This window comes from Phascolarctos cinereus, unplaced genomic scaffold (genome assembly GCF_003287225.1).
Source record: "Phascolarctos cinereus isolate Bilbo 61053 unplaced genomic scaffold, phaCin_HiC Scaffold_2;HRSCAF=192, whole genome shotgun sequence".
In the NCBI taxonomy this organism is placed as follows: domain Eukaryota; kingdom Metazoa; phylum Chordata; class Mammalia; order Diprotodontia; family Phascolarctidae; genus Phascolarctos; species Phascolarctos cinereus.
In genome coordinates, this window is record NW_027555625.1 from 344,347,650 (window position 1) to 344,419,738 (window position 72,089).

The following is a 72,089-nucleotide window of genomic DNA, read 5'->3' on the forward strand; positions in this document are numbered from 1 at the left end:
CCATCCCTTCCCATGTTACACCTTTCCTTACATGTTTCCCCTTGATATGCTCAAGTATGTTCCCCCTCCCTTGGTCATATGTCCCATGACTCGTTAATAAGGCTCTAATTTTATATAGTAATGAAGTTCATTAAGCAGGTACACTAACATTTTTCAGGTGTCCTCAGGTCAGACCTAACTGGTCTGAGCTGGCTCGACCTTTATCTTGATTTTGGGGTCTTTTTGGAACCATCAGCTTACTTGTCATTGGCTAAGCCTGAGCCCACCTACAGTGTACTACTTCCTGGAGCTGTTCTTTAAATCTCTGCATTATTCTCTTTCTCTGTGGAAATTTAGCCTTTACCTGACTCTCACAATTCCCTCCTCTTTTTCTCAATAAGGATTATGTTTCCACACTTTTTGTTCCTGTTGTCTTTCCTCAAAGTGTTTTAGCATTTGTTGGCATTCTTCATCAGAGGGGGAGGAATGATAATTAACTCTCTCAGTCATCATCCTACCTCCACCTGATCCTGTTATCTGAATTCCCATAGCCGGTCCTATTAGGATACTTTTAGTTAGCGCTGTTTCTATTAATTTTTGCACTAGTCCTCTGATGCAAGGGATGATGCAGCACCTTACTGCAGTTAAAACTCCCACAGCTATGATTAGAGAGGTGATGATGGTTGCTGCTGTGCCAAACTAGGATTCTAACCATCACTTTAACCAGTTTTCTATCCCAGAATTCTCTGCCAACTCCTCAGCTAAAGTGGTTAAACCTTGCAATGTCTTAGTGATGGTTCTACCTGGGACTGTGCTGCTGGGCAACATCTCATCAAGGGATTTTGGGGACTTAAAACAATATGGGAAAAGGAAGGGAAAAGTTGACTGAAGCACTGACAAATTATAAAGGGGGAAGTCCCCTTATTAAGTACAGATACAGAGACCCAAAAGTAATGATAAAATGTCCATTTAAAGCTTCAGAAGTCTCTTCTCATACCGATGTCTGACACTCTGGACAACCTCTGGTGAAGTCTTCTTGTCTAAGTGCTGTTCAAACAGTGTCCAGCAGACTCTCCTCCTGCAGAGGTCCTCCTTCTTGTATCCACTCCCCTACAAGATTGATCTCAACACAATTTTAAATTACCTTGCCAATAACCAGGGCAAATAATGAAAATTAACTCAACCCCTATGCTTCACCATTACAAAATCAAAATCAGAACTTTGTCCAATTGTCATGTTTCAAGACACTCAAATTAAAAAAAAATTAGAACCTAACCTTACACTCTGCGTTATTTCTAGTTTTATGCCTTGCATTGGTTCATTATTCATTCCTATTCATATTCCCCGTCAGGAGGATGAGATTCCACTAAGGAATTAATAACACACTCCAATACATAGTAGTTAATTTAAAACCAGTATGCATCAAATAATAAAACAATCTCAACTTCTAGTCATGTACAAATAAATAATGCTTAATTAAAATAGATGCTTCTTTCAAGGCATTTACAAGATAAGCCATAAGCTGTTGCTCTTTTAACATTAATTGTAACAAACTGAGATAACTTTAACATTAACTAAATATTAACTAAGTAACAGAATAATATCCTTGTTCCGCAATCTCCTGGCCTAATTGTCCCCTAGTGATGGGGTAAGGGTCCAAGTAGACCCCTGCCCCTTGCCCCAAGAAGAATGTGGCTCTCATTTGTCTAAGGGCCCCAGCTACCCACCTTCCTTTGAAAGCGCTGGCCCCACTTTTGATCTTATTCAGATGCCTTTCAAACTTCCTCCTTCCAGTTCCCTTCATTATCTATTCCCATTGTCTATTCAATCTCTCAGACATTCCAATCAGAATTCTCTCCTAGACCCTTGTCCCAGCCCTTCTTCTGGTCACTCAAAGTTACTTTAGTGTATGTAAGATCCAGAGACTTTCTCATGCCCGCTCTTCCTTATGTGCATCCTTGGCCTAAATGTTTATCTCCAACAAACTTCCCCCCCGGCTGAAAGACCTGGGCTGAACTTCTTCAGGAGGGACCCTTGTGCTGTGACCTTGGAGTCCCAGCACCCCAAACCTCCAGAGCTCATCATAACCATTATGAGAAATTGAAGGATCCTGACTTATACAGGAATATACTTAATTCAGAAATTCTAGGCCAAATAACTCAATCTTTTGCATCTTACTATAACCTCAGATGTTCCCACATCAATCTGTTGCTTAATAGATTTGATATTTATGCTTACAAACTTATGAATATAGGAATTTGCCATGAAAGAACATAACTAAAGTAAGGGAACAATGCTTCCCTATATTCATGTCAATGCCAGGCAGAAGTTATATAATAACCAACTGCATTGAGCCAGCTTTAAAGTCTGCCAGGTGTCATAGTGGGGAAATTGAGTCAGGAGAATCCTACCTCAGCCATGCAGAAAAGTCATTCTCCCAAACTTCCCATGAGAACACCTTCTTGCAGCTCATAGGTGCAACTCACAAATCTCTTTGCAGGTTGTTGACATCATGCGTAGTAGCTCAATCAGTTCGTTGTTAACCATACCTGGATTTAGACACAAAATAATAGTCCATTAATAGTTTCCAAGGTCTTAGATAGCAAATTCCCCTCATCAGAGTTTCAGGTGTGACTATAGTTTCACATTAATTAGGGAACATCTCCAAAGTGAGCAGCTTGCATAACTTCCTACACATGTTCTGGTTCCTTATAACATCCTAAGTAAAATAAAATTTCCATTAAGATCATAAGTTGCTACTCTAAATAGATTTGCCTTTCTGTTTCTCAAGCTTATCTAACCCTCTCTAACCATTCTTAATCTGAAAGAATGAGACACTTTCAGGACTCGAATCTTATACATATAAGTTCAAATAGTAATTTGAGCTCTTTCTAGGCCATGGAATCAATTCAGATCAAAATAGTAAGATCTTTCCTACTTACACCTTATTACAGAAATTTAGATGCTTTAGTATTAATCACTAGCCTCAGATCTCTGATGCTGCTTCCATTGAGACTGTTTCTCTAAAAGCACCCAGTTAAGTCCAATCCAAGGACACAACAAACCCAGGAATGAAACTCTAAGTTTGTAGGGGATTTGAACATAATTTTCATCAACAATAAATTATTACTGCAACAAATTAGCTTGCAAATAGAAATTTGGTGGGCCCTCTAAAAGAATATCAAAAACTTCATCAAAACATCTTCTTAATAAGAGTATCTCCTTTTCTTAAAAACAGCTTACAATTTCCTAATTACCATTGTCAACTTGAACATTGGTTAAAGAGACCACAAGCTAGTGATAAGTGACATTACACCATGACTCAGGACGTCTGGGTTACTCAGTTTCATGGTCTCCAAATGTTTAACCTGAGCATGAGAAAGGAAATTTAAATAAGATAGGCAAATGTAAGATCCAGGATATCTTCTGTTTCCTTTACCACCATCCAGGTAGCATCTGGGTTAAAGGTGCCTCAATGGTCATAAACATAATAATGCTCTTGATCAGCTTTAGCTAATTTCTTTACTCCAGAGGTATCTGCAATGGGCCACTTAATCAGTAAGAGTTCCATCTCACAAAACTCCTGCACAGGATTGATAAGAATTATGAGATTTTGCAAAATCTTTCTCTGCATAATTACATAGTTTCTTTATACACACACAAAAATACTTCTGCCAGTAATTCACTTAAATAGTAACTCCAAATAGCTTAGTTAACAATTTTAAACTTCATAATGAGAGCCAAATAATCCCAGCTAAAAATTTTTCCTTTAAACAGAGAAAACTTTTAAATTCTCATTTCTCAAATTATAGTACTTAAAAAGGAAATGTTACAGAACAGGGTCATATAGAATACCCCAACAGCCTTTACCCATTCCTTTTTTCTCTTTTCTCTGAAGGCACAATTCTTAATTTAACATTCTAGGTTAGAAAATGAATTGTTCTTCCAACAACATAACTAACACAATTGCTTACTAGATTACATCACATAAGAAAATTCAGAAATATGTAAGCAGTATATTAAAAACTTGGAACAGACCCAATTAATTATTATCAGAAATTTTACAAAAAAACCTTTCTTTCTGAACCCCTCCACCAGGTCCAACAGTCTCCTGGAGCCACTCCCACCCCACTAGACTGGCTTTTCTTTATTATCTATGAGGTCTGATAGCCTTGGGCCACATCCAGATTCAACCTCAATGACACTACTTGGCCTATGGCAGCCTAAACTTCTCCACACAAGCTAGTCTGCCTTAAGAGCCTGGCTCATATGGCCCATCCCCCAACAAACTCAATAGTTAGCCTAAAGAAGGCCTGGGTTGAAAAATGCATATGTACATATATATTTTTCTATTTTTCTAATTTCTAATTGAGGCCCTGATATGAGAAAATACCTCATTAATCCCAGATACATATGAATAAGTTTTTCCATGATAAAATATGTTTGTACCACAGGGTATATGTTATAAACTTTGAAACGACCCATTATCAATTTAGATGGATGTTCTTCTAAGTCACTTTGTACAGAAAATCATTCATCTTGTCATTAATATGTTGAGACTATAACTTTAAACCACCATATATTTTTATAATAGTCAAGATTTTAAATGAAAATCTGCTATCATAGTCTTAGAACCCAATATACCTCACTAGGTATTTAACAGTTTCAAAGTATCTCAATTTCATCACTAGAGATAAAGAGACATCTCCACTCTTTATCACTAAAGACCCATTCCAGGCCAAGAGTTACTTTAAAACCATTTCTACCTCACGATGGTCCCTCAAATTTTACAGTCTAAGAGTTTTAGAAATATAATACAATTTAATAACTTAAAACAATAAACTCCAGATAACATTAATTGAATTTCCAGATTATCACATATAGAAATTATCTCCCTTATTACTCTTAGTACTTCTAACAATTACATTAAATAATAAATAATGTCACCTCTAACATATGCCATTGTATTAAGCACTCTACAAGCATCATTCATTTTCTTTTCCATAATAACCATTGTTTTTCCTTTATAGAACAGTAAACTTAAATCCAATCAAATTCTAATTTACAACTGCTAATATGATAAACATTTAAAAACATTTGTTTTAAATGCAATACTCTTGGCCCTTCAAAAGGAAATATTCTCCACAAATTTATATATTCTCTTAAAAAGACTTGTAAATAATTTCTGCTCTAAACAACTATCTCCCTGTTTTCTTTCCTACTTCAATGTTAACTGGGCATAATCACTTTTCTCCCCTTAGGCAGAAATCCTCTAGGGTTCCAATAAGTAATTGAACAGCCTAACAATCTCCAATCACAATGAGCTGCAAAATTTTCATTTCAATTCTACCCAAAGCAGAGTCAAATTTCCTCACATTTTTAAAACACCTTGAAGGCACCCAGAATCAATATCCAAGGGTGGCTTACCTCAAGACACCCATCTCCCACCCAAATTACACTCATCAAGGCTGGGGCAGCTTTGGACTCAGAAGGGACATAAGAATTGCAAACCCAGAGAAAAGCACTCTCCCACCCTCTCCCCAAATAGCTTTTATAATGTTAAAAACCTTTATTTTTGTAATGTTAAACACATTGCCCCTATACCAGACACATTGGTGGGAGGGATAAAGACAGCCATTCAAACTCTTAGCCTTGGGATCCCATTAAAACTGAATTCTAATCCTTGGCCCTTTTTCTTCTCTTGGCCTAGTCATCTTGGGCTGCAAGCTCCTTATCAGTTAAAGGCTGCTTGCTGGCCTTCCACTAACTTCTGAAAGATTCTCTCCATTTTTATTCTAATCTCAATCTCCCCAAGAAAGCCTGAGGCAGGAGCTCTTTCCCACTGTTCCTTTTCCAATTTCAGACCTCAAAAATTACCCCAAAATTTTTCTGGCAGACACAAAACATCCATAGACAGAGAGACAGACTAGGTGTGCACAATCCTACTTCTAACCTTGATCGGTCAAAAGAAACTCATTTTGTCCCAGGGTCCCCTTTGAATGGGTTCTGAGATTTTTCTTTCTTTTTTTTTTCTCCTTTTCTTTTCCTCTTACTTGACTTAAGAATATACCTGTTGCTCTTGGGGTTATAGCCCCTGGGCCCCAGCAACCAGCATAACCCTTTTCTTCTTGAGAGGCCTGTCTCTTATCATTTACATACATATTTAGCAGTTGACAAATCCAATCCTCATCTGATCCAAATTTAGGCCAAAACACTGATGGTGCCAGGATAGGTTCCTTAGTTCACTCCTGGAAACAATATTTAATCATTTTCTTCCCTCTAGTCCTGGGAGCATCCTCCCAACTTTCTAACATCCTTCCCAGAGGCCAATCAGAAGGAATGTCATCCCTGGGGATTCCTCCCCCTTTTCCAGGTACCTTCAAATTTGTCCCTCCCATCTCCGAACCTGTTCTTAGCTCACGGCTAACCAATCAGATCCCTGGACCTTGGAAGTCTGAGACCAGCAAAGATTGTTTCTTACCTTTGCCCAATATATTGGCTCTCATGGTCTGCTGGTGGCTTCCCCAATCCCCTGGACTTATCCCACGTGGTCCAAGATCAGGAGTTCAGTTGGGAAAGGCTCAATTCACCGAGACCACTGAAATACAGTGGGAGCACTCTTGGCAGGATGTTTTACCCTGTCCCCTCCAAAGTCTAGATCGAGCCCCACGTTGGGTGCCAAATTGTTAGAAATAGGCTTGACACCAAAAATCTAGTATCAAGAAAATTTGTTACAGAGAAAGTCCAGTGGATTTAGATGTTTCTGGCCAGAAGCAGGCTCCACACCTCTTCAGGAGGGGTAGGCAACCTCAGGTCTTTCCCAGTAATCACTCCTGCACAGCCTTCACTTTACTTCCTTCTCCATCTCAACCCATTGGTGAATCAATTAAACTCTATACAATCCTCTTCACTTGAGTCCCTTGCCCTCTTGTCTTATCTTATCACACCTTGTCAAACCCCATCCTTGGATTACTACCATCATCCATTGCCTTTGCTTTCATTCACATGCTATTGCATAGAAATGAAGGAAGTCACAAAACTGCACTGAGTCCACAAAAATTTAATGTTACATAATCTTAACTAGGCACTTGCTTTAGCAAGGCAATCTTTTTACTCTTCCCAAATTAATTTGTGATCCCACTCATAACAGCAACCATTCCAATTCTTTTCATCCCTCCTCAAGTCTCTCATAGCACTCTTCTCTACATTCTCTTAGCTGAGGACAACACCTCATATTTTAGTGAATAAGTATAGATCATTCATCATTGAGGCCTCTTTTCTCTCTTCCCTATCTCATATCACTCAGACTCTTCCCCTACTATCCTATTCTTCACCCCTCTCTTACATGTAAAGGTGGATTTTCTCCTAGCCAAGGCAAACCCCTCTCTTGACCCTTTCTTATCTCATCTTCTACACGAGAATTCCTCCGCCATCATCCTCATTTTCTTCTCTTCAGTCTCTCTCTGTGCTTCTCTGTTGTCTACAAACATGTTCATGTATCCCTATACTTAAAAACTCACATGATACCTTGATTTCCTAGAAGTGGTAGAAGAGATCTTTTCTAGCTATGATCCTATATCTTTTCTCCCCTTTGTGGCTAAACTCATTAAGAAAGCCATATAAGCTTAGTGCCTCTGCTTCCTTTCCTCTTTTTAAAAATTCTAAACCCTCTACAATCTATTTCATCATTTAACTAAAACTGCTTCTCCTCAGTCCTCAACCTTTTTGACCTCTCTGCAGCCTTTGGTAATGTCAATCACCCTCCTTTTCTGGACATTCTCTACACTAGTGTTTTTTTTTTCCTGGCATTGCTCTTCCTCAGTTCCCCTTCTACCTGTTTCATTGCTCCACCTCAGATTTATTTGCTGGAGCTTCCTCCAGATCATATCCACTGACTGCATGTGCTCTCAAAGAGTCTTTTCTGATCCCTCTTATCTTCTTCCTCCATATTATCTCTCTTGGTGATCTTATCCCATGGATTTGGTTATCATCACTAAGCAGATGATTCCCATATTTAAATACAGCTGGTCTTAATTTCTGCCTCACCAACTCCCTTTTGGACATCATGATTTAGGGATAATATGTACATTTTGTATCAAAATGCATTAATTAGAATTCATATCCCACCCCACCCCCAAGCCATCTCCTCCTCCCAACTTCTCTATTACTATCAAATTCATCACTATTCTACACTCCTCTCTCACTCCACATATCCAATCTGTCATGAAGTTTATTCATTTCTACCATCTCAATACCTCTCGTATAAATACATTTCTCTCCATTTACACAGCCTCTGTTCTGGTCCAGAGCCTCCTCACCTCACACCTGTACCATTTGTAAGTCACTCAGTCAAAAAGCATTTATTAAGCACCATCTATGTCTGCTTACTAAATTTTTATTTACTTACTGGTGGAAGACATCAGACCACTATCAGTATGTGCTGTTGGGACTTCATAGAGAGTTCAAATAATAGACAGAAGGCAGGGATGTGTGAAGGCAGGGAGGTGAGAAAGGATTGACATTATGCACACACAAGAGGTCCAATATCTTCAGCCAAGCAATGGTATGCTTTCCCCTATGCCATACCCCACTATTTAGAACATATTTGATATTAGTCTTGATTTTGATTTGAACTTTGAAAAAAGCAGATGTATTTATGAGGAAGTAGTATTTGAGAATATCCAATAATTTTGGATATTGCTTTGTATCCCATCCTCTGCACTCTTCTTGATCTAACACTAAGTATTTGGAGAATTCTTTGTTAGGGTAATAATAGGTGATTGAAAAATTGCTTTAACTTTTATTTCTAAAAACAACATTGGCTTAAGATTAAACCATTGGTTCTTTACTGAACTAGACTTCCACGTACTAATAACTAGGATTCTACATTGGTTTGTTGGTTGTTGTCCTTTGTTCTTGAAGAGGACCAAAAAGACATCACTATGTTGGAGTCAAAGTACAGCTTGTACTAGTCTGATTAGTCACAGTCGGATATAGTTATAAACATAACGTGTTATAAGAGCTTGGCAATATGACACAGAGGGGAAAGCTGGAAAGTAGTTTGGCACAAACTAGGCATAGACCAACAACCCACACTGTGTACCAAAATAAGGTCAAAATGGTGAATGATTTAGACATAGATGGTGACATCATAAGTAAATTAGGGGAGTACGGAAAAATTTACTTATTGTATCTTGGAATAAGGGAAGAGTTGATGATCACATAAGAGATAGAAAAGATGATGAGAAGTAAAATGAATAATTTTGACTACATGAAATTAAAAAGCTTTTTTTTCACAAACAAAACCAATGCAGCCAAAATTATAAGGAAAGCAAGAACCTAGAGAAAAGATTTTACAGGAAGTTTCTCTGATAAAGGCCTCATTTCTCAAATATGTAGAGAATTGGGCCAAATTTATAAAAAAAAAAGCCATTCTCTAATTGATAAATGGTCAAAGGATATGAACAGGCAGTTTTCAGAAGAAGAAATCAAAGCTATCAATAGTCAAATATAAAGAAATGCTCTAAATCACCTATTGAACAGAGAAATGCAAATTAAAACAACTCTGAGGTACCACATCACACCTATCAGATTGGCTAACATGTCACAATGAAAATGACAAGTACTAGAGGGGATGCGGAAAAATAGGGACACTAATGCACTGTCAGTAAAATTTTGAACTGGTCCATCTGTGCTGGAAAACAGTTTGGAACTATGCCCAAAGGGCTATGAAACTCTGCATACCTTTTGACCCAGCAATATCACTGTTAGGTCTATATCCCAAAGAAATCAAAGGAAAAGGAAAAGAACTTATTTATACAAAATTATTTATAGCAGCCCTTTTTATGTTGCCAAAGAATTCAAAATTGAGGAGATGCCTGTCAATTAGAGAATAGCCAAACAACTTGTCGTATATGATTGTGATGGAATACTACTGTGATAGAACAAATGATGAGCAGAATGGTTTCAGAAAAACCTGGGAAGACTTCTAAGGACTGATGCAAAATGAAATGAGCAGAACCAGGAGAATACTGCATACAGCAACAGTCACTTTTTAATTGTGATTAATTGTGAAAGAGACAGCTACTATGATTAAGACAATGATCCAAGACAATTTCAAAGAACTCAGGATGAAAAATGTTTTCTACCTCCAGAGACAGAACTCATGAACTCTGAAAACAGATTGAAGCATAATTTTTTCGCTTTCATCATTTCCGTTCTCAACTTGGTGGGGGAGGTCCTGGAAAGGGAGATAAAATTTGGAACTAAAAATTAAATAAAGAAATAATTTAATAAACAAATCTACTACACTCACTGTACTTATTACTCAGATGAGTCTGTTAACTGTTCAGTTTAGTTCTCTAATTATTCAGATCATGTCCCATCCAGTCCTGCTTATCCCAGGTAACTCTTGCCCATGTCTTCCCATAAATTTGACAACTAGTATAGCTCACATGCTAGAGACTTTTCTTTCTCTTCCATTGGGTACCACTGAGACACTCTAACTGTTCACCTGTCATCTCTCATCCTCACCATGAGGTCATCCATCTTCTCCTACTATCATATAGTTCCTTGGTGATGTATTTTACTTCTCTTATTTTAAATTGAAAAGGGGGAAGGAAGCAGGTTGAATTACATTCAAGAAACTATACCTCTCTGACATCATTCTCTACTATTTCCTTTTTAATTCCTATCTTTCATGAAGAGAATGCTTTTCCTTTTAATTTTGTAATAAATTCAACATCTAATTTTCAAAGTTATTCTGCTCATTTCTGTTTCTGGTACAGGAGGTGTCGAAATAAGCAGAAGATTGAGGGCTGTGACAGTTTGGAGATCTTCAAAATGCAAAGGTAACACTTTATTCCCTGTTTTTGTTTCCAAATTAATTTATTTTATTATGAAGCAGAATAGTTTTATTGTATGGGTACATAAGTTTCTTTTAGGAAAAAAAGAATTATTTAATTAGTGCACATAGAGTAGTGTGACTTATGATAACATTTCATGGGAATATTTTAACTTTCCAAAGTACTCAACTTTTATATCGCTTCCTCAGTATACTCATAGACATGTGATCACATTCATGTCTTTAGATCTTGTGTGACCCTTGCCTATATCTTTCCATAACATTTCTACAGAGGGTTTTCTTTATGTTCTCTTTTTATTTTGTTTTAAATTTAATTTAATTTTTCCCACTTAACAAAATTTCATTTTCTCACTTTTCCCTCCAACCATTTATTTTTCCATTTTATGGTGTTTAATTATAAGGTGTCTCTTGAAAATAAAAGTCAGAAGATCAATGGCCCAATAAAAACAATTTCAGCAATTCACAACATGCTGAATTAACATTTCAAACATGGACGTGAGTCCTTAGCACAGATACACCTTTGTCAAGGGAAGCCAAGGCAAAGTTTGTTGCTCACTATTTGTAAAGGACCATTGCTTCTCCCCACTTCCCATGACTCCTAGAAATAAATTGTGCCTCAAATATTGCTTATTTAAAATTACATTTTTCACTGAGCTATTTAGTACCTGACACGGAAGAACAATTACAATTTGAGAATCATTTAACATGAAATTATACAATTAAAATTTGCATAAACACAAATCCACATATAACATGGAGGGCAAAGGACAAAACAAAAACAAGAAAACTAAATTGTCTGTTGTATACAATTGCACACAGTTGTGTCATCTACACTAAGTCTTTCACAAAATGGTCATCTCAGGGGCAACTAGACCGCACAGTGGATTGAGCACTGAGTCAGTGCTCAAATCTTCAGACACATAACACTCACTAACTGTGTGACTCTGGGCAAGTTACTTAACCCCAATTGCTTAAAAATTAAAAAAAAAATGGTCATCTCAGATCAACAGAAGACCACTCTCCATTCAATGTTGTCATCCCAAAAGATGGGCTACAGTAGCATCTGCTTGTTTTCTCCACGTCCTCCTTAAATAGGGTTGGTAATTGTTTTGGTGATTACCACTCCCACCCCCCCTTTGTAGACCACTGTAGTCTGCCTATCCCTGTCCATAACCATAGTTCCCATAGTTATACCCAATATAATCATGTCCACCGTAGCCACCATAGTTTTGACCATCACCATAGGCACTATTGTAATTTACATGTCCTTGATCATAACAGTCATTAAATCTTTAGTTGCAATTTTGGCCCTGACCTTTGCAACCGGTAATCCCACCTCTCCCACCTCCTCCGCCAGCTGCGGAGCTCCTCACTCCTTTCTGTTGTTGCTATTGCTGTTGCTGTCGCTGCGGGCTTTCTTTTTTGGGCTTAGCAACTTTGATTTCACACTTCCCAGAACCAATCTGATGATATCTGTTTTCTAATAATTTCGTTACTGGTTCTTCATCTGCATACGTGACAAAGCAAAATCCTCTTCCTTCTTTCATTTTTTTGTCCTTAGGAAGTTCAATATTCTCAATCTCTCCAAACGCTCCAAAATATTCTTTGATTTGTTCTTCAGACTTATGTAAGCTTGGCCCGCCAACAAATGCTTTATAGGAGGACACCTTTCTCTTTAAAGCTTTAGCCCTTTTGGGGTCTATCAACTTGCCACCCAGTTTGTGCTCTTTAAGTCTCAAGACCTTATAGACACTGGCAGCATCTTTGAAAAGCACAAATCCGAATCTCCTCAAGTTCCCCTTGGAATCTGTTTTAATTATGCAGTCTACAGCTTCTCCAAAACCAGACAGGTATTCAGCTAGATCTTTTGTGCTCGTATCCCCGCTTAGCCCGCCAATAGACATTTTGCCTTCATCCTGCTGGTTCTTGCTGGCGTTGATCGTGGAGCCGTCCTGGCAGTATCTGCTCACATTCACCATGGCGGTGGGGCTGGAGGCAGGGGGCAGGGGGCAAGAGGTGCAGAGAAGGAGTAGCAGCTTCTAGATTGTATCAAGCTAGCCTCCAACCATTTTTAAAAAACAAAACTTTATACTTTCCCCTACACCACCTGAGTCTCTACGGAAGTAACTCAAATATTAGCTCAATTCCTACATATCATTCACGTTCAGTAGAATCGTGACTGCTAGGTCACTCCTTTGGCTAGCCTGAGGCTCTGAATATCATTCCTTAAGATCATTTCTTTCTCTTCAAGGTGGTGCTGGCTGCAAAGTGCAACCTGGATTCTGACTTCTTGATTCTTTTTGCTTGCTCTGTTGGATTTGGAGACTCTGCTCTTCAGACCTAGGATGAATGAAAAGGCCAAGGGCTCCAGGCCCATTTCTTGGAGGCCATAATGACCCAAGAAAGAAGGCCCCAGCACCTGTTTTCCTTACTTCATGGTCTCTCACTGCATGTCGTAAGAGAAAGATGTGTGGAGCAAAGAAACAACTGAAACTGACTCAGGCCTTTTTGAAGGTGTCAACAGTTCCAATTGCCCAGTTGACTGAAAAAGGCTCCTCCCAGCCATGTGCTTGGTTAGTCAAGTGGGACCAGTTACAGAATGTCCACCCACGCTTTCAGCTTCTCCACATGGTGAAGTTGAATCAGCCAAGCAAGCTGATGGGATTTGTTCACGCTCCAGACAGATGGAAGCACTGAAACAGGGGGAATCCTAGCAACATTATTATTGCTTAATTTTCTGAGTCAGAATGTTCTCCACAAGTTTTAAATATTCTATAGTAGAGTTTCTTAACCTGGGGTTTTTAGTTCATAATAAAAAGAAAGAAAGATAAAGAAAAGTGCATAAGAAAAAATGCTAAAAGTACTTTTGTGGTATCTTTGGCACAAAGATCCACAAGATAACCCCTCTTCCCTAGAATCCTTCCTTCTACTCTTGAAAATAATTGATTATAAAATTAATTAAATACCAATGTTCAATTGACCTTACTTGCCAAATATTTAATAATGAAAAAACTTAAATTTCAAAGTATTCATGTATATGTCTGTGTGCATACATACATACATATATACATATACCACCTGGTGGCACTAGTGAGCAGAGTTAGTTAAACTTGATTGAGCCAGGAACACAAGGAGGATACTCCTGCGACTCTCTCTCTCTCTCTCTCTCTCTCTCTCTCTCTCTCTCTCTCTCTCTCTCTCTCTCTCTCTCTCTTTTGGTCTTCTTTAATGACCAGCTCCTTTTAGAAGCATGGTCTCCCCTTTCAAGGCCAGTAAAGACTTTCAAGGCAAAAGGTTAACTCTCAAGTTCATATATTAAGTTGGGTTATAAAGGCAGTTTAGTGGTACAGTGGATAGAAAGCTTGACTTGGTATCAGAAACACCTAAGTTCAAATCCTGCCCCTGGCACTTACTAGCTGTGTGACCTTGGGAAATCATTTAAACTCTCTTTCTCAGTTTCCTCATCTTTAAAGTGAGCTAATAATAGTACCTACCTTACAGAGTGTTATGAGGAAGAAATGATGTATTTTGCACTATAAAAATTCTATCATCATCATCACTGTTGGTATAAAGTCTAGCACTTCTTCCCTCTTCCCCAAGGCTTCATTGTCCTTCAGTTCTCAACCTCATTGCTAGATATTTGAGTGAATAGAACTGGCTTACACTTGAATGACCATCCAGATTTTGATACATTAACAAAAACACACCGTGAAAAAAAAAGTTTAGATAAATAGCAATGACGGTCACAATCTGTTGACACAAATGGGATAGAGGAACAAAGCAACTACCTTCTCTTCCACTCAACTCTCCTTTAGATATGGGTAAAGCAACAGAGAGGGGCAGATAAAAAGTGAGAGGGTCTCTACCCTCCCTAGAATAGCTTAGGATGAAGGAAAGCTAGGCCACCAATAGCCCTGTTCCTGTGTCTTGGATGGTTGCTGGCCAGCTCTGTTTCTGCCTCTGGATCCTCAATGCTAGTGTCTATCACTGTGAAGTAGTGATACATGACTCTATTTAACCTGGAATGGCAAAGTTCAGCTTACTAACATCAGGCAGTACTCTGGGTAGTTTGCTCTTAAGTAATGTGTGAAAAACTTTGGAGTTTAGGGAATGACTGGGGAGGGGGGCAGAAAAGCTTACCTACACTCAGTTCACTCTGGTCCAATCTGTCTTTGCTCTATTTCCAAGCACTTTTGAAGGAGTTCTAAAAGGTGGGCTATATGTAAAATGTCATGACACTTTTCAATTTCCATCCATAAGAATTCTTTGCCACTTTATTCCCTCTCATATTCTCATGGTTAATATCTATTCTGTTCTTCTAATTCTGCTTTAAAACAACAATGACAACAATAACAACAACAACATTGCAGTATTTCAGAAAGCTCTTTCCTTGTATACTAGTACTTATCTACCTTAATTTGAGTTATAATATTCTATTTGATTAATGACTTAGGATACTTAGGATTTCTGTCCTAAGCAGCCATTCCAGGGGCAAGGAGACTTTATACAAACACAGGCTTCCGCTCCCTCATAGCATCTCCTCTGTCTGAACACAGGGCCACTTTGCTACAGGCTGACTTGTCTACTGAACAATTTAAAAATGGTGAGCAAGTATATTGGCTCATTCCTTGCAGAGGTGTGGCTTTTGAGATTCAGCCAACCAGCCATCCTGAGGGTAACTGTGGTTATTGGAAAACCACCAAGATATTGCTACCTGTTTTCTCAGCAAAGCACTATGGTGCAGATACATTTTTTGAAGTATGTATATTTGACAAGAGTACTTTGTTTTTGTTATATCAATGGAGAAGAAAAGAAATAGGCTATTGTTCATTTAAAAAATAAATTTAATTAAACAAGTCAGCAAATGGGCATGCTTCTGATCCTTTTCTGGCCCCAGGAAAAGGCTTACAGCCTACAAGCTTATCAAATGATTGGGGAGCTCATTAAATTGATGAGAGCATTTCCTTGTTCAGTCTCTCCAATATTTGTATATTTCTATGTAACAGGAATGATTAGGGCCTTCCTTCCACCTTCTGGATTGTAGCACCTTTTATGGAGCTAGGCATATATGTTTTGGCTCCATGTGGGAGGACAGATGTTCTGGCCCTTGGCTAAAGGATGTGTATGAACAGCTATTCCTATTTGCTCTTCCTGTTTCCCTCTGACTGGTGTCAGAGGACAATATTGGATGCTCCATTTTTTCCAATGGATTACCTGTAGGAATCATCAGCAGAATCCTTGAGAGCATGTTGGTTGGTTATTGACCTTTGTGCTTGAAGAGAACTAAAATGACATCACTATATTGGAGTCAAGGTATATCATGTCTGACTGTGGCTGATCAGACCAATACAAGCTTGGAAGGCTCTACCACAGGTTGGGCACAAATAGTCCATATGAACATTTGGAAGGGAGATGTCTCTCAATTTTCACATCTCACATTTCTTTTGAGCTATTTAATGAGCATTTCTGCTTTGCCCATAAAACACAGCACCATGCTGGGTGGTCATGTGCTCATAATTGATTCCAAAGTTCTTCAGACAGATTTTCAGAGAGAGTGTCCTTGTATTGTTTCTTCTGACTTCCATGCGAGCATTTGCCTTGTGCAAGTTCTCCACAAAATAGTTTTTAGGTAAGTGTGCATTCGGTATTAGAACAACGTGGCTAACCTATCAGTGTTCTCTCTTCAGTAGAGTTTGTCTGCTTGGCAGTTTAGTTTGAGGAAGGACCTCATTATCTGGTACCTTGTCTTGCCAAGTGATCTTCAAAATTTTCTAAGACAATTCAAATGGAAGCATTCCATTTCCTGGCATGGTGTCGGTATAGAGACACGCAACAATGAGGTCAGCACAACAACTCTGTAGACCTTCAGTCTACAGACCTAATGCCTCTTTCTAACACTTTCTTTCAGAGCCTCCCAAACACTAAGCTAGTTCTGTCAATGCATGGGTCAACCTCACCATCTACAGGTACATCCCTGGAAAGTACACTGCCAAGGTAAATTAACTTATCCATAGAATTCAACATTTCTCCATTTGCTAGAACCAATGGTTCCACATGTGAATGTTGTGGTGCTGGCTGGTGGAGAATCTCTGCTTTCTCTGTGTTAATTGTCAGACCAAAATTAGCACAAGTGGCAGAGAATCAATCCATTCTCTGTTGCATATCAGCCTCAGAAGCTGCATTGTGTGCAAAATCATCTGTGAACAAAAAGTCTTACACTTTAGGAAGCCAAGGGGCTTGTAGCCTTTTCAAATCAAATAACTTACCATCATTTGAGTAGTTAACCTTGATGCCTTTTTCATACTCATCGTAGGCATCCGACAACATTGCTGAAAATACCATGCTAAAAAACATGGGAACAAGCACACAGCCTTTCTTTACTCCATGGGTAACTGGGAAAGTGCAAGAGAATCATGCATTTTTCAGAACACATGCAAGCACGCCATTATGGAACTGAAGTACAAAGCTGATGAACTTCTCTGGGCAACCAAATTTTGCCACGATCTTCCACAAAGCCCTCCAGACTGTCAGTATAAAAGATCTTAGCTCAACGACCATTGTTTACAGACCTCTGTTCTGCCCCTGGCATGTCTCCTAAAGTTTCCAGGAAACAAACAACATATCACCTATTACTCAACCCTTTCTAAAGCTACACTGGCTCTGAAGTAGATGACCATCTTTCAGGTGAAGAATCAGCCTTTTATTTATTTTTTTTTTTGGAAAGTGAAAAATAGCATGTTTCACTCTGTGTTCAAACGGTGTCAGTTCTTTCTCTGGAGTTAGATACTATGCTTAATCACTAGTCCTTTGGGATTATCTTTCTGAGAGTATCTAAGGCATTCATGGTTCTTCATCAAATAATATTGTTGTTACTGTGTACAATGTTCTCCTGGTTCTGTTCACTTCATTATGCATCAGTTTGTGTAAGTCTTTTTAGGTTTCTCTGAAATTGTCCTGCTTGTCATTTATTATAGCACAATAATATCCCATTACAACTATATACCACAGCTTGTTTAATGCAGACACACCCCCAACTGATGGGTATCCCTTCAATTTCCAATTCTTAGCCACCACATAAAGAGCTGCTATGAATATTTTTGTACAAAGAGAAGGAACAGCCTATTAAGAAGGACTCTTGCAAGGATCTTGCTGGTAATGACTAAGAGTGAGATCCTCTCTGATTGTCACAGGGCAATTTATTTTCTTTTCCCTTATAGAGATGAACAATGGAGACATCTTTGAATTCCTGGGGGTTAACTTCCTCTTGCCATCTAATCTAGAAGACTTCAGTCAGCTTTTGTATGAGCAGTGGACTGCCTGCCTTGTAAATTTCAGCTGGAATAGAATCAGTACCAAGAGCTTTGCCACATGAGAGAAGCCCAATGGCATTCAGCATTTTTTGTTCAGTTGGAAGTTTGGCCAGAGAAAGATTTATTTCCACCACAGGCTCCAGCATTGGTTGATGATGGTCCGTTGAGAACATTATGGAAGTGTTCAGCTCATCTCTCCAGGATCAGGTCCTTATCACTGACAAATATGGCTCCCTCACTGCTGAGTAGTTGAGATGCACCATACATCTTTGTCTCATAAATGTTTTTCATGGCATGAAAGAAAGCACTTTGGATCGTTATTGTCAAGAGTGTAAAACTGAAAATCATCTTCTTACTTACTGAGCCAAGAATCCTGCATCCCTCTAAGATTCACTCATACTTTATTTTTAATTGAGTTAAACAGTGTCTTCTTAGAAATAGATAAACTATCTTTCTAGCAAGCTCTGTGGAGTTCTCATTTTTTATTTAGCAGCTTCTGAATTTCCCCATCATTTTCATCAAACCAATTCTGATATATACCAGTAAATATACCAGATCTCTGAAAGCTGCCTAATTCATTTCTGCTCCACCATTGCCAACTGTGTGTTGGCTCAGCTTTCCCTCCAAGTTATCAAGGAACTGTTCCTGCTCAGGTTAAGTGTTCTAAGCTGTTGATATTAAGTCTTCTGGTAGTCATTTAACCTTGGGCCACTGCTTTTGTTGAATTCAAATATTTAGTTTGGAGAGAATAATCTATGATCAGTCCAGCACTCTGTACCACACATTGTCTTTGCAAGTCTCACATCCAGTCTGTCTCCTCTCTTTATAATTGACATAGTTTATTAAATGCCAATGTTTGCTGTGAGGGTGCATTTAGGTAAATGGAAGACAGTTTTTGGTGATGAGAAGTTCATGAGACACACAAATCTTCAATATTAAGTGACCTTTGCTGTTGCTGTTTCTGATTCCATTCCTCCAAAAGACTCCCTGCCACGTCTGATAGTCTGTACTTACTCTAGCATTAAAATCACCCATAATTATAAGCTTGTCCTCTTTCAGCACATTGATGATGAGGGTCTCCAGATCTTTATAAAAATTTTCTTTCACCTCATCTGGGTTCGTCGTGGTGGAAGCATAGTAAATGATGATGGTGGCATGGCATCTTCCTGCAAGTGGCAATCACATTGTCATGAGTCTATTTCGGTAGGCATATAAGCTTATTGAATAGGTTAGTTTTGATTGCAAAACCTACAAAAACCAGTTTCATGGCGTTCCCCGTCACTACAGCCAGTCCAGAAAAATGTGCACATGGTTCCAACTTTGGTAAGCTGGCCTTTATTGCCAGCCTTGTTTCACTCAGGGATGCTATTTGGACCTGATACTTGCTGAGTTCTCTTGCAACAAGACTTTTGGGTCTACTGGATTTCATAAGTGTGTACACATTCCATGTGCCGATGGTGAGTGGAATCATTTTCTCAAAAGTTTTTATATATTTTTGTGTGTTTTGACTGCAGGGTAGAATATCTGCTTGCTGGGGCAAGCAGGCCAAGGTTAGGTTGACTGAAGCAGACAATTTTTTTAAAATATAAATTTATTTATTTTTAGTTTTCAATATTTACTTCCACAAGATTCTGAGTTCCAAATTTTCACCCCATCTCACCCCTCCCCCCACCCCAAGATGGCATGCATTCTGAATATCCCTTCCCCTAGTCTGTCCTCTTTTCTTTCTCTCCCCACTTCTCTTATCCCCTTCCCCTTCTATTTTCCTGTATGGCAGGATAGGCTTCTGTACCCCATTTCTTGTATTTCTTATTTCCCAGTTACATGTGAAAACATTTTTTTTAAATACATATTTTTAAAACTTTAGGTTTCAAATTTTCTCCCTTCCTTTCTCCCCACCCACCCTCATTGAAAAGGCAAGCAACTCATTATAGGTTATACATGTGCAATTAGGCAAAACACTTCCATAGTAGACATGTGAAAAACTAACTCTATTTCCCTTAATACTATCCTGCCCTCCCATTTATTCTATTCTTTTGACCCTGTCCCTCCTCAAAGGATTTACTTCTGATTACCTCCTTTCCCAATCTGCCCTCCTCTCTATCATTCCCTTGCTCTCTTGTCCCCTTCTCCCCCTATTTTCCTGTAGGGTAAGACAGATTTCCATACCCAATTGAGTGTGTATGTTATTCCCTCCATAAGCCAAATCCTATGAGAATAAGATTCACTCATTCCCGGCTCACCTTTCCCCCATTTCCCCTCGACTGTAAGAGACTTTTCTTTTCTGTTTTTTTTTGTGAGATAATTTACTCCATTCTACCTCTTCCTGTCTTCTTCTCTGAGTATAATCCTCTCTCATCCCTTAATTTTATTCTCCAGATATTACCCCTTAATCTTCAACTCACCCTATGCCCTCTATCTATCTATATACATATACATACATATAATTTTTCCCTCCAACTACCCTAATACTGACAAAGGTCTCATGAGTTATAAATATCATCTTTCCATGCAAGAATGTAAACAGTTCAACCTTAATAAATCTCTTATGATTTTTCTTTCCTGTTTACCTCTTCATGTTCCACTTCAGTCTTGTATTTGAAAGTCAAATTTTCTATTCAGCTCTGGTCTTTTCATCAAGAATGCTTGAAAGTCCTCTATTTCACTGAATGACCATTTTTTCCCCTGAAGGATTATACTCAGTTTTGCTGGGTGGGTGATTTTTGGTTGTAATCCTATCTCCTTTGCCCTCCGGAATATTATATTCCATGCCCTGTGGTCTTTTAATACAGAAGCTGCTAAATCTTGTGTTATCCTGATTGTGTTTCCACAGTACTTGAATTGTTTCTTTCTGGCAGCTTGCAATATTTTCTCCTTGACTTGGGAGCTCTGGAATTTGGCTATAATATTCCTGGGAGTTTTCCTTTGGGGATCTCTTTCAGGAGGAGATCAGTAGATTCTTTCAATTTCTATTTTGCCCTCTGGTTCTAAAGTAGCAGGGCAGTTTTCCTTGACAATTTCTTGAAAGATGATGTCTAGGGTCTTTTTTGATCATGGCTTTCAGATAGTCCAATAATTTTTAAATTCTCTCTCCTGGATCTATTTTCCAGGTCAGTTGTTTTTCCAATGAGATATTTCACATTGTTTTCTAATTTTTCATTCTTTTGGATTTGTTTTACAGTGCCTTGATTTCTCATAAAGTCACTAGCTTCCTATTGCTCTATTCTAATTTTTAAGGAAGTATTTTCTTCGTAATCGTTTGGACTTCCTTTCCATTTGGCCAATTTTTCTTTTTAGGGCACTTTTCTCCTCATTGGCTTTTTGGACCTTTTTGCCATTTGGGTTAGGCTATTTTTTAAGGTGTTATTTTCTTCAGTATTTTTTTGGGTCTCCTTTAGCAGCTGTTGACTTTTTTTTCATGATTTTCTTGCATCACTCCATTTCTCTTCCCAATTTTTCCTCTACTTCCCTTACTTGCTTCTCAAAATCCCTTTTGAGCTCTTCCATGGCCTGGGACTGATTCAAATTTTTCTTGGAGGCTTTGGATGTAGGAGCTTTGACTTTGTTGTCTTCTTCTGGTTGTATATTTTGATCTTCTTTTTCACCAAAGTAAGATAATATAGTCTGACTCTTTTTGTACTGTTTGCTCATGATACCGGCCCATTCCACTGGGGAAAGTTTTCACACATACTCCTAACTCACTGATTGGTTTGAGTTCTGTCATTACTCTCAACCTGGTTTAACACACCTGCCAAAATATTTTACTGTGGTGTGGCTGCTTCACATGCTGTAGCTTCTTGGAGCCACAGGTGAGAGTTGGGTGAATCAGGTAGACACCAAAGATGGAAAAGCCCTGAAAAGAGCTCATTCTATAGCCCTTACACCAGAGGTACTAGTCCTCCCTGAACATTCATACACCCCTGAGAGTATATACTGTTTCACTGGAGGTACCCCAATATATCATATCATCCTTAATTATCCCTGTTACATTATGTAAATTATTTTTCAATTATTTGAAGATTCTTATTATACGGTATATTTTTATGAAATTTTCTTGTCTTTAATGATAGTAAATTATTTTGTAGCTTAATTAGGTAACTTGCCACCTGCCGTAATCATTTATTAGCTCCATTAATTTTCTTTGGTTCAGATGATTGAATCTTGTAAATATATTCTTACAAAGATTTTTTAATTTTTCCTTTCAATTGTTAATTCCTCCAATTATTATTGTAATTGCCCAGAATTCTATGATATATCAATCTGCTAAAAGTGGCCATTCTTATATTATGTTTCTTTTTAGTACTAATGTTCTTAATAGTTCTCCATTTTATATTAGCTTTTGAATTAAGGTTAAATACTTTTCACTGAGTTCAGGAAAAATTCTATAATTTCTATTCTTTTTATGTTTAGCATAAATCCTTCACCTTTCTGTACAGATAGCATATTTTACCATTGGTCCCCTGCAATCATGAAGGGTCATTGAATCATGAACTCCTTCAAAGTTACTTCTTTCACTTTTTTGCTTTGAATAGTGTTTTATTTTTTTCCCACAATTACATATCAAGAAAATTTTTTAGCATTTACTTTTAAAATGTTTTGAGTTCCAAATTTTTCTCTCTCTCCTCCTCTCTTCTGAAAGTGGTAGGCAGTTTGATACAGTTTATACATACATTATTATGTAAAATATATTTCCACAGTTGTCCCAGGTGTGAAAGAAGAAACAGATCAAAAGAAAAAAAAATAAGAAAAAATAAAGTAAGTGAAAAAAATGTGCAGTCAGAGTCCATCAGTTCTTTATCTGGATGTGGATAGCATTTTCCTTCATGAGTCCTTTGTACTTGTATTAGATCATTGCGTTGCTGTGAAAAGCTGAGTCATTCAAAGTTGATCATCACACAATGTTGCTGATATTGTGTAGTGTTTTCCTTGTTCTGCTCGCTTCTCTCAGCATGAGTCCATACAAGTCTTTTCCAGGTTTTTCTGAAATCCGTCTGATCATTTCTTATAGCACAATAGTATTCCATTACATTCATATACCACAGCTTGTTCAGCCATTCCCCAGTTGAAGGGTATCCCCTTAGTTTCCAATATTTTGCTGCCATGAAAAGCACTGCTATAAATATTTTTGTGCATGTTGGTTCTTTTCCCTCTTTTATGATCTTTTTGGAATACAGACGTAGTAGTGGTATTGCTGGATGAAAGGGTATGCACAGTTTGATAACCCTTTGGTCATAGTTCCAAATTCTTCTCCAGAATTATTGGATCAGTTCTTAACTCTACCAACAGTACATTAGTGTCCCAGTTTTCCCATATCCTCTCCAACATTTATCATTTTTCCTTTTTTGTCATATTAGCCAATCTGATTGGTGTGAAGTGGTATCTCTGAATTGTTTTAATTTGCATTTCTCTAATCAAAAATAACTTAGAGCACTTCTTCCTGTGCCTATATATATATCTTTTGATCTCTTCATCTGAAAATAGCCTGTTAATATCCTTTGACCATTTATCAATTGGGTAACGGCTTGTATTCTCATAAATTTGACTCAGTTCTGTGTTTGAGAAATGAGGCCTTTATCAGAGAGACACTTGCTAAAATGATTGTTTCCCAGCTTTCTGCTTCCCTTCTAATCTTGGTTGTATTGGTTTTGTTTATACAAACGATTTTCGATTTAATATCATTGAAATGATCTATTCTACATTTCATAATAGTATCTCTTGTTTGGTCTTGAATTCTTTCCCTTCCCATAGATCTGACAAGTAGACCATTCCTTGCTCTTCTAATTTGATTTCTTCTTTGTCTATGGTACCCTTTATCAAGATGTAGCTTCCTTTCTCATCTCCTTTTTTGCCTCTATCCTGTCTAAGATCAGGACTGACACCTCTACCACCTTCACCCCAGCTGATGCACAATAGACTGCCCTAGTCCTCCACCTTCACTCTGTGTGCATCTCTCTCCCTCAAATGTGTTTCCTGCAAACAACATACTGTAGTATCCTGGCCTCTGATCTACTCTGCCATCTGCCCCAATTCCATCTTATTCACATGCACAGCTATGATCACTACCTGCATGTTTCCCTCCATCCCACTCCTCTCCCTGTCTGTCCTCTCTCTCTTTTCGCCCCTTCTGACTTCACCAGTGCTTTGCTTCTGTCTACCACCTCCTCTGATCTGCCCTCCCTTCTATTTGTCCCCTCCTCACTTTATTTAATCTCCTCCTTTCCTTCCCTATTGGGTTAGATAGATTTCTATATTCATCTGATTGTGTATGTTATTCCCTCTTTGAGCCAATACTGATGAAAGTAAGGTTTAAGCAATGCCCATTGACCCTCCCATGTTGCCTTCCACTGTAATAGGACTTTCTCAACTCTTCATATAAGATTATTCACCCTGTTCTACCTTTCCCTTCCTTCTGCACCCACAGTGCTTCTCTTTCTCATCCCTTAATGTTTTTTATGTCATTCCCTGAAATGTACCTTATACTCATACTCTATGTCTATGTATATTTCTTCTATCTGTACTGTTAGTGATACAGTTTTTAAGCGTTACAAATATCATCTTCCCGTGTAGGGATGTAAATAGTTTATTAAATCGCTTGTGTTTTCTTTTTCCTTTTTACCTGTTTATGCTTCTCTTTGGTCTTTACTGGAGGTCAAATTTTGGTTTAGTTCTGGTTTTCTTATGAAGGCTTGAAATCCTTCTATGTTGTTGAATGACCATTTTCCTCCCTTGAAGTATTTATGCTTAATTTTGCTGAGTAAGTGATTCTTGGTTGTAGTCCTAGCTCCTTTGCCCTCTAGAATATCATGTTACATGAACTCCAGTCCTTTAATGTTGCAGCTGCCAAGTCCTGTGTGGTCCTGATTGCGACTCCTCAATATTTGAATTATTTCTTTCTGACCACTTGTAGTATTTTTTTTTCTTGACTTGATAGTTTTGAAATTTGGCTATAATGTTCTTTGGGGTTTTTATTTTGGGATCTCTTTCCTGAGGTGATCAGTGGACTCTTTCAATGCCTATTTTGCCCTCTGGTTCCAGGACACAGGGCAGTTTTCTTTGATAATTTCTTGAAAGATGCTCTCCAGGTCTTCCTTTTGTTTATGGTTTTGAGGTAGTCCAATGATTCTGATATTGTCTCTGCTAGATCTACTTTCCAGGTCAGTTGTTTTTCCTAAGAGGAATTTTACATTTTCTTCCACTTTTTCATTCTTTTGATTCATGATATCATAGAGACATTAGCTTCCACTTGCCCAATTCTACCATTTAAGGTGTTGTTTTCCTCAATTAGCTTTTGTACTTTCTTTTCCATTTAGCTCTTTGTGCTCTTTAAGGAGTAGTTTTCTTCCATGAATTTTAGTATCTCCTTTTCCATTTGACCAATTCTACTTTTTAAGCAGTGTTCCAAGTTGTTGACTCTTTTTTCTTAATTCTCTTGCATCACTCTCATTTCTTTTCCTCATTTTTCTTTTACTTTTCTTACATGATTTTTAAACTCCTTTTTGAGCTCTTCCATGAATTTTTTTTTTGGGTCTTGAAACCTCTTCCCATTTTTCTTTGGGGTTTTGCCCATAGGTGTTTTCACATTGTTGTCCTGTTCTGAGTTTGTGTCTTTGTCTTCCCTGTCGCCATAATAACATTCTATGGTCAGATTCTTTGTTTTGGTGTTATTGTCATCATTGTTGTTTTCTCATATTTTTGTGGCCTTTTATCTCTTTTAAATTTGATCTCTGCTCCCAGGGTGGAAAGGGCACTGTCTCAGGCTCCTTGTGCCAGCGGCTGCAGGTTCTGGCTGTTTACTTGGTGCTTCACTGATGTTGCCCTGAGGCCTATGGGGGACTCTTGTGTCTGGTGCAGTGTTGAGGGGTAGGGGTGGCTGATACTTCTGGAGGAGTGTCTGGCAATTTACCTGGTGCTGAACTGAGGTCCTAGTGTTGATGTCTGGCATGTGCTGAGGCCAGGTGGGGTTTTTCTGTGTTTCTCTGGGGCTACACTGAAGCACAAGGAGGTCTGACCCCTGGGACAATAATGAAACACCTGGAGGCCTGGCCACCAGAAGATACCCACCTGCCTATCTGGGGCTGCAGTAAACCATATGGCGGTTCTTGGAACTAGAATCTGCAAGTTCCCCTGGCTACACTAAGACATGTGGGATGGATCCTGGTGTTGGTGTTTGATGGTTCCACTGCACTGGGGCTCAGGATCTCCCACTAGTTTGCTGAGGTGGGGCTTGCTGTTGGTTTGTTGGGATACTTCCTGTCCTGGAATGTACTCTCCTTTTAACCGAGTGAGATGGACCTTTCTTGCTAATGCTCCAAGTCTTCTGGGCTAAAAGGCCACTCCATCCCATCTTTCTACTGGCTCTGCTGTCCCAGGATTTGTTCTGGGGTGGTATTTTATGGTTGTTTGGAGGTAAATATGTGACAACTACAGTGATTTACTCCATTATCTAGGCTCCCAGAAGTCCAACATTATTTCTCTTGACAATGTTGCTATTGTTTAAATTATTCAATGGGTTCTGCTCATGTCACACATCAATTTATATAAGTTTACAAAATTGTTCATTTTTATAATATTGACATTGTAGTTCAATTTGTTCTAGTTCTACTCACTTCATTCTCCATAGTTCATGCAAGTCTATCCATGTCTTTTTTTAATCACCTAATTTCTCATTTGTTATAGCACAAAAGTATTCTGTCATATCCATAAACCACAACTTAATCAGCATTCCTCAATTGATGCACATCTCATTCATCAGTTTTGTTTGTTTCTTTGTTGCCAGGACAAAAAGATATGCTATAAACATTTTTGTACAGGTAGGACCTTTTCCTTTTTATCTAATCTTTTTTTGGGGTAGAAGAAATACAAGTGGTTTATCTAAGTCAAAGGGTATGCACTGTTTGGTAACTAATTACATTTATATCTTAGAATCTGGAGGACTTCTTTCTTTTACCTGTGAGACCAGAGGGTTGAAGGAGAAGGTGAGTGAAGATGCTGAGAGACTGTGAAATTGTAAAGCAGAGCTATCAAATACATGACCTGTGGGCCACATTGTGGCTAGTAACATTCCCAGTATGAACCAGGTTAAAACGTAATTGAGAAATATTTAACAAAATGGGAAATATTTAACAAATATGAATAAAAATACAATAGAACACAGATAATGTTGATATGTAGCTTTCTAAGTCAATAAGTAGCCCCAGAGATGAGGGTTAGCAGTCCTTATTTCTATTTGAGCTTGACACCTATGTTGTAAAGGATAGGAGATGAGGTAGTTTGCGACAGATCTTTCAGAATACCAAAGTAAATTGTTTTACCTTATGATAGATGAAAAATTACAATTATTCTATGTTACATTTAATCTTATTTAACTCAATTAATTTCAACAATTACAGGCCACTAGGCCTATAATTACAGATTCACTGGATAAATTTTCTCCATGATAAAGCAAAAAAGCCACATAGGTTAGTGGAAAGAAAGCAGGACTAAAAATTAGAAAAATCTGGGTTTCAGTCTCACTTTTGACACATACTAACATATAATAGCTGTGTGATGCCAAGTGACAACCTCTCAGGACTCCAAATGACTGTCTAATCCTATAAATTATAGAATAGTTACCACTTTGAACTGGTAGAGGAAATTTTCTCATTGAGAGCTTCCCACAAGGCTTCCAGAATTTTCTTTTCTATTTTTTATCACAACAAGAGAAAGCTGAGGAGTTTTTCTTTGTTTGTTTGTTTGTTTTTGCTTAATTTCATTTTCTATGATAAGTAACTTGCTTACTAAGTTTGTTTAATTTGTAAATATATTCATTTTAAAAATTAAACACAGACCTGAAAAGTAGGGTGTTAAGTGAAAAGTGGTACAATATTTAGAAATCTATTTCCTCTTAACTTAAATCATAAAATGGAAGTATGTTTCAATAGAAAAAGTTTTGGTTAAAAGGAACAATAAAATTATGCTAAGCAAAACAGCAGCGCATTTCAAATAATATTTTAAAATTTTTCTTCTTAATTCATTTTTAAACATCCATTTTTTAAAATTTTGAGTTCCAAATTCTCCCCCTCCCTCTACCACCTCCCCTAACCATTGAAAAGGGAAACAATATTATACCCATTATACATGTGAAGTTACACAAATTATACTTCCATATTAACTATGCTACAAAAAAGCAATAAAAGTAAAGAAAACAAAAAAAATATGCTTTAATCCGTACTCAGACTCCATCAATTCTCTCTGTGGAGGTAAATAACATTTTCATCATGGGTCCTTTGGAATTCTTTTGGATCATCATCTTGATCAGAGTAGCTAAGTCTTTCACAATTTATCATCATTACAATATCCCTGTTACTATGTACAATGTTCTCCTATTTCTGCTCATTTCACTTTGCATCAATTCATGTAAGTTTTCCCAGGTTTTCCCTGAAACTGTCACCTTCATCATTTTTACAGCATAATAGTATTCATCACAAACATATAATACAACTTTTTCAGCCATTTTCTAATTGATGGAAATCCTCTCAGTTTCCAATTTTTTTTGCCACCACAAAAACAGCTGCTATAAATATTTTTGTACATATAGGTCCTTTTCCCTTTTCTTTGATGTCTTTGGCAAACAGACCACTGTTTAATACCACTACTAACTGGTATTGAAAATAACATATTTAAAAGAAGAATATCATAAAATAATCTTAGTATTTAAATTATTTGTACATGAACACAGCTAAAACAGAAAAGAAGTACAAGTTCTGAATCTATGCAGGCTATAAAAAGCAGCAGCATGATGATAAGCTATATCAGATTGCTTGCCATTTTCGGGAGCAAAGATAGAAGGAAAGGAGAGAGAAAAAAATCTTATAAAAATGAGTGTTGAAAATTATATTTACAAGTAATTGGAAAAAATAAAATACTATTTACAAAAAAAAAAAGAAGAAAAGAAAAGTAGCACGATATAGAGAAGACAGCACTGAATTTGGAGTTAGGAAGACCTGGGTTCAAATAACACTTCTAGCCCTTAATAACTGTGTGACTACAGCCAAATCCATATAACATCTCAAAACCTCAATATACTTGTCTGTAAAATGGGGATAACAATAGACTTACCATGTAGGATTACTGTGAGAATTAAGAGAGATAATGCATGTAAAATAATTGGCAAATGTCAAAGCACTTCGTAAAAGTTAGCTATTACTATCATATGGAATAGCAAAGGAAGGAAACAACACAATGTGGAAAGCTTGAAATTATTAATTCTTTCCTCCAAACAACGTGTAGAATTGCAAGGAAACTCAGTTCACCAAATAATGTAACAAATATATAAATATATTCTTACAGACAGAACTTTGGCCATTCATTTGTTCTAATTGATCTCCATAACTCCATGTCAATATGCCCTTCACCTTTGTGAACCATTTGTTAATGTTTGGATTTTATGCTTTTTTTTTTTTTGGTTTGTTTCTCTGCCAGATCTCTTCCCCAAGCAAATACTTTTATCATGTTCTCTGAGTGAATCAAATAGCCACTTGTAGCCTAGAAGGATTTCACTTTAGACATTCTCTCACACACTCACATGTTCTCTTTTTTCTCTCACCCTGCCTTCCATTTTGTGTCTCTGACTGAATTAGTGCTTAAAAGCAACACCAATCTGTACTTTTGAGGCTAACGTGGCTGAAAAACATCACCTCCTTCCCTGACCATCACTCAGAAACAGAGAAATATTCTGGCACAAACAGCAACACCAGCAAAGGAGAAGTAACAGAATGTTGTCATTCAAGGCACTGATTTTGGCTGTTTTGATTTCAACTGGTAAGTCCAAATGATAATTTCAGGAACTTGCTTCATATTTTCAAAATGTGTTTTATTGTTTTTCTTCTTCAATCACAGAGACAGCCATGACCAGGCTATTCAATAAGGACAGCTTAGTGATGCATGAATTTCATCTACAAGTTCGATCTCTAAGGAGGAAAAGGAGATGTGGAAGCAAGAGAAAATCCCTTTTATTTATCTTGAACTCAGGGCAAACAATCAGGAATTGATACTTTTTTAAAATTTTGTTTCAGTTTTCTTAACCAACATTTTAAATTTATTTTTGAAAAATCACTAGTGATGACTAATGTGCATTAAGGTAACAGATTAAAGCCTGTAAGCTCATTTGGTGTCACAGTTGGAAAGATTAATCACTAACTTTGAAATTCATCTCTTATATTTTAACTTTAAAAGCAAAATGTCTAATTATCTAAATTATATTTTTTTTAAATTATCAAAGTTGTCTCACTGAGTGTCAGAGTCAGGAAGACCTAAATCTGCCTTCTGTCACATACAGGCTATGTGATCCTGGCCAAATCACCTGAGCTATAAATGGCTCAGTGAACTTTCTAAAATTCTAAATTTCAGAGAAGGTGCCAATCTGCACTGGTAGATTTTTTTTTTTTACCTGAAGTCTAATGAAATCACAGGTCCAGTTTTTCAAAAAAGACTTCTCAGGGTCTTAACTGGCATTGGCTCTGTGATATGACTCTCAAAATCCAATTTCATCTGTTATTATCAGATTATCTTCATTTTTTTCTATATCATATGTATCATGGGGGACATGACTTTGATTATATCACTTACTCTCAGACCAATCCCAGCCTTGGACAATCTAGACAAATGATCTACCTTTTACCCAAGCCTAAGCAAGACACAATAAGCCAGAATTCACCCAGGTTAAATTCTTTGTAAAGTTTTTCTCGTTGGTTGGGCAGATAAGATGGTCTAGGTAGATAAAATTTTGCACAAGGTCAAAGATTTCCTTGAAAGATGGGCTTAGAATGAGAAAGCGGGAAACAAAAAAAAAACCTGGATCTTCCCAATAGTATATAGTTATTAACATAAAAGAGAAATAATCATTTCTCTCACCAAGCTCATGTTTGTGGCTTCCATGACATAATCTATCCATCTCATCTTCTGACATCCCCTTCTTCTTTTGCCTTCAATCTTTCCCAACATCAGGGTCTTTTCTAATGAGTACTGTCTTCTCATTATGTGGCCAAACTATTTAACCTTCAACTTCAGCTTCAGTATTTGTCCTTCCAATGAATAGTCTGAATTAATTTTTTTAACTATTTTGACTGATGAGACTCTCAAAAGTCTCAAAAGTCTTCCCCAGCATCACAATTCAAAAGCTTTAATTCTATGGTGCTCAACTTTCCTTATAATCCAACTTTCATAGCCGTACATTACTACTTGAAATATAATAGCTTTGACTTTACAGAATTTGTTGGCAAGTTGATCTCTCTGATTTTTAGTGTGTTGTCCAGATTTTCCATAGTTTTTTTTCTTCCAAGGAGCAAGCATATTCTAATTCCATGGCTGCTATCACTATCTACACTAATCTTTGAGCCCAAGAGCCTGAGAAAGGAATATCCTAATCAAAGAAAATAAATGTCTCATTTCTCTCCTTTTCAGCATTGGCAGGACAATGGAATAGCATATGTGCTGGGAATCCTTCTAATATTATCAGGAGCTGTGATGGACATGGATGTGGACACTTTGGTGCCTCTAGGAAGTATGGTCTGCCAGGTTTGCAATAGATATTAAGTCCTCAGCTCTACCTTCATGCTGTCTTCACCCTTCATTTCCACAAGATTGTTTTCTTTAGTTCCATTTTTAAGGAAGTTATTGGACTCTTAGGTAATACTCAGAAATGTAGCTACCTGTGTTGCTGATCCTGGGGAAATTTTCAAGAGCTGTGATGCCCAGACCAGACACAAAATTTGGATTAGGGTAAAGGAAATGACAAACTCAACTCTCTTGAGTAGCTAAGTATACCCTAGTTGTAAGACTAGAGATTTACTCTTCTACGTCAAGTATTTACTCATATGGATATTTTATAAACTTAAGTATAAACTTAAGAATATCAGCTGTACTATTGACTTAATTTGGACAAAGAAAGTTTCAAGCCATATATTCTTGTGAATTTTCTCTAATGCACTAGGGCTCACAAGGATTAGCATTTCTTGGTATCCAGTTAGCTATACATCAAGTCATCTGTCTAGCCACATCCACTTCCCTCAGGTAAATTAAAGCAACAGCTCATTTATCTGACAACCTTAACTATAGATAACTTATTTAAATACCAGAAAGGAAGGAGGAAAAATCTCATAAACAGCCAAGGCAGCTGTTATAAATTTTGTACGCTTTTCCAGGAGACCTTTTCCAGCCTTTACTTGAAGCCAACTTATACATATTTTGCAAAAATAATAAAGACAATCCTGTTGAACTGTTTTTCCAATTATTGCTGGTTAAAAGCATTAATTGTGAAAAGGGTTCCTGGTAAAGGAAGGCATAATACTAACAGTCTTTCAATGAGAAGAATAAAAATTTATATACAATTATAGCAATTTGAAGCCATTTAGTTAAATAGAAAACAATCATTTATCTCTTGAGTTCCATTGTCTCCTTACAATAGAAAATGGTGGGCAGGTGGGCACAGTAGATAGAGTGCCAGGCCTAGAGTCAGGGAGATCTGAACTCAAATCCAGCCTCTGACATGTACCAGCTGTGTGACCCTGGGTAAGTCACTTAACCCCATTTGCCTGAGTTTCCTCATTGGTAAAACGGGCTGGAGAAGGAAATGGCAAACTGCTCCAAGGAACCCCAAAAAGGGGTCACAAAGAGTCAGACACAACTCAAAATGACTAAACAACAACAACATAAATGATACTCACAATGACTCTAAGTCATTAAGAAAAGGTTAAATTATAGTTAATTGTCTTTAAAAAGAGAGTTTTGATATGTTTAAAGTAAAAAGAGTTTCAAGCATTAAGGAGATAAACTTCCGTTATTTGGAAAATTAATGTATGTAAAATACCTTCACAAATGATAGAAATGTGAAGTGCTACTCTGTATAATTACACCATCAGTCATCTTCCTTCTTCCTCGCCATGGCTATCAACACCTTGAGAAGGGGTTAAAAATGAGCAAATCAAAGTGAGGAAATGCAAGATGTAGGAATATACCAGGAACGTATTTTCTATGACACTCTAGTCAGTGGGCTAATTAACAGTGAGATTTCACTGGTATGACTTGGCCGCAAACCATGTATTCTTATCTCTGTTCCAAAAGGCAAAGAACGCACAATGGAGTGGATGTAGAATGTAAAGACGGATCAACTGTGTATGCTCCTTTCACTGGAACGATTATTCGTCAAGTGAAACCTTATAGAAAAAATAATGCAATTAATAATGGCGTACTGATATCTGGAGGAGGTAAGTAGGCCAAAGTACTAACTTAGAAGATATTTTTCCTTTAGGAGACTAGAGCTGTTGCTGGAAATGAATTTCAAATTGTTATATGTTGCCCAAGAAAGTAAAACTGGGACCAGTGGTCGCTCATTAGAGAGACACACTTAGTTCCAATAAAAGGAAAACATTTCCTAACAATAAAAAGTATCCAAAGTGGATAGGGTTAGGGTTAGATACATAATAACTTCTATTGCAGAGAAGTGGAGGTTATATGACCACATCTCAGGAATACAGCAGAAGGGTTTCCTGCCCAGGTGTGGGTTAAACAGCAGGGTCTCTGAGGTTACTTCAAACTCTGGCCTTCTATGGTTTTATTTATTTCAGAGTGCATACCATAGCTATACTTAGAGGATTCACATCAAGGACCTTTGATATTATTGATATGGGACTTTCTACAGTGATGCACATTGCAACTTATTTACAAAGTCACAGTTTACTTTGAGAGTTTCATTTGCCAAAAATTTCCTCACTCCAAGGCCAGACTGGATACTCTGAACTTAGATAAGCAGGACCTCAGTTGCTAAACAAACAAGCCATCACTAGCCCCATATTTAAAGCCTTTCTAGCTAGAGCTTCTATTTTTTAGGCCTAAGCCTTGAAGATACAGGTTCACTTCTGTGTTATAAAGGGAGTAGATTTTTAAAAGAAGTGAGTTTACTGCTTTCTGCAAATGATAAAATCTATGATGTAAAATATATAACATAAAATATATAGGATTCTAAGTCTTTCTTTGTTCATTTTCTTTAATATAATCTACAAATGAGCATGGTACATTTTATTGGTGAGTAGCTTTGCATAGTGGAAAGAGCCAAGAAAGATTTGGATTTGTCATGGCTCTTCTGTTTCTTCCCTGTGTTACCTTGAGGAAGTCATTTCACTTTCTCTGCATCTCAGTTTCCTCATGTGTTAAATGAAGATGATATATGCCTTACTTAGTTCACTATTATGAGAATCAATGAAATCCAATATTTGAAAGCATTTTATAATTTGTAAAGTACTAAAAAATTTTCAAGCTATTATTTTCATTCTGGATTGTTCCACATAGGTGAATATTTTTTTTTCCTTAGAAATGATGTCTATTAATTCTATATGCATAAAGATCACTTTTAGTGATCATAACTGCAACCTTAATATTTTGAAAGGTTTAATAAAGCTCTCAAATTTAAAATGTTAATATCTCTACAAGAACTGCATGGGTCTTCAAGATTTTCAGGCTTTCTTTGGCTACAACAAACATACAGAGCTAACTAAATGTGGGGACCTCTGAGGGTTCATCCCTTTCTTAATTCACTAAAACTTGTTTTAATCATTTTTATGGAATTTTTAAAAAATGAGCCACACACTTCTCTGCCCTCCTAAAATAGAATATACTGAGCTGAATTTATCTCTTTTTGATGATTCATTTAAAAATAATCATTTTGAGTGAATTGCAACATTGATGTCCTCAGCCCCACACAACTGGCCTTTTTTTTTTTAATGAGTATTCTCTATTCCCCTACAGTAATAGAACAATGAATGCACCTACCTACAGTGACCTCAGATCTACTTCTAATTTACTACTTAGGATCACAGAATCATAGATTTATATATGAATAGACCTTAGGTCACTGAGACCAACCTGTCATCTTACAGCTAAGGAATCCGAGGCCCAGAGATGTTATATGACTTTTGCAAGTCACAACTAGAATCTAAATCCAAGTTCTGCAAAACTGCAAAACCAGTACTCATCCCAATAGACTGTGGCTTTTGCTGACTTTTAGACTTCTTGGCCTCCCCTACACCCCTCTTCCAGGGATTTTTTACCACTCTTTCATGAGGCACCCCAATTTTAAGCTATTTAAAGGTCATTTAGCTAGAATCCAATGAATTAATGTTCACTAACTATCTCTCTGGTAATGAATTATAGAATTTTTCTAGAAGTTGAAGTCAAACTCAAAGGTCTATGGTTGATAAATAATTGTGCTTTAATTCTACCTCAAAGTGTCCCGAATTCTAGGGTGGAGCGTATGGAACAGATTCAACTCAGTGTACTGTGTAATCTCATTGAATCTTTAAAATTGAGTAATTTAAATTTTCTTATTTTTTTTAGGTTTCTGTGTCAAAGTATTCTATATAAAACCAGTTAAACTTAGTGGTTCTATCAAAAAGGGAGAAAAACTAGGAGTCTTATTGCCTATGCAGAGTGTTTATCCTGGTATCCAGTCACATGTACACATCCAGAATTGTGACCTGAGTGATCCTACTGGTTATTTGTAAATGCAAAGATGAAGACTTTTTTTTTTAACAACAGCAGCAGCTTATTAAACTTTTTCCCCTGCAATCGATTTGCTTTTCTCTGAATTCATGATCATATAAGAAGCTGGTCATAGTGCATCAACATTTTGTTCACTTGATGTTACTGAGGAAGCCTTTTTTTTTTCTTTCTATACTTTCTATCCTATTTGTTTGCCACAGATTGGATTTTGGGTACCTTTCCTTTACTCTTTTTTATTTTTTTCCAAGGCATATCTGAAATAAATAAATTCACCACACTTTATCTGTTGTGAATTTTTACCAAATCGGAAAAAGGATTTTCATTTGGATTGTATTTGCATGTTGTAATGGATATTACATGACTTGTATTTCTATTCTTTGTCCCCTCCCTCCAAGTTCCCACCCTTTAGTATAATTATTATCACCACTAAAAGACTTTTATTTGCCCCTTATCAATGCACTTAATAAAAAAAAATAATAGATTAAAGATTCCTTGGATTAAATTAATGGACAATTGCATCTCTGATTATTAACATGTAGAATAAAAGCAGGAAACAAACTTTCTAACCAAAGAAATTCTTGGTTACTCTAGTTCAGGGGTGGGGAACCTGCAGCCTTGAGGCCACATGTGGCCCTCTAGGTCCTCAAGTGTGCCCCTTTGAGTGAATCCAAACTTCATGGACCAGGGGATTTATAGATGCAGGAGCAACACTGGGAAACTGCTCAACTGAATCAGTTGAGTTCATCCTAGATAAAAACCCCTTCTCTGCTCTGAATAGGCCCCTGCTATGGCCACGTAAACTCTGTTACAGGGATTATGAGTCTCATTTTGTTCCAGTTTTTAATTTAAACAGGCAGGGGATGAGACTGTCAGGCCCAAACAATACAACTTCCTTGGAACAAAGTGGGTTATTTTAATTGGCATTTCTCTTATCAGTGATTTGAAGCATTTTTAAATCATTGTTGGTTACTTGCCTTTTTTCTTTTAAGGTATGTTTGTTCATAACCATTTTTCTATTGGGTCAATTCCACTTATATGAGAGATGTTAGGAGCCGCGAGTGCCTGCCTCCGCAGCCCTGGTCTGATGTCGGCAAAGTGTGAAGAGAGAAAGAATCACGGGCCAGGTGGAAGACGTGAAGAACAAACTTCGTTTATTGATCTGAAGGCTCAGGCTTATATAGTACTGGATCAAGCAATAGTCACATTATTTTCCATGAAAAGCACAACCCTAATTAAGTGATTTCCTTACTTCCTTGTACCTTGTCTGTTACTTTCTTTCCTGCATCCTGTCCTGTACACTATCTGTTTCCTCCCTTCTTACATCCTGTTCTCAAGAGATGGAACAGGGGGGTGGTGAGCCGACATCCTGAGTTTCACAGCTGTCAGGCTTAATACAAACTACAGGTAAGACCCAGGCTGGCCTAATCCCTCCAACTCCCCAGAGCCAGCTCTCTACAGTTAGATCTTTATTATAAAAACTGGCTGCAAAGATTTATTTCCCCAGTTAACTGTTTCCTTTCTGATTCTAAATATACTGACTTAGTCTGTGATTTTATGTGCAATGGAGCCTTTTGGAGCATGCCTAGGTCATCTAAAATGGAGGCTCCACTAAGGGGGCCTACCTGGGCATCCTCAGATCTCTCCCCAACCACATGGATGGGTTTTTATATGTAATAAAAATTGTCCATTTCTCCTATTGATCACTTATTTGGTTAAGAGGTTTTCCCCTATCTATAGTTACAAAAAGAATTTCTTCCCCTGCTCCTCCAAATTTGTTTATTACACACACACACACACACACACACACACACACACATACATACATACATACATAGATACATACATACATATATATGTTTATTGCTATCCATTTGGAGCATATTATGGTATATGGTATGATTTAGTCTTCTGTCAGTCTGCTTTCCAATTTCTCAATAGTTTTTGTTGAGTCTCCACTATTTGCCATTCTTGGATTTGTCAAACATTCTAATACTATATTTGATTGCTTCTGGGTCTTGTATGTATTACCTACTACACTGATTAACCTTTTTGTCTTTCAACCAGTAGTTTTGCTGATTATTACTTTGTAGCATAGTTTGAGATCTGGTACGACCCGTACCCTAGTATTTCCTTTTAAAAATTTTACTTTTGATTCTTGACCTCCCCTCCATCCAGATGAATTTTTATATTTTTCTATAAACTAGAAAAACTTTGAGGATTTGGTTATGGATATGACACTAAATCTGTAAGTTAATTTAGCAAGTATTGTCGTTTTTGCCGCTTGATATGGTCTAAAAATGATCAATTTCCAATTATATTTCAAATTATATTAGCCTTTATTTCTTTAAAAAAGTATTTTAGGTATATTTATATAATTCTTATGTGTATTGATAAATAAATTCCCAAATATTTTGAAATATTCTGTAGTATTTCTGAACAGAATTTCCTTTTCATCTTCTTCCTTCTGAGTTTTGTTGAGAATATATAAAAAGGCTGATGATGTGTACCTTTATTTTGTATGTTGCTACTTTGTTGAAATTATTAATTTCTATATCAATTTAGTTGACTCTTTAGGTTTCTCTAAATTAACCATCATATCATCTGCAAAGAGTGATGATTTAATTTTTTATTTGCATATGCTCATTCCCTCAAAATCTTTTTCTTGATTTAGATGCTATTTACCATGGTAAGTAATGGACAACCTATTACTATTCATTTTAGTGTTTTTAATATAAAAATGATATTTTTGTAGAAATGTTTCCCCACATTATTTATGTAGTTTTTATTATTTTGTTATTAATGTGTTTTATTATGCCTATACTTTTCCTAATATTGAACTATTCTTGCATTCCTAGCGTAGTTTCAATCTTATAATAATGTGTAATCTTTTTAATATGTTATTGTAGCCTCTTTGCTAATATTTTATTCAGCAGTTTTAAATCATTATTATTGTTATATAGGGTTATTTTATATAGGGTTTCCCCCCTGTACTTCTCTCTATCTGGTTTAGATAACAGAACAAACTTGTTTCAAAGAAGTTTTATAAGATTGCTTACTTCCCCTATTTTTGCAAACAAGTAAAGGTAGCACATACAAATGATAAATATGTATTTTAATTCCATTCTCATCTAGTATTTTTCAAATATCAATGATGTCTAAATTTTTGAAATTCTATTCAGGTCTAATTTTTTTCTTGTTTATCATTTCGTAAGATTTATCTACATCTGGAAATAAGTTGCCCAACTATTACGCCTTTGTGGTCTATAATTCCTTGCAATTCAATCAACTTTTCTTTCAAATATTTAGATTCTATGCCATTAGGCACATATGGATATATTAATATGTACGTATATATACATATGTATTTATGCACACTTATAATACATTCATATACACATAAAGATATATATATAGTAAAATGCTATCAATAGTGAAATACTATCAACACTTTATATAGATATATATCACATATCTATATGTGTAACACTTTACAGAAGTACATATTTATATTTTAGGTATACATCTATATATCTATCTGCTTTCATATCTATCTAAAATGTTTTAGTATTTCACTACATATGGTGTCTTTAAGCAAAATATAGCTTCATTGCTTATTTTTTCAGCTGTATCTATTTTATTAATGCCATGTCTGAGATCATGATTGCTATGTCTACCTTAAAAAAAATTCAACTGAAGCAGAATAAATTCAGCTATAGCACCTTATTTTAACTCTGTGAATTTTTCTGTTATGTTTTTGTTGTTGTTGTTAACAGTATGTTGTTGGATTCTGCTTTCTGATCTATTCTTCTAACCTCCTCCAATTTATAGGTTAATTCTTCCTATTCACATTTTTTTTTTTGGCATGACAGTCATCTATTTCCTACTATCATATCCTTTTGTACTCTTCCTCTCTTTACAAAGAATAATTTATTCTTTTTGAAGGAATTAGATCAAAACTATTAATCTATCATTGAAGCAGTCTATTCCTTCTCCTTTGCTCCTCTTCTGTTTGTTTATTTCAGGTTTTTTTCCCCACCTTCTTTCTCTCTTTTTAATCCTCCCTTTAATACCCAAATGCTGAACCTGAAGTTTATTTGCTTGTTTGTTTTTGTCTGCTTTGCTCCATTGAATTCAATGGTTTTTGTTTTGTTTGGTTTTGTTTTGGGAGAGGGTAGGGGTTGCAAAACAATTGGCATTAAGTGACTTGCCCAGGGTCATATAGCTAGTAAATGTCAAGTGTCTGAGTTCCGATTTGAACTCAGGTCCTCCTGACTCTAGGGCTGATACTCTATCCATTGCATCACCTACCTGCCTTGAGTTCAATGAATTTTCACAACAAACTCTGTATGTGTGCATGGGAGAGAGAGAGGAGAGAAAGAGAGAGAGAGAGAGAGAGAGAGAGAGAGAGAGAGAGAGAGAGAGAGACAGACAGACAGACAGACAGACAGACAGACAGACATAGACACAGAGACACACAGAGAGACAGAGTAAGAATGTGTTCAACTTTCCTTTGGTTCACATAAAGGTGAGGTTTATTATTTCCTCCTTGCTTGTATAATCTTTTCATATACTACATTTATCACATATGTGCTAAATTTTAACTTCTCCCAGTTCCTTATTTCTTTCCCAATGTATTACTTTTGCCCTCTCTATCCCTCTCCTTTTAAAACCAAGAAAATGAAACAAAATCACATCCAGGCTCTGTGTTTGCCTTACTTAGCTCCTACTGTGACAATAGGTTTAGGAAGGGACACTTGATTCTTCTCCCTCTTAGAATGTAAGCACTTTATCATTTATCCCCTCCTCATTACTCAAATATATTTATTTATCTTTCTAGATTTCAATCAATCAATAAATAACATTTATTAAACACCTACTATGTGCTAGTCACTGTGCTAAGTTCTAGGGATACAAAAAGAGACAGAAGACAGTCCCTGGCCTCAAGGAGCTTACAATCTAATAAGGAAACAACATATAAACAAGGATACACAAAGCAAACTATATACTGGATTAATAGAAAATAACAAATGAAAGTCACTAGAATTCTTTAATATAAAGAGGCTTCAGGAGGATTCCAATAAAAGATGGGATTTTAGTTGGGGCTTAATGGAAGCCAGGGGTGGGAGTAGGGTCAATGAACAGAAGAGAGGAGGAAGAGCATTCCAGGCATGGGGGACAGCCAGAGAAAATGCCCAGGGCTGAAATGGAGTGTCTCATTTGTGGAACAACCAGGAGGTCAATGTCACTGGATCAAAGAGTATGTGTCAAGGACTACAGTGTAAGAAGACTTGAAAGGTGGGAGGGAATTAGGTTATAAAGGACTTTGAATGCCAAACAGAGCATTTTGTATTCTATCCTAGAGGCAATAGGGAACCTTTGGAGTTTGAGTGTGTCTGGGAGGAGGAGGGGAATAAGATGATTGGACTTTTACTTCAGGAAAATCACTTTAGTGGCTAAATGGAGGATGGATTGAAGTGGGGAGAGACTTAAGGCTGGCAGGCCCACCAGCAGGCTATTGCTGAGGTGATGAGAGCCTGTGCTATAGTGGTGGCCATATCAGAAAAAGAGAAGGAGGAGGGTATTCTAGAGATGTTGCAAAGGTGAAAATGACAGAGCTTGGCAATAGTTTGGATATGACAGGTAAGAGATAGTGAGAAATCCTAGATGACTTCTAAGTTGTGAGCCTGAAGGACTGAAAGGACGGTGTTGCCATGTACAATAATAGGGAAGGTAGGAGGGGGAGGGTTTAGGGGGAAAGACAGTGAGTTCCATTTTGGACATTGGGTTTAAGATGTCTATTAGACATTCTGTTTGAGATACCTGAAAGGCAGTTAGAGATGTGAAGTTAGAGGTCGACAGAGAATTTGGGGTTGGATAGGTAGACTTGAGAATCATCAGCATAGAGATGGTAATTAAATCCATAAAAGTTGATGAGATCACCAAGTGAAGTAGTATAGAGGGGGAAGAGAAAAGCACTCAGAATAGATCACTGAGGGACACCTGTCATTAAAGGGAATGATCTGGAAGCTGATCTAGCAAAGAGACAGAGGAAAAGAAGTCAAATAGGTAGGAGGAGAATGGGAGAATGTGGCAACCCCAAAACCTAGAGACAATATAATATCAAGGAGAAGAAAGTGATCGATGATGTCAAAGGCAGCAGAGGTCAAGGAGAATGAGGATTGAGAAAAGACCATTGGATTTGTCAATTAACAGATCATCCCTAGCTTTGCAATTTGGTTGGAATAAAAGGGTCAAAAACCAGATTGTAGGAAGTTAAGAAGAGAGTGAGAGGAGAGAGTGTTGAGGCACCTGTTGTAGACAGCCTTTTTGAGTTTGGCTACAAAGGGCAGAAGGGATATAGGACAATATTTAGCTTCAACGGAAAGACCAAGTGAAGGGTTTTTCAGGCTAGGAGAGATATGGGCATGTTTTTATGTAGTAGGAAATGAGCCAGCAGAGAGGGAAAAATTGAAAATAAGTGAAAAAATGGGGATGACAGAGAGGGATTGGAGGAGATGGTTAGTTTTGGCAAGGAGTAAGGTCACCTCATCATGTGAAACTCAGGTGAAGGAGGAGAAAGTAGCAGAAAGCACCTGAGTGATAGAAGATAAGAAAGTTTGAATTTTTATGCAAAACATGGCTGGGTTGGTAGGGTGATAGGGAGCCAAGGGTGCTTTGAGAGGGATGAAAAGGTTTGGAAGAACTACTGTGGAGAGTTGGATAGTGAGTTGACAAGGTAGGCATAGTAGGAATGCCTAGCAGCAGTGAGGGCCCAGTTGAGGTTATACAACAAATTTGTAGTGGAACCAGTTAGAACAGTAGCACAATTTTTTCCACCTTTGTTCAGCAGCAAGTATGTAGGAGTGGAGGCGGTGAATGGTGGGAGTGATCCAAGGCTGAGGCGTGGCTGCATCTAATGAGCAATATGATTAAGGGGGCTAGGGATTCAAGAGAGAACAGGGTAGAATTGAATTTGCTCACCAATGAGTCAAGATGGGGAGAAGAAGAGAGAGCAGCTAGTACAGAGGAGAAGTCCTGAACACAAAGTTTAGTATTTTATTCTGCTTATTTGCATTTCTAGTCTCAGTTCTTGGACTGGGGTTTTCTGCTTAGATCAGTCCTATCCAACACTTTTAGATGCGTGTGATAAGCTCTGTTTGATCATGACCCCTTTGTAGCTTAGATGTCTCTGTTACTGACATTCTGAATGGATTAATGGTCTTATCCTGTGCCTCAAGGCCTAGCTTCCTTTTCAGTCTCCTGGGTATCCACTGAGAGTTTTGACCTTAGTCTATCTCATCTTCTACTTTCACACTCACCAATCTAGAATAGATTTTGTTCCCCTCCTGTGGTATTGAGATCTAACAATTATATGCTGGAGATCATGCTGGTCTCAGCTCTCCTTAAAGCCCCCTTACCTCTTCTGTGGATGTGTCAGGGGTAAGTAATCTTAATGATCTGCATTGTCAGTAGAAATTATCATTTCTACCTCAACAGTGACCACTGGGAACATCTACTTTTGTTCTGACAGGCCATCCCTGGAATCTGAATTTTCTTGTTCTATCATTTATTCATATCCGACTCTTCATTGGACTATACTGTCCATGGGATTTTCTTTGCAAAGATACTGTTGTGATTTGCCATTAATTTAGTTTTTCAATTATTAGAACTTGTGCTGTCTTTCAACCCTCTCCGCACCCCAAGTTCAGGGATCATACTGGCTTCAAGATTTATGGGATCTTATGCTGGCTTCCTTGCATGGTTCATCTGTTGGTCTCTGTTGTTCATTGGTCTGTTCAGCAGAGTTCACACTGGCTTTCCTTGTATGACCCCTGTGCTAGTCTCCATTGGACTCTGGCCTTTTTTTGTGTGCAATAAAAGAGTTTCTGTTTCTCTTTAGTTTTATTAGCTTACTGTTTCTCATTACTCTATTTGGAGCCCTTTCCAGGTATTTGCTGGGGTTTTTGTAGGAGAATGAAGCTCCTATAAAATATTTAATATTACCACTTTAATTGGAAGTATACATTTTCCTTTCTGTTTATATTTCTGTTAAATTTATTCAACTCTGAAAAAGAAGCATTAAGATATCCTACAATTTCTTTGCTAATTATGTCTTTGCAATTTTCTGAATTTTTTGCTTTAGTAACTTAGATACTGCTTTTTCTGGTGCATCTGTTTAGTAATGAAATTGTCTTTAGGGGCTAGGTTGATTTTAAGCACAATGTAATTTTCTATTTATCTATTGACATGAATTTTTATGGTTGTTTTTCCAGACATTATTATTACAATTCCTGATTTTTTTAAATCTCCTATAGCATAATAAATTTTATTCTAACTTTTTTATTTGTACTCTATATATGTTTTCATTTATATATACATATATATATATTTATATATATATATTAATACAGCAAACTATAGTGTTTGTTTTCATGTCCATTTTGCAATTATCTTTGATTTTACTGGAGGAAATTAATCCATTCCTATATAAAGAACATAAAATTATGAATTTTACTTTATTTAATTCCTTTATATTCTTCCCAATCCCCTTCTCTTCATTTAAATAAGCACTGGACCCTTACAAGTTCTTTATCTTAACACTAATTTGATCTGTTTCCTCCCATAGACATCCCTGATGTCCTGATACTCTTCCCACATCCAAGTTCCTTGAATTTCCTCTTACTAGTAGTCTCTCTCTTTTTCTTTTTGCCTCTGTCTCCTTAACTGTAAAATGAGTACCTGCAGCACTCGCAGGGTTGTTGTGAGAACCAAGTGAGAATATTTGTGAAGTGCTTATCATAGTACTTGGTACAGAGTAAAAAATATATAAATGCTTGTCTCATTTCTTGCTTCCTCCCCCATTCCTTCCCATTTCTAGACTATGTAATAATTTAATCTCCTATTAATGGACACTACATGTATACTTTCCTTCTTTATCATCATATGTCTCTGTTACAAGTTTGGGCTTCTAGAATAGCTTTGCTCCCTCCTCTATATAGTTCATCTATTTATTTGTGGGAAAAAGAAAATGGCAAGCCACTCCAGTATCTTTGCCAAGAAAACCCCATAGACAGTATGGTACCCAGGGTCACAAAGAGTCAGACATGATTAAATAACAAAATTTATTTGTGATGTTGTGGGACCTCCTCCACTTTTCCCTTATTTTATCCTTATGTGTCTTTGGTTTTTGGTTGCTTTTTTTCCCTTTTTTGGAAGTGGTCTTCTGAGGAGCCCAACTTCCCAAAATATTGATAAGAGAAACAGTATGATGTGGGGGAAGTTCCTATGTTTCTGTATCTATGTATCTATCTTTTCCCATAGCTTTACATTCACTACTGATACATCCTATGGCATAGACATTCTGCCTCTGGATCTATGGACTCCTTCCATCCTTACGGGGTGTTGTATGTCCCCAGGGACCCCTATACACCTTCCCCTGAAGGAAGATGTGGCCCTGAGTAGCACAATACTTGCTCAAAGGTAGTTTCTTGAGGTACCAATTCCCCTGAATAGAATATGTGTTAAGGCCACCATAGAACCCTCCACTTCCATAGGATTGAACTCCAGCTCCCTTTACCAAATCCTAGTAACCAATCATTTTTTCTTTATTGTCCCATAACACCTCAGGCTTTTATCTCTCTAACCTGCGCCTTCGTCCAATCATTAATTCACTTATGAGATAACTTAGGTTTTAGTTCAAATCTTCCTCTTTCCCTTTTCTTAACTTCTTTTAACTCCTTTAGATCTTTTGCCCCTAACCTTTCTTTGTCCTTCAATAAATGTGATAGTTTTTTTTTAATGAATATACTAGGCTGATCTAGCTCTACGAGCATGAAGAGGGTATTGGTTTCATTGCTTAGTCTTAATATCTAGTGTTTAGTTTGCTTGTTTTCCTGTCAAGTGGCCTGCTCAAATATCATTTCTTTGGGAAGAATGAATGCCTTAAACTCCCCCATTTTGTTAAAATTACATTTTCTTCCATTGAAGATAGGCACTTTTTTCAGGACATACTATTTTAGTATGCAATACAGTGTACTTGGCTTTTTATATATTCCAAATACCTTTTTTTCACTTCTCATAGAGAAGGAATGTTGTTGTTGTTCAGTCGTTCAGTTCTGTCTGACTCTTCATGACACTGTGAGTCCGTTCTGACATTTCATGACCCCGTGAACCATACTGTTCACAGGGTTTTCTTGGCAAAGATACTGGAATGGTTTGCCATTTCCTGCTGCAATGAATTAAGACAAACAGATTAAGTGACTTGCCCAGGGTCAAATAGCTAGTAAGTGACTGAGGCTGGAGCCATCCAGCTGCCCCAGATAGAATCCAGATTCCTGAAGGCCTCATATTGACTTAGCAAACCACATTTTAACATTATCTATATCTTACTATCATTTATTTTGTTCAATATTTCTCAATTACATTTTCATTTGGTTCTGCCTGCACGTGGGAATTTCGCAATGAGTTTCACATCTCTGTCTTAAAGGACCATTTATCGGTTCTCTCTGTGCAATATTCAATTCTATTAGGGTCTTCTCTGAATTTTTCAAGGGCTCTCTGTGCCCTACTCCTGAGTGCCCTAGTCAGGCACTCTAGGCTTTGGCTATGCAACATCAATTGTTTCTGGTGGAGTAACTGGGAATGCAAAAGCAGTAAGTGTCCCAAGCTGGCCTCCTCTTTGGTGGCCTGGCAGGCCTAGAAATTGTTGGATATCTCAGGATGCCAAGGATATTTCCACTTCCCTAGCCACTTCACTGACTCTGGCTGGCATTATGGGAATGAGATGCTACCACTCTGGAAAATTCATATAGGCAGGCTTCAATGCCAATGCCAATCTCCTGATGTTTGGAATACCAGAACTAAAGATTGTTATTAAACCTCAGCAAGTGTAAGTATACATCTGAGTTAAGATTGATATGAAATTAGGAAATCTAAAAACTCTCAATGTCTGAATATATTGTGGGAAATGAGCAGAGAACCTGGACATACGTCCATATCCTGAAACTTTTTTTAATCAAAGGAGCACTGAACTTTGTAGCAAATCAATCATTAAATCCCTCTGTAGGGGCAGCTAGGTGGCACAATGGATAGAGTACCAGCCCTGGAGTCAGGAGGACCTGAGTTCAAATGTGGCCTCAGACACATAATACTCACTAGCTATGTGATGCTGGGCAAGTCACTTAACCCCAATTGCCTCACACCCACACACACATACACACACAAACACACAAATCTCTATATAGACAGTAATCACATCTCATGGTGTTTTGCTCCTATCACAGTTTGAGCTAATCTTCAGGTATTCAAGTTGTTTCCAGAGGTGTCTTTGATAGTGAAACATCTTATGACAACTGAAATATTGAATGTTACTTGAAGGAGCTATCTGTTGTATCACAAAAAGCCACATTAAAAAGGAAAATAATAAAGAATTCGTATTTCCATCATGTTTGATTATTCTCAATTATACATGCCTATCTCCGATCACCAATTAAATATTTTTCATGAAATACAAAAATGAAAAGAGCCATTAATCAAACTATAAATTTTGTCACAGTAATAGAATAAGCTGACTTAATAATACAATATTTATCATTCTAAAGTTGTAGGATAGAACATCAGGTACATAAACAAGGAAATGTCTGGAGAAGAGACAATAAAAGACATCAGATTAATCTTCAAAGAAAGGTTATGATGTGAAAGAGAAGAGAGACTGCCTGTGTCATACCAGAAAGTAAAACTAGGATAAGCACTTTCTTTCTTTTTGTTTTTTACTTTCTTTTTTCTTAATTTTCTTAATTTATTTTGATTTATCAACAATCACTTCCATATGCTTTTGAGTTGAAAATTTTTCTCCCCCTTCCTCCCCCCCAACCTCCCCAAGACAGTGCACAATCTGATAATAGGTTTTACATTTACATTTCTATTAAACATATTTTCACATTAGTGAGGTTGTAAGTAAAAATTAAAACCAGTAGGAGGAACCATCAGGAAGATGAAACAAAACTCAACAGAAGGTAAAAATAAGTGACAATGATTCGACTTCCACAGTTCTTTCTTTGGATGTGGACAGCCTTTTCCATCCCAAGGCCTCTGGAGATGTCTTAGATCCTCGTAATGCTGAGAAGGATTCAGTTTAACAATATTAGTCATCGCATAACATGGCTGTTATTGTGTACAAAGTCCTCTGGGTTCTGCTCACTTCACTCAGCATCAGACCATAGAAGTCTTTCCAGGTTTTTCTGAAGTCAGACCATTCATCATTTCTTACAGCACAATAGCATTCCATTGCATTCATATACCACAACTTGCTCAGCCATTCCCCAATTGATGGGCATCCTCTCAATTTCCAATTCTTTGCCACCACAGAAAGAGCTGCTATGAAAAGGCAAGCACTTTCAAAGATATAGAGCTACTCTACTGAATTTACTGCCTTTACAAGGTAGTGAATACCCCATGATAGGCTATCATGATGTACAGTATGATGGATGCTGTACAAAGGCTTCTTCTGCCCTACCTGAGGTTAGACTAGCTGACCTTTCAGGTACCTTCCAACATTATGATACATAAATTAAATTAAAAAGAGGATTAAGATGTTATGAAATCCTCAAATCTTTAAAAAGAATAGAACATAAGAACAAATAAATATTAATTTATCAAAAAAGTTTGTTTTCCAGAACTTCCAGATCAAGGAGAACAATTCAAATACCATAGAGCCACAGCCAGGATCACACAAGATTTAGCTGCTTCCATATTAAAAGAGCGAAGGGCTTGGAATATGATATTCCAGAAGGCAAAGGAGCTAGGATTACAATGAAGAGTCACTGACCCAGCACTGGGTATAATTAAGGAGAAAACATTGATATGTAATGAGATGACTTTCAAATATTCTTTATGAAAATACCAGAGTTGAATAGAACATGTGACATTGAAACACAAGACTCAAGCACAAAAAGTAAGCATGAAAGAGTAATCATAAGAGACCCAATAAAATTAAAATTTTTGCATTCCAAAAAAACCCCAAAAGGTTTGTCTAGGGTAATGATTGTCAGTAGGCCCTGGGGGAACTTGTTAAGTTCTCTTTTTATTGTATTGCACTCACATTTTTTCAAATGAATTAAACTTACTTTGATTTTGATTTTTTTTTCTCTAAATTTATAAGACACTCTTTGGAATAACTCGAGACTCTTGAGATTTTACAAAACATAGGCTAAAGGGCTGACAATAGAAGTACTGCAGTAGACTGCAGTAGAAGAACCTTTTCAAGCTTTGACTTCTTGGTGGCAATCTGGGCTAAACCACAAAGGGGCAGTAGCAGTCACCTTGGTAACTAATTTATCAAGGTTTGACTAGGGAAACTAAACAATCTAAAAAATCAACTTTTTGTACTTGGATACATCCCTAAAAACTCCTAGTAACACTGCAAAAATCACAACTGAATTATTTTATTAATTGAAATTCTTTATATACCAGATTTTATTTAAAAAACACCTGTAAAGTATACAAATCCTTAAGTAGTACTGGTTATTTTAAGCCAAGAACAGTAAGAGTAAGGTGGTATTTGACTATAATTTCCTTTTAACTTTTCAATTTTACTTCTTTTTTTTTCTCTGTACAATATGCCTGTTTACAAGTATATAGAAATAGCTAATAAATTGCATTTTAAAAACCAGTGAATTTAGAAACGTTATGCAAAACAAATTCTATTTCAAAAGTGTAATTTCTAAGCATGCATACATTCTAAACTTGAGAAGAAACTCTGAAAATCCTTTTGATGCTAAGTTCACTGATCTCTAAGCCTGAAAAATTAGTGACTGTTAAAACAAAATCACAAAATTTGGAGTAACGTGCATCTTTGGCTGATTTGAAAACACACAAAAGTATTTTAGTAATATTTTTTTTTCTGATAAGGATAAATGCAAAGTATTTGGAAATATAAAAATCTATCATTCTTTTAAGAAAAACTCTATTAGCTTCCTGTTTTTCATCCTGTTTTTAAATGTCTAAAGATGTGCTAAAATAGCTTCTAAATATCAATCACAAATTAAATTAATTCTAAATCATTCAGAGGCTAGTAAGTTAAAAGACCAGCAAATATAATAGCTGTCATAGGAATTAAGTACTGAATGGCTTGAAATCAACTGAGTCACAAATCACATAAAAAGACAAACTTTTGTTTTCTGTTTGATACTGGATTCATTTGTGAATTTTGATTCATAAAATAAAATACAGAGAAGGAAAACTTGACAGTTTAAATCATTATAGCAGCAAATTTTATTTGAGTAAATTGAAAGTCAACTATAAACATTTAATAAATTATGCTAGATTTCATCAGTCAATCTGGCAAAAAAAATTCAACTTTTTCTTGTACAATTATCTTCCAACGTGTGTAAGCACTGGAAAATACTGTTGGGATTTATTGTTTCACCCCAATTATATATAATTTCCCCTCACTTCTAAAAACTGAAAGCTGCATTTACGACTGGTCACATTTCTTTACAAAACAAAAACAAAAACAAAAACCAGTCATTTGCCGTAAGTTGGAGAATGAACATCATATTATTAAGTGCTGTCTTCCCTAAGCAACTTTCTTGTGCCAAGATGGAGTCCTTTAAAAGGAAAAAATTACAATTTAGCACAAGGAAATGAATCGTGACAAAGCATAACATGTACACTGCAGTCTAAATGCTTTAAGGCAGAGAAGGTCTTAATCTGCAAAATGAAAGGTATGGAGCTAGATGGACCTGAAGGCCCTTCCTCTGAGCCTCAGTTTAACTTATCCATAAAACGAAGGCGTTGGACTGGATGACTTTCGAGGTTTGTTCCAGCTCTGACCTCGTAGCTCTGAGCTCTTCACCTGCAGATGGATGGATGCTTACTAGTGTACACAGAGCGTCCTGGCTCTGGGAGCGGTTAGGCTCAGCACAAGCGGGATCGTTCCTCACTGAAACTACAAACCTGAAGAGAATAGGCTACCTCTTGATGGTTTGGTTTTGAGCAGACTAGCAGATCTCCGCAGCGCAATACTTTCTGGAGAAGGCTCAGGCCAGTCCTTCCTGCATTCCTTCGGGGCGATTAAGGTATTTTTGCCAGTCTGTCTGCCCACGGCTGCCTGGGGCCAGACAGGTGGCTGCTGACTCAGCTAGTCACATGGATTCCTTGGTCTTTGATCTGTTCACCTAAGCTCTCTCCAGTGAGATAGGGGACTGGGGCTAGCAGGGACCATGGCCTTTCTTAACACTGGCAGAAATGGAACAGGGAGTCTTTCTCACTTCCCTCCCCTGCAAGTTCCAAGCTTGATTTTAGTTCCTGGCCTGCTGGCACCAGTGTAGGCTTCTCCACCATTCTTTTTTTTTTTTCATATGCTTTTCAGTTGAAAATTTTTTCTCCCTTTTTCTCCCCCACCAAGACTGCGCACAATCCGACATAGGCTTTACATTTACATACCCATTAAACATATTTTCACATTAATGAAGTTGTAAGTAAAAATTAAAACCAATAGGAGGAACCATCAGAAAGATGAAACAAAACTCAACTGAAGGTAAAAATAAGTGACAGCGATTCGACTTCCATAGTTCTTTCTTTGGATGTGGACAGCATTTTCCATCCCAAGGCCTCTGGAGATGTCTTAGATCCTCATAATGCTGAGAAGGGTTCAGTTTAACATTCTTAGTCATTGCATAATGTGGCTGCTATTGTATACAAAGTCCTCTTGGTTCTGCTCACTTCACTCAGCATCAGATCCTGTAAGTCTTTCCAGGTTTTTCTGAAGTCAGCCTGTTCATCATTTCTTATAGAACAATAGTATTCCATTGCATTCATATACCACAACTTGCTCAGCCATTCCCCAACTGATGGGCATCCTCTCAATTTCCAATTCTTTGCCACCACAAAAAGAGCTGCTATGAATATTTTTGTACATGTGGGTCCTTTTCCCATTTGTTTGATCTCTTTGGGATATAGCCCTAGAAGTGCTATTGCTGGATCAAAGGGTATGCACATTTTTGTAGCCCTTTGGGCATAGTTCCAAATTGTTCTCCAAAATGGTTGGATCATTTCACAACTCCACCAACAATGTATTAGCGCTCCAATTTTCCCACATCCTCTCCAACATTTATCATTTTCCTGTTTTGTCATGTTGGCCAATCTGATAGGTGTGATGTGGTACCTCAGAGTTGTTTGGATTTGCATTTCTCTAATCAATAATGATTTAGAGCATTTTTTCATATGACTATAGATGGCTTTAATTTCTTCATCTGAGAACTGCTGTTCATATCCTTTGACCATTTATCAATTGGGGAATGGCTTGTGTTCTTATAAATTTGTCTTAATTCTCCATATATTTTAGAAATGAGGCCTTTATCAGAAAGACTGGTTGTAAAAATTCTTTCCCAATTTTCTACCTTCCTTCTAATCTTAGTTGCATTGGCTTTGTGCAAAAAATTTTCAATTTAATGTAATCAAAATGATCCATTTTGCTTTTCATAATGTTCTCTATCTCCTGTTTGGTCATGAATTCTTCTGTTCTCCATAGATCTGATAGGTAAACTATTCCTTGTTCTCCCAGTTTACTTATGGTATCAGCCTTTATATCTAAGTCATGAACCCATTTTGACTTTATTTTGGTATATGGTGTGAGATTTGGGTCTATGCCTAGTTTCTGCCATACTCTTTTCCAGTTTTCCCAGCAGTTTTTTTCAAAGAGTGGGTTCTTATCCCAGAAGCTGGGGTCTTTGGGTTTATCAAATAATAGATTACTATAGTCATTGACTACTGTGTCTTGCATATTTAACCTATTCCACTGATCCACCTCCCTATTTCTTAGCCAGTACCAAGCAGTTTTGATGATTGCTGCTTTATAATACAATTTAAGATCTGGAATTGCTAGGCCACCTTCCCCTGCATTTCTTTTCATTAGTTCCTTTGATATTCTGGGCCTTTTGTTTTTCCAAATGAATCTTGTTATTATTTTTTCTAACTCTATAAAATAATTTTTTGGTAGTTTGATTGGTATGGCACTGAATAAGTAAATTAGCTTAGGTAGGATTGTCATTTTTATTATATTAGCTCGGCCTACCCATGAGCAACTGATGTTTTTCCAATTATTTAGATCTGATTTTATTTGTGTGAAAAGTGTTTTGTAATTGTGTTCATAGAGTTCCTGGGTTTGTTTCGGGAGGTAGACTCCTAAATATTTTATAATGTCTACAGTAAGTTTAAATGGTATTTCTCTTTCTATCTCTTGCTGTTGGGCTTTGTTGGTAATGTATAGAAATGCTGATGATTTATGTGGCTTTATTTTATAGCCTGCAACTCTGCTAAAGTTGTTTATTATTTCAAGTAATTTTTTACTTGATTCTCTAGGATTCTCTAGGTATATCATCATGTTATCTGCAAAGAGTGATAGCTTTATTTCTTCTTTGCCTATTCTAATGCCTTCAATTTCTTTTTCTTCTCTTATTGCTAAAGCTAACGTTTCCAGTACAATATTGAATAACAGTGGTGATAATGGACATCCTTGTTTCACCCCCGATCTTATTGGAAATGCTTCTAGTCTGTCCCCATTACATGTAATGCTTGCTGAAGGTTTTAGATAGATGCTATTTATTATTTTAAGGAAGACTCCATTTATACCTATGCTTTCTAGTGTTTTTAATAGGAATGGGTGTTGTATTTTATCAAAAGCTTTTTCTGCATCTATTGAGATGATCATGTGGTTTCTGTTGGTTTTGTTGTTGATATGCTCAATGATGCTGATAGTTTTCCTAATATTGAAACAACCCTGCATTCCTGGCATAAATCCTACCTGGTCGTAGTGTATCTTCTCCACCATTCTTGAGAGTGATGGTGAGAGTGAGAGGTAGAATGGGCTCTTCATAGAGCACCTGGACCACTACAGTCTGAGACTTAGCCACCTTCCCATTACTCCCAGCCCATTCATGAAGCATGACTCTCTACCTGCCTCGCACTGCCCAATTATGGGCAGTGATTATGATTATCCCTGTTTCTGGCAGAGACTTAGGGAGTTAAATCACAAATATTCCCCTTCCAAAGCTTCACTTTGGAGAGAGGCTTGTCTTAAGACAGGAGTTGGGAACCTGTGGCCTTGAAGTCACATTTGGCCCTCTAGGTCCTCAAGTGCATCCAGTGGATTCAGTAGATTCCATCAAAGGGCCACACTTGAGGCCCTAGAGGGCCACATGTGGCCTTTAGACCTCAGGCTCCCCACCCGCGTCTTACACAGTTGACTTTATCTGAAACTTGGCTGAGGCCATGAAAGATATGAATCTGTAGATGCCAAGAAGCTAGTGAAGGGGTAGAGAATCATGGCATGACAGGATTCAAAATTATCTCAACAGGCAAGAATGAAGATGACATTGATTAGATGTAAATTCCCCTTGTGGGAGAGGCTAGATAATTGGCTTCTTGGGAAGATGGTGATGACCTTTAATGGAAGTGCCATAGATGTTCTCTAACTCTAGTTGGGTCTGCTAACCCTTTAGTAAATGGCAGCCTCTTTGACTGGCTGCATACATGAAATGGAAGCTCCCTCAAACAGCCTTAGTGGCCTTAGCCATTCTCTTTGCTTTCTCCTGGTTTTACTCCCTTGCTGATGACTCCTTCCCAGGCAACTTCTGATGAGAGATAACTCGGTAAGGCTTTGGGCCTTCTCTGAGATCTATATGTGGCCCCTTGAAATGGGTCTCAGTGATTTGCTTTTGCATTTCTCCTTCTTCATTTAAGATGAAGAGATTGGAGACTCTGTTTTTATAAGTTTTAAAAGGTCAAGAGAGCTAGCCTTTGAATATTTCAGAGTCCCAACATCCAGCTTTTTCAGCCAGCTCAGCATCAATGCCCAAGAAGTTTGGGGAATGACCTCCAGTGTAATTGAGACAAGAATTTTTCTACTTCAATCCAAGCACTTAGCCTCCCTCAGGGGCTCTTGCTCTTTTGCCTGGGAAAAGTCTAGAGACCAAGGGGCTAGGCTTTTCTTCCCTATGTATCCCCCAGGTAGGTTCCATACTTCCAGACATTTATCCAAGCATGCAGTCATTTCTTTCTGCTTGTCACTTATCCAAAGCTTGAGAGGCCTGGCTTGGGTGCGAGGAGGAGCACTGAGAAAGAGAGAGAAGAACAAGCCCTGTCAGATTCCCCCAATTCAGGCCTAGTAATGAATCTCTTTTCATTTCCCCCTAAACCTAGAAGGTAGATATCTGAGGTAGGAACTGAGTGGCCCACCTGCTGCTGCTGCTGCTGCATCCCACTGCCTTTCCAGGGAAACAAAATCAGACAGGGACAGATCCCAGTAGTGAGCCAAGAAGAGATTCCAAGACTTTTAAGACATGAAAAGGTTAAATAGGAACTGAGTTAAGTTTGATCTTACCATACCCAGAGACTGAATTAAATTTAAGCCCACTTTCCCCAGAGATTACAAAGAATAAGTCCTGAGGTATGTGTGTGTGTGTGAGGAATGTTTTTATTTTCATTAATTCTATAGCTTTGAAGTAAATATCCTTTCATAAAAGACAATTAATGTTAAATCATTTGGTAGGTTCCAATGTGGGTGATACACCCCCTGAGGAGAGCAGTAGTAGTCTCAGGTGCAATTAGGGGTGGTGGAAGCATAAGAAAAGAAAAGAAGGTAAGAAATTTTTGAAAAATCATTTGTATATGTTTCATCTGTTGCACAACAGAGTTAAAGTTGTAGTGATTATATTATTTTCCAAATAAACACACAAAATGGAGGCAGCTAGGTGGCACAGTAGATAGAGCCCAGCCCTGGAGTCAGGAGGACCTGAGTTCAAATCTGGCCTCAGACACATAACACTAGCTGTGTGACTCTGGGCAAGTCACTCAATCCCAACTGCCTCACCAAAATAATAATAATAATAATAATAATAATAATAATAATAATAATAATAATAATAATAATAATAATAATAATGATAATAATAATAATAAGTAAAATAAACACACAAAATACAGGTTATAACCAATCAGTGATTAAATCTACTGACAGGTCTTAACAAGTAAGTGTCGGCAGGCAGCGTGTTTTGTATTGTCGGGAAGTTCGGCATGCATTGGCAGGAATATGTGCATGTAATAGCTTGTTTACAATACAATATGGTTACATGATGCATCATCAAAATTTCAATACAGGAAAAACCTCACAAATTTATGATAAGTTATTAAATTTAAGATGTATCATTTTAAAAATACATTTCATTTTTTTAAATGGTGCCAATTTAAAAAAAAAACAGCACTAAAGGGTTAAAGAAAATAGATTTCCAGGGGGTGCTGCTGAGTATTTTTTTTTAAAGGGCCAAATAAGTTTGGGAACCTCTGGATTAAATGGAGCCCCAGATTTAGTCACTATTGGTTAAAAGTGGGATCAACACAACTGGTAGTGACTTGAACTGATGACTTAGCGAATACCCCTTCAGGGTGTTCCTAGAATCCCAAGGGAGAAGATGTAGCAAACCAGATCTGGGATGATGACCTAGAGTGTACTCAATACAGAGATTAACGTAAAATCTGCATAAATTAAACACCAACTGCACAAGTACAGGATTGGATAGGTATGGATAGGCAATTTATGTCAAAAAGATCTGGGGGGTTTTGTAGGTTGTGAACTAAATAAGAATTAACAGTGTGACATAATATCTTCATAGAATTTTAGAGCCAAAATATACCTTAAAAGTCATTTACTCCCATTTCCTCATTTTCCAAATGAGAAAACAGTTCTAGAAAGACTGAGTGATTTGCCACAGTAAGTGGCTGAGTTTGGACTTGAGCATAATTATGGACTCTTATTCTTAATCCAATCCTCTTGACCCCTAATGAAATCTAAAGCTGTTGACACATCTGGGGTATGTAGCACTTTAGAAAACACTGACAAGTTTGAGACAGATCCAAGATTTCAAGCTGGAAAATAGCGCTAAAGAAAGCTTATCCAATTCCCTCATTTTGCAGAAGAAACTACCGCCCAGCCCACAGACATTAAATGGCTTGTCCAGGGTCATACAGCAGCAAGTGAGAGAGCTAGAATTTGAACATTCTCGAAATCAACCATTTTTTTCCCTTTATAACATAGAGCAACCAGAATAATGAGGGGGTGGGGATGCTTCAGACCATGCTATGCACGTATCAACTGTAGGAATTGAGTATATAAAAATCTAGTGTACCATGAGATATCTTTTCAAGTATGTCTAATACATGGAAGAGAGATTACAAACTTGCAAAAAAATAAATATGTCAATTTTCAAAATGTAGAAGGATGGATTTTGAAAACTATAGATCAGTGAGATTGACTTCAATTCATGACAAAATTCTAGAGACAAAATTTCATTAAATATAAGATGAGAGAACAGCTAGGAAAGGAAACAATGATCACAAATAATCAGTGGGAATTCATCAAGAATAGGTTATACCAGAGGCAACTAGGGGATGCAGCAGATAGAACACCAACCCTGAAGTCAGAAGAACTGAGTGCAAATCTGCCTTCAGACACTTAACTACCTTGTATGTCCCTTAGCAAGTCACTTAACCTTGATTGCCTACCGGTGGGGGGAAAAACCCACAAAAATAGGTTATACTAGACTAACTTTGTTACCTTTCTATTGACAAAGTCACCTAACTGGTACATCACGGAAGTGTCATAGATATAGTTTGCCTTGATTTTGGTAAAGTAAATGATAAGTTCTCAGTGATTCTCAGTTCTACTTATTCAGCCTTAACACCTATCATAACTTTCAGATTCATATCCTGTATATATATTATTCATGCACAATTGTTTCTCCTTTTTTACATTGTGAGTTAGTTCTTTGAGATTAGGGACCATCTTTGCCCTTCTTTATATCCCTAGAATGTAGCACAGTGTCTGGTATATGCTTGTTGACTGACTGAAAAATAATATAATTAAATGGATTCAAAATTGGTTAAATGTCCAAGGATTTCTCTGGTGTGTGCCTGTGGGAGAAGTATTGGCCCTATTCTGTTGAATTTTTTTTAAATATGTATTTATTTATTTTTGAAAAAAAAATTATTAGCTTTTACCATTCTTTTCTTTTTAAATTTTGAATTGCAGATTTTATCCCTCTCTCCCATCTCTCAACCACTGAGAAGGCAAACAATGTATCAGTTGTAAATATGATATCATGCAAAACATATTTCCATATTTGCCATGTTGCAAATAATAATAATAAAAAAATAGAAAATTATACTTCAATTTGCATTCAGAGTTCATCAGTTCTCTCTCTCTGGAGGTGAATAGCATTTTTTTTTCATCATGAGTCCTTTGGAATTATTTTTCATCATTATATTGAGCAGGGTAGCCAAGTCTTTCACAGTTGATCATCATTTCAACATTGCTGTTACTGTACACAATGATCTCCCAGTTCTTCTCACTTCACTTTACAGCAATTCATATAGGTCTTGCCATGTTGTTGTTTTTCTGAAACCACCTCCCTTCTCATTTTTATACCACAATATTACTCTGTTATAATCTTATGCCACAACTAGTTTAGCCATTCCCCAATTGATGAGCATCACCTGTGTCACCACACACAAAAAAAGAGTAAATAATATTGTACATATAGCTCCTTTTCCTTTTTTTTTGTTCTCTTCTGGGTATGTATATAGTCATGTTATGCACAGTTCAGGCATAGTTTCTGGAATAGTTCCATTTTGTTCTCCAGACTGATTACACAAGTTCAATCCTCTACCAATAATTCATTAATGTACCTATTTTCCCTCATCCCCTCCAGCATTTGTCATTTCTGATAGGTGTGACGTCGTATCTCTGAATTGTTTTAATTTGCCTTTATCTAATTAAATAGTGATTTAGAGTATTTTTAAGATGACTATATAGTTTTAATTTCATTTCCTAAAAACTGCCTGTTCAGTCATGAACAGCCTGGCTTCTAATGAGAGGAATTTTGCTCTCTTTTCTCACAGCTTTAGCTCATTATGTCTCCAACTCTGGCATCCTAGGAAAAGATGCTTGAGGCTTAGACTAGATGTTTTCTGAGTTCTCTTCCAGCTCTGGAATTGTTGCTGTGAATCTGTAATCTCTGAGAATCATCCAATATCTGCTTCAACATCACCCAAGATGTAGAGTTTGTTGCTTATGCTACCCAAAGGCCCTGTCTTACAATCCTAATTTTTAAGTGTTTATATCTGCCTGCCTAAAACATATACCCATTAATCACAATTCTAAACCCTGATGCCTCATAGAGTCATTATCTTCTACATCAGAATGCTTTAGGTCATTGAAGATATCTATGTCATAAGGGCTTTCTTCATTTTCATACCAGAATTTAATACTAAGATTAATATTAGAACTGTCTAATTACTGGAAAAACCAAAGTTGTTTCTTTCCCCTCTTTTCTTTGAGTACCTTCCACAAGAAAAGGTTTCTCCAAAGAGAGGAATAAAAAGGTACTTAATGTGCAATGCAAATCTGTTTTAAGATAGCATTTATTTTTTACACTCAAAAGAAATGCAAAAGAACACAAAAGACTGACAGCATAAATTGGCAGAACAAAATAACAGGATTCATTAATTTAACTGTTATATTATTACTGTTACTATTATATTCTCTTAGAAAGCTTGTATTTAAATTCCGTAAGAACATAACTAACACAATAAAGAATTCCATATTTTACCTTGGCTCTACACTATCTGAATAAATCTTCTGGTAAAATGGCCAGACTTGTGCCAACCCTTTTATTGATGATAATCCTCAAAAGTTCTGGAGTAGTTGCTGTGGACTTCTTCCTTTACCCCCAGTTAGCTCTGAACAAAAGAACCCAGGATCTCTGAAACTCTTAAGCTTACAAAGTTAACTCCAAGCCTGGACATATCCATTTCAAGAGAAATGATCATTTACTTATGATCAGAAAAGAGCATGACACAAGATCTCAGAACTCAGACTCAAGCTTGTCCAGACAGGACGTGTATTTTAGATGCCATATGTTCATAGCTGCATGTTGGCCAGGGTAGAGTATAAAGCAAACCACTCCTCTCCCATCCCTTGTAGGAAGAGGTTCAAATCACTTCTGCAGCATCTGAGGCTGAGCAGAAGAGAGCACTGAGGGTGGGGTCATCTTCTTTTAAATATCTACTGAGTCATCAGCTTTTCCCTGTTCGGTTACCATAAGGCCTCATAATCTCAAAGCACCAGTGATGGCCGCAGTACAAGTAGGTGAAGATCTACCATTTGAATAGGGATTAGATTTGCTTTCCCCGGCCCAAAAGGAACAGAACCAAGAGCAATGGGTGGAAATTGCACAGACGGAAATTTAGGTTCCATGTAAGGAAGCATTTCATAATAATGGGAGCTGTCCAAATGAGGAGTGAGCTGCCTCAGGAGGTCTTTGAGAGGTTGGATGACCACTTGACAGATAGGATGTAGTTCAGATTCTTGTTCAGGTATGGGCTAGGCTAGATGTTTTCTGAATTCTCTTCCAACTCTGATATTGTGTGGTGCTGTGAATTTGTAATCCCTGAAAGTCATCCAATATCTGTTTCAACATCAACCAGGACATGGTGTTCATTATTTTATGACACCCAAGGGCCTTGTCTGACAATCCTAATTTTTACAAGCTTTTATGTCTGCCTGCCTATAGCTGGCATCCACTGGTCACAGTTCTATACCCTGATGCCTCATAGAATCACTATCTTCCACATTAGAATATATCAGGCAATTGAAGATATCTATGTCATGAGAGCTCTCTTCACTTTTATACCAGAATTTAATACTAAGATTGGCATTAAAACTGTCTGGTTACTAGAAAAAACAAAGTTGTTTTTTTCTTCCCTCTTTTCTTCAAGTGCCTTCCACAAAACTCTCATCTCAATATGTGTATGGGGTGTTCAAGGAAGACTAGCATTTCTGATGTGACAGCTTGCAGAGCCCTTTTCAGTGCTGCTCATCCACCTTTGGTGTCTATGTAGAACTCAACTTTCACTTGCGGCTCCAAAAAAGCCATAGCACGTGCAGAGGCCACATTCTGGCAAACTCTCTTGGCAAACAGGCTAAATCAGGTTGAGGGTAATCAACAGGCTTCAAATCTATTGGTGAGTTAGAGGAGCATCTACTCCAAGCACGTGAAGAATGGGCTGGTGAGAACAATTTGTTCCAATGGCAATGAAGGCAGTTGGAGCAGCTGCTGTGAAGAGGTTGGTCAGGCATCAAGCAGCCAAGGTAATCCACTGCATCCCAGGATATCAGCAGTCTTGTTGACCTTTGTGTTGCCACTGGACTTCAATGACTCTGGAGGAGAGAGTGAGGCTAATGATTTTGTTCAACTCTGCCTCACTTAAATCGAAATCACACAGGATCAAGACATCCCCCTGTGATGTTATTGGTCCTCTTCAAAAACAAAGTACAGTCAACAACAACAACAACTCCTCAATAAAATAGAGTCCCATATTCGAGATCTTGTGGAATGATAATACTCCACTAAATTCTGCTTCAATCTAGTCCATTCTACTCTAAAAACATATTTTGTTCTTTTTTTTTTTTGACTAGGCAATGGGGTTAAGTGACTTGCCCAAGGTTACACAGCTAGTAAGTGTTATGTGTCTGAGGCTGGATTGGAACTCAGGTCCTCCTGAATTCAGGGCCAGTGCTTTATCCACTGCACCACCTACCTGCCCCCAATGTTTTATTCTTTTAAAAACTACAAGCTCATCTTCAAAAAGATTTACAATCACTTTTCTAAATGGGGCAAGTTGCATCAACTCTAAAATGTCTCCTTAAAGCTCTCATTGTTGCTTGGTTTTCATTTCCAGTTCTCTTGCATTACTCTATGAAAATAAGACATAGAACTGAAATATGTAGATTTATATGTGGACTAAAGCTATTACTCATTTAAAATCATGACTCTAAAATGACCCTATATGTTCAAGCATCTGTAAGATCCTCAAAACAAGGTAAACTGTGAAACTTAAGATTTTAAATAGGTTGGATTTGGTCATCATTCATTACACTGATTCAAGGCCATGGCTTTGTTTTCTACTGTGCATAAAATGGATTGTGTAGAAATGTTAGCAGCCTGAGGAACCAGAAACACAATGTCCTAGCTCATGATAGCTTGTGGAAGTGAATTTAGAATTTTAAAAATAGGGAAGAATCAAATCCACTCATTCCTTTTTCTTTGGTTAATATTCAAGTGAGTTTATCAGTGTAGGGTACTACCGGTGTGGAAATTTCCTTTATTGCTACAGTTTAGCACTGTCTGTAATCTAGAGTCTTATAGAGCTGTGTAAAGGCACTGAGTGGTTAAGTGACCTGCCCATGGTCACTAGTAGGTTGCAGAAGCAATACTTGAACTCAACTTTTCCTGACTCTAAAACTCCACACTGACACTTTCTATTATGCCAGGCTGATTTTCTACAGGCATAGATAAAAATACCTAAATACAAAGCTTTGCTTATTTCCCTTGGATACAATCCATGCCTCCTTTTCACTAATGATGACAAAACATCAGAGCTGAAAGAGACCTCAGAATCCATCATTACAATTTATATCTGAAGAAGAATCCATCATCTTGACAAGTGGTTGGTTATCTAGACTTTGCCTGAAGACCTCTAGGAAGGGAAAACTGGCAGTGTGTGACAGCAGAAAGAATTAGATTTGGAGCATGAAAACCTAGGTTAAAATCCTAGCTCTGGCACTTCATAGATATAATATGTTTTAATAATAATAACAACAATAATAATAGCTAATATTCATATAGCACTTTAAAATTTGATAAGCACTTTGCAAATTATCTCACTTGATCTTCTAACAGTAGGCACTACTATTAATTCCCCTTTTTACATGAAAAAACTGAGGCTGAGAGAGGCTAAGTGAATTGCCAAAGGTCTTATAGAAAATAAGTGTCTGAAGCAAGACTTGGGAAAAGAAACAAAACAAAATAAATGTTATTTAAAAAGTATTCTTAAAAAATTACTGAAAGGAAAAAGAAAGTTCAAAAGAAGACATTCAAAATCAGGATAGTATTGAAGTTAGTGTTAAATTTGACATATATTTTTAAAAAGCTATTGATAAAAGAGATTCATAATTTGATACAAATCAATTTTTTGTTATTTGTATTTGTAATTTGGGTTTTCCTCACTTTGAGATGAGCACTTTCTCTACCATTCCTCCTAAATGCTATAATAAATATCCTACATTTAAGAAAAAGGGGGGAAGGCGAATAATATTTTAGATACAACCTATTCTTATATATTTAGCAGGCAGTTAAAGGTGCCAACTGAAAATTCAGGGGCTGGGAGATAGAAAGAGCAAGGTAAAAAGCACAGTTCATTAGAAATAATACAACAGCTGGTGCTAAACACTTCTGTTTGCAAGGGCAGGAAATAGCTTTGTCCAGTTTAAACATGGGAGAGGGGAGCAGAATACTTTGAAAGGAAGGGAAAATGTCACTGAGTGGAAGCCTTACTGAACCAGATCCATTCAACCCTACAGCATCTCATTTTCCTTGACCAAAGCACCAGTTGCACTGTCCTTAGCAATGGTAATACACTGTTAATCATGATCTCCCTGAATGAGGTATATCTGGGCTCTGTCATCTCCCGTATGTTACAAAGATGGAGGACACGCCCCACCCATCTGCTTCTTCCAGCATTTTTCTCCCAGAATGTTCCACAAACCATTCCAGATGCTTTTATACAGAACTCCCAGGAGTCTGTTCCAAAACATTCATTTCTGGTAGATTCTAGAGGCAGGGCTGCATTTGTAAAAACTGTAGCAAATTAGAAAGGATGGTTTGTATATTTCATATTTGTCCATCATAGCATGGCCATGAAGTAGCTCAGTTGGTAGAAGAAACGTTTTAAGGTCCCGTTGAAGTATAAATTAAGTGTAAAACATAGCAATGTGCCCACAAGTAATAGCTACAGACCGATTAACTTTCATGAGCAGTGAAAATAGGGCTATGTGATAAAACCATCAAGAAGACACTTAAAAGACTTAAGAACTTTGATTAAGGCAATGAACAATCACAACTTCAGAAGACCAGTGATGAATCATACTTCCCACCAATTGGCAGAAAGATGATGGACTAGGGGTCCAATATGAGATACATATTTCCAAACATTGATAAGTGGATTTATTTTATTTTTATTATATTGATTTGTTATAAGAAGTGTTTTTGTGTGTGGGAAGTTATGGGGAAGAGTGATCATGATACCTCCTCCCCCAAGAAGAAAAAAAAAATGAATGAAACACTTTTAAAAAAAAAACCAAAAGGAGAAAAAAGTTCAAAAGAAGACATTCAAAATCAGGACAGTATTGATGTTACTATGTTAAATTTTATATATATTTTAAAGAGCTATTGATAATAAAGATTCATAATTTGATATATAAATCTATTTTCTGTTATTTGTGTAAGGAAATGTTCATATTTGCAAAGTCATAGTAAGAAAAAAAGAAAAATTTTTAAATGGTAAAAGAACACATTTAAAATCTGAGTTGTAAATGTCACCAAGGCTTCCAAATAAGGAATGTAATAATAAACCAAAGGGCCTTCTATAATATGGAAAGGGCAGTCAGTCATAAATTGGGCTTTTCAACACAACAGCTTATATGACTAGCAATGACCTTCTATTATATTTTATTGTACATTATACATATGTACATTTACATATTGTATATTCAGTTTCAAACTTAATGGAAATTAAAATCATAAGCAAAACTACAAAGTACTTCCTTCTTATGATTTATATGATTTTTTAATTTCAAAAATGTATTATTGATATTCGTTTGTCTTTATATGACCTATATTTCCCAAAATATCTCTCTTCTCTTCTATTCCTAGATAACCATCCCTTATAAGAATTTAAAGAAAAAAAAAGTAACAAGACTAATCTACGCATCAACTAAGTTCAAAATTTTAAATAATATTCCATATTCATAGTTTCCGTCTTCTACAAAGAAGAGAAGGAGGTGCATTCACACATCTCTTCTTTGTGGCAAAACTTCCTCGTAATTTCCCAGCACTGAGTTTTATTTGTTATTTTGTTTGTTTGTTTGTCCCCCTCCCACTCCCATTTATGTTGTTATAGTCATTGTGTATATTGTTTTCCTACTTCTGCTTCCTTTTATAAATAAAATTTTATTTTTTATTTTGAACTTAATGATTATCAAGAAACAATCATTCCAGTATATAAATGAATGGGGGATTGATCAAAAATCTAAATCCCTATGAATACATGGATAATGATGATGATGCCCCATGTGGAAGAGTCTGGGGAGATTGCTTATGAGAGAGTCATAATGCTTTCTAATGAATGTGCCTTGGTGAAACTTTGGAGTATGAACAGCATTCCGTCATTCATTCTGGTTTAAGCACTTGGTGAATAGCAGACTTTTGAGAACCCAAACTGGGGCACTCCTTTAAAAAGTCTTTGTCAGCTTTGGCCTCTTTCCTTCTTGGTTTGTTTTTCTCTCTTTCTTGTCATATCTTCCTGCCAGAGACAATACTGTGAAGGGAGAGGCCTCAGCCCTTTTTCCCATTAGGTCAAAATGTGATCCCTTTGATACAGGCCTCAGTTCTTTTTCTGTTTTATTGTTTGTTTTCTTGTTTTAGGTGAAGGGAATGGAGGCTGTGACCTTGTGAGTTTCAAAAAAGTCAGGAAAGTGAGTCTGGTAATACATAAATCTGAGAATCTGAGAGTCCAGGAGCCCAGGAATCTTGGGGTCTTGGAGACTGAGAGTCCCAGAGTTCAAGAGCTCATGCTGAGGTTTGCAGCTAGTCCAGAGTCAACGCCTTCTGAAGTGAGGAACAACTTTTAGGACCCAATGGTGCTGAAACAAGGATGCATCCACATTAATATATCTGGATATGAACTTGGTGGGATCAGTGCTATGTAGAACCTATCTTAATTTTGGGCCCATTCTCTCTAGTGATGAAAGTGGTATAGAGGAAAGTATTCCCTCCCAGGTAATGGTGGCCAGGGTGGAGAGAATGTTTATTTGTATTTTTATTCTTGCTATGTTTCCAAATAAAAGATAACTGATATTAAATGGATAAATAGAACTGAAGTAATGGTCACTAGTGACTAATAGTGGGAGCTGAGAGCCAATGGAATTAGAGAAAAGATACTAAAACCCTACAGAGGTTAATGTATCTGGTCTTGTTCTAGTTAGTTGATAAACAAACAAAAAAAGAACAAGAAAGAAGATTGTTGTTGTATGTACAGTTTTAGGTTTTGTTTTTGTTTTTTACTTTTTAGAAGGATTGGTGAGGCAGTGAGATGGCTCAGTGGATAGAGTGCTGGCCAGAGTCAGGAAGCCCCAGCTCAAAACTGGTTCCTGACATTTACTAGCTGTGTGACCCTGGGTAAGTCATTTCACCTTTGTTTGCCTTTAGAAAGAAATGACAAACCATCCCATTTTCTTTGCCAAGAAAATATCATGGACAGTATGGTTCATGGGACCATAGAGAATCAGACATGCCTGAACAACAAGAAGATAGGTAGGTAGGCAAGTAGAGAGATAGACAGATAATTTGACAGAATAATCAAATTAATCCATTTGCTTATGTCTCTACCTGTACTGACTTTAAAGGAAAATAAGAGACTGCATCCTGTAATTCATACCCTCACTTACCTTAAGCAGTTCTAGAGTGAAACTAGCACGATATTCTTGAAGGCATGCATGTCCAAGATCACATCAATATCTTTTCTAGGGACAGAAAATTGATGCCATAACTCATATGGAAGGGAACAGTAGCAACTAAAAAAAATGGAGTACAGTTGTGTGTGAAGGGCTTATCCTCCATTCATGGTGATGATTTAAGTACATGTGTTTATTTTTGTCTGCATAGTAAATATTGGTGATAAAGACCCACTTAAAAATCCCAAATCTTTGTTGAACATTCCCTATGCCCCCTCCAAAAAAAAAAAACCCTTGAAAAGAAGGTTCTCTCTTCCTGAATGATTTGAATATCTATCTTCCTTCATTAATACTGACCACACCCCTTGTTCATTTTTGGAGACTTTTCAATTTTTGAAAAGCAAGAGCAATCAGGGCTCAATGCAATTGTTTTTTCAAGTGTTTTTCATTAAAAGCAAATTGCTAATGACTCTTATCCTGAGAATGTGTTTTTACTTTTAGCAATGCAATTATACAACAATTCAATGGTACTTTATGGTAGAATCCAAATGAACTCGTATTACAATCTAGGGTTTCATTTGGGAACAGTGCCTTAATTTTGCGCGCAGCTAATTTTAATAATATCAACCTTGTGAAATGAGATGTGCAGGGGTTTTTTTGTTTGTTTTTTTTGCTAATGTCAGTCCTACTATTTAAAGGACCCCTTTTGTGTGATAACTTGATTGTATTTCCTCTTTACATCCTTTCTAGATAACTATGTTACACGCCTTCATTTCCTGAGAAATTGCCAGTTTCATTATTGCTATTTATCCAAACAACAGCAACAGCACTTTTCCTAATCGTAATAAGTGTGAATACCTAAGAATGTGAGCAATGAAGTTTTCTGCAAAGGGCCTTTCATAGAAATCTTAGCCAGATTAGACTGGCAATTCTGAAATTACATGAAAATTAATTTCAAGCCTGTTTATCTAGATAGACAATCAATTTTTACCGTTTTTTCTTGGAAACATGTCAAGATATGTCTCCATCCCTAAAGATATTGCCATTCTAAATTTTAAAAAATGCTCAGGATTTTTTTTTTTATTATTATTATCTTAAACTCTTGTAATAGTAGTGGAGACTGGTTTTGACCTTAACGTACATTTTCCAACTCAGCTTTGGTTTACCTGCAGGCAGAGCTACTTACTGCTCATTAAAGAGAACTCCACAACATGAGACTCCCATAATGCCGTTCTCTTATCTGGGTATAGGGATTATGTCAGGTTAGTAGCATGGATTTAGAAGAGAGATTTGGCAGTAATACAATAATACTTTCATGAACAAATCATTTGAAGGGTGTCTCAGACATTTACCTGGCCACATTATTCTGAAACAGACGGTGCTCACTAACTACTGGCTGGGATGGAAAGTAAAGTAACTAAGTAAAGACAGCTGTGGGTACAAATAGACTACTCCGCCCTCAGTAAACTGATTTGCCCCTTCTCCCGCTCTGTCAGAGTGACAGGGAGGTTCATTAGGAGCCAAATAGCACAGCCAATTGACATTTGGGGTAGCAACCAGGTTGCTGAGAGTATTTTTACCTGAATCAACTTCTTGTTATTATTTTGCCATTCTGTTCTAATTAAATGTCTTAGCTTTGAGTTCATATATCATCTTGCTCGATCCAGAACAGAGATACACGAACAGGGAGAGGGTGTTCAGAGCTCTACATTTGAATAGATGAGAGATGCAAAGTTGAACCTAGAGACATCCAATGGGGCACATTCAGGGAGTCCTAGGCTAAATTTGGGTAACAAACATGGATTAAGTGGGCTAGCCACAACCGAAGGTACCAGATCTGGCACACATTGGCCCACTGATTTCTGCCTACATAAATTACTCTCACGACTTGCAAAATAGGTTACAATGTTAGAAAACATTTTATTTTTCTTAACTTATTTAGCTTTGCCCTGTTTCATGGCCACAGAAGTAAACCAAGCTCTTTGCCATATATGTCCTTCATTGGTACCCATTTCTCTCAAGGAGTACTCTGAAGAGAAGTTGTGGATTTGGGAAGCCCGTCATCATCACCAGGAAAAGCAATGCAAAATATATATGTCCTAGTGAGAACAGAGCTTGTTTCTATATGTATGCATGTATACATGTATGCATGTATATATATATATATATACATATATGTATATATACTATCTATATACATACATACAAATACATATATATTTTAAACATACATATATATATATACATACAAAAGGCAATACATAATAAACATACATTTTTAAAAAGCTGTGAAGTAATATATACCCTCATTTGGGTCCCTCTGAGTGCTCTACCAAAAAAGAGGACTATAATTACAAATTATTATGAAACCACTGCCTAAGGTAAACATAAAATCCTTAATGTCTGTTTCCAGACTCATTTCCTAAATGATGTAGGACACATGTGTCATAGAAGACAAAGTGAGTCAAGGGAGAAGAGAATGAACAGTCATTGGATATTGTCATGTCCTTTAGTCATTAATATTTCTGGCCTGAGAAATATATTAACAGAAAAAGAAAATGAACACTATTCAGACAGAATACTAAACTACAGATTGCCAATACAGTGTGGCTGTTTTAATTCTTAGTCTGAATGGCCTAGGGCAGATCATTAATGGTGAACTTGGCTAAATGTTCTTAGTTCTTCATAGAAAGTGTGCATCATGGTTAAACACTTGGTCAATATGAGACTTCAGCAGGATGTTTAAGGTTAACCACTAAGTCCACTTCCTTCTCCAAGTCTTTCCCTGACTAAACATGCACGGCAAATGCATTCCCGGTGACAATCACATGTCTTACACAAAGTGCAAGGGTTGGTAGCAAGGTCAGCCCTTATCAAAATTATGAATTTGGTAAAGGTTGTTTTTTTGGTTCCTGGAGTTCCAATATATACTTTTTTTCCCCCCTTGTTGATAACACCACTCCCCTCTTCTATCTTCTGGCATTGAATGTCCTCAAGCTTCAGGAAGGATTTGAAACTCCTTTGTATGAAAGTATAAATGGTTAACAACAATTTAAAACTTTGAATTTCAGTAAGCAATAAAACCTTAAATAAAAAGATCGGAATACTTGGTCTTTGTTGTTCACTCATGTCCAATTCTTCATGACTCTGTGGACCATAGCACACCAATACTATACATGGGTTTTCTTGGCAAGGATTCTGGAGTAGATTGTCATTTCCTTCTCCAGTGGATTAGGCTGAACAGAGATTAAGTGACTTGCCCAGGGTCACACAACTAGTAAGAGTCTAAGGTCAGATTTTAAATCAGGTTTTCTTGACTCCAGGTCTAGTACTCTATCCACTGAGGCATTCAGCTGCCTCACACTTCATCCTACATATATATATTTAGAAATAGCAAATTTCCTTCTGAAACAGTAGTCCACTAAAAGTACATACACATAATATTCTTCTTGTGTTAATATATGGTTGTGAACCATGGGAACCTTAAGAATTGAATACAGTTATTGAGGTATCTCTCAATAGAGAGAAATCTGATAGCATGAGTAAGTTGAAAAAGGTAACAAATAACAAAGAGGTACTGTGGTACAATGGAAAGAAGGATGAATTTTAAGCCACAGGACCTGAGTTAAAACTCTAGCTCTGCCAATTACTTCTTATGTGACCTTGGACAAAAAATGTCATCTCTCTGGGCCACAGCGTCAAAATCTAAAAAATGAGCAGCTCGATGACCTCTGTGATCCATTTCCAGACTAGATTTCTAATGTATCATAATTACAAAGAACTGGTATAAAATATGTTATCAAAGAAATATATGATAGGAAAAAAAAGCAAATGAGCTGGTCATTTGGCAAAAGAGAGGGATAACCAACGAATGGCTTGTGTACCCCACTGATAGCCTCTCAGTGCCAAGAAAAAGTAAGGAAGTCTTTGGAGCACAGTGGGTGGACCCTCTGTGACAAATTTACAAGAGAACATACACAAGAGTCTCACAGGCATAAAAAGACTGCAGTCTTCATCATTAAAAGGAACATCCATATCTCTGAGCTCAACTGATCCCTCTATCGACAAGCATTTATTAATGTTCCAGGCACCATGCTAAATAAAAAGGGTACATAGAGAAATCTAACAGTTCTTACCCTCCAGGAGCTAACAGAGAAGGCAACACATTGGGGTGGGGAACCTGTGGCCTCAAGGTCACATATGGCCCTCTAGGTCCTCCAGTATGGCCCTTTGAATCCAAACTTCACAGAACAAATCCTCTTAGTAAAAGGATTTGTTATGTAAAACTTGGACTCCGGCAAAAGGCTGTACTCAAGGACCTAGAAGGTCACCTGTGGCCTTGAGGCTGCCGGTTCCTCACCCCTGCAATAGATGTATAAATAAGTATAGATAGATCACAAGAATTAAGTGCCAGGTAATTTGGGGAAGACAGGCACTAGGAGCTGGGGGATCAGGAATGGCTTCATGGAGATTGTGATGTTTGAGCTGTCTTTTTTTTTTTTAGGCAATTGGGGTTAAGTGACTTGCCCAGGGTCACACAGCTAGTAAGTGTCAAGTATTGGTCTGAGGCCAGATTTGAACTCAGGTCCTCCTGACTTCAGGGCCAACACTCTATCCACTGTGCCACCTAGCTGCCCCTGTTTGAGCTGTCTTGAAAGAAATAAGGGATTCTAAAGATAGAAGTGATGAGGTTATTACAGGCATGGCAGATAGCCAATGACTAAGCATAGAGCTAGGAGATGGAATATCATGACTGAAGAAGAGTAAGACGAATGGGCTGGACCATTAGTATAGGAAGAGATGTCATGTATCAATGCTGTGAAGGTAATAATGATAGCTAATGTTCATATAGTTCTTATTCTTTGCCAGGCACTGTGCTAAGCACTTCACAATCATTATTTCATTTGATACTTCCAACAACCCTGGGAGGTAGGTGCTATTATTATATTAATTTCACAAATGAGGAAAATGAGGCAAACAAAGGCTAAGTGACTTGCCCAGGGTTGCCCAGGCCAGATATGAACTCCAGGTCCAGTGCTCTATCCACTGTACTATCGAGTTAGTATGTTTGGTCCAGGATGTTTTAAATGTTTTAAAGTGTTTTAAATGCCAGATAGAAGTGGGTTGGTTTGTTTGTTTTTGTTTGTTTTATCTTAGAAGCAATAGGGAGCTACTGACATTCATTGTATCAGTGAATGACATGATCAGAATTGCTCTTTAGAAAAACCATTTTAGCAGCTCTCTGGAGGATGGATTGGAGAGGGGAGAAAGTTGAAGCAGTAAGACCAATTCAGACAAGGGAAATACAAGGTGAAGGGGAGAGCCCACAAAATTAGCTTTGGGAATAGGATAGTATGAGAATAGTCTACTGAACTATTTGACTATTTTAGTGTTTTTATGGGTTCCCACGAATCCTTTATATTTTATCTACTTTCTATGGGGGTGAAATAAAGGCTGTCCTACATACCTGATACCCTTGTTGTAAATCAAATGCCTATGGAGGAGCTGGGGACCCAGCTACCCACATGTGGACGAACCCAGACATAAGTTACACCTAAGCTTTATTTTTTGGGAGATTTTCCCAGAACAAAACTCTAAGATATGGGCACAGCAAGTCAAAGAGAGGAGCTAATTCTTTTGGAATCAGTGCCAACCCCAATTAAACTGAGTCCATGTGATTCCAAGGGGCAAAGAGGGCTAGGGCATGGGTTATGGCTATATTTTGTGTTTACTTCTATCTGTGTACGTGTTATTTCTTCCCAATAGAATATAATCTCTT

General features: G+C 37.1%; 1 protein-coding gene and 1 pseudogene across 1 annotated transcript; one reads left to right on the plus strand and one right to left on the minus strand.

Annotated features, from left to right (window-relative positions):
- Positions 1-11,459: 11,459 nt before the first annotated feature.
- On the minus strand, positions 11,460-13,308 carry LOC110211660 (heterogeneous nuclear ribonucleoprotein D-like pseudogene; annotated as a pseudogene).
- Positions 13,309-29,623: 16,315 nt separating this feature from the next.
- On the plus strand, positions 29,624-35,967 carry LECT2 (leukocyte cell derived chemotaxin 2). Its single transcript, XM_020991400.2, has 4 exons — positions 29,624-29,952; positions 31,594-31,693; positions 33,253-33,395; positions 35,521-35,967. The coding sequence occupies exons 1-4, from the start codon at positions 29,907-29,909 to the stop codon at positions 35,685-35,687; spliced, it is 456 nt and encodes a 151-aa protein (XP_020847059.1). The 5' UTR covers positions 29,624-29,906; the 3' UTR covers positions 35,688-35,967.
- Positions 35,968-72,089: the final 36,122 nt, after the last annotated feature.

Coding starts and splice junctions, on each gene's coding strand:
- LECT2 (XM_020991400.2), top strand. CDS start 29,907: ATGTTGTCATTCAAGGCACTGATTTTGGCTGTTTTGATTTCAACTG. Junction 31,694..33,252: donor CACTTTGGTGCCTCTAGGAA/GTATGGTCTGCC, acceptor CTGTTCCAAAAG/GCAAAGAACGCACAATGGAG. Junction 33,396..35,520: donor CGTACTGATATCTGGAGGAG/GTAAGTAGGCCA, acceptor TATTTTTTTTAG/GTTTCTGTGTCAAAGTATTC.